Source organism: Microtus oregoni, unplaced genomic scaffold (assembly GCF_018167655.1).
Source record: "Microtus oregoni isolate MIOR12 unplaced genomic scaffold, Mior012 000000F_ref0000247, whole genome shotgun sequence".
Taxonomy (NCBI): domain Eukaryota; kingdom Metazoa; phylum Chordata; class Mammalia; order Rodentia; family Cricetidae; genus Microtus; species Microtus oregoni.
In genome coordinates, this window is record NW_024543059.1 from 2,301,656 (window position 1) to 2,371,813 (window position 70,158).

Below are 70,158 nucleotides of genomic sequence, written 5' to 3' on the forward strand. Positions count from 1 at the left end.
CCTCCCTTCCCAAGACTTCTAAAAGCGAAGCCTGGCACAGCTGAACGCTTCGACCAAGCCACACAGCACCAGTGGCAGAGCTGAAATGGGAACCCACCTCTCTTGACCACTGTGTTCCCTGCAGTTAAATGCCAGTTTCCTGAGAGGAATCAGGGAGAGGGAGTGTGCTGGAGACATGTGCGTAGCAGGAGGGGGCCTGAGCCTGGATCCCCCGAGCCAGGCACTTGATGAGGAAAATCTGAGACTTGGCCCAAGTTAGGCACCCCCCACTGAAGCATTTGCCATGTTACAAATGGGATCCTCACTGTAAGGTGAGGTCCCTAGAGGGGTCCCTTTCATGGCATGTTTTTGGGCAGTCTGGTGGTGTGGAGTCTGGCCACAGGAAGTGGGCATAGTGGGTTGGGACTTGGAGCCTGGTGTTATTCATGGCTTCCTTCTCCTCTCTGCCAGCCTTGCTAATGAGAGATCTGATGAAGGAGCGCACCCATGTCTGTTTCTTCTTGGGCCTTAGTGTCTTCACCTGTAAAATACAGATCCCTGTGTCCTAGCTGCCTTAGGCCTTTTTCTGGCCAGATCTTTGTCCCGCTTAGAGACCGTCTGGCCTCAGAATTCTCCCTGAAGCCTCCAACTTGGCATTTGAAGTTGTGGCCTTGGGCAGAAACGGTTGTCACTACCCTCCTGGAGACAGCCTGAAGTTAGAAGAGTCTAGTCATTCCTGCTTTCTTTGTGTCCTGAGTGCCTCAGTTTCCCTCTCTGAGCCTCTATTTCTGGTGCACACAAGGTATCTTAATTTGATGATTCTGTGTTCTTTCAGTGGGAAAACTATTTTGTATGCCAGGCGCTGTGCTAAGGCCAGGAGACACCCGTGAGTCAGAGACCTGGCTCTCGGCTGTCCTAGGTCTAGGTTTCCCGTCTATCTTTAGAGCTGGGAGTCACTCAACCAGAGACCCTAGCCTGTCTTGCTTGGGGCTATACCTGGGGGAAGAGCCCTGGACTTGGAGTTCCTAGGGTTCTGGCTGGGTGACAGCAGGGGCATTTTAACTTCTTTTGAGAAAACAGAGCTATGGAACTCGTCACAAGAGGGTATCATGAAGGCAGAAGGAACAGTTAATTTCAGAGGAACATTTAACTTTCTGGAAGGTTCTGGGACTTCCATAGAGTGGTCAACTGGCAGTTGGGCCAGTAGGCGTGAATGTTCCCTCCCTCTCTCCCTCCCTCCCTCCCTTCTGCCTGTCTTTTTCCTTCGTAGTGCGGGGATAGAGCCTATACCCTCTGCATCCTGGGTGAGTGTTCTCCTCTGAACCACACCACTGCTTCAAGATTCTGTTCTGTGCTCACTCTCTCTACCCCTCCCCGACACCCTCACACACAGTCCCGTGCCCTCGCTCACACTCACACCACACACATGCCCACAGCCCCTCACACTCCCCTGGCTTCTCACGGAAGCTTTTTCTGAGCCAGGCTCTGGGGAGCCATGGGTGAGAGGCTGGCCCAACCCTGCTTCAGACAGTGTCGTGCTGGGCTGTGAGATCAGCAGGTGACTCCATTATCCACACAGCTGCTAGAGCGGAGCTGTCAAAATGAAACCCCAGGACTGGAGGGGGGACAGCTCAGGAGGTAAGAGCTTGTCTAGAACTCACAATGCCCTGGGTTAGAGTCCAGCGCATAAACCAGGCATTGTGTGACAGTATTATATGATAGAGAGGTCATCCTTGGTCATGTATCACATTTGAGGCCAGCCTGGACTACAGGAGACCCTGTCTCAAGAAAGAAAGTGGTAATGGTGCCATTTTCTGGGTGTGTGTGGCTCCATGTCCCTGTCATAGCTCATCTCAGGGTAGCCTGGCTTGCTCCTCCTTGGACAGCACCTTCCAATCTGTATCTGCTTTGTCCCCGAGGACAGGCAGTGCACACATACAGCCATGGCAGAGTGCAGAATCAGTGCGGCCCAGCAGGGCTGAGGAAGCCTAGGAAAAGCCCTGTTGTAGAGGTGTGGACGGGCACAGGGGTCCCAGGGCTGGAGGTGAGGTGTCCAGCAGTTGTGAATGTTGAAAAGGCAGGCACTGGGAAGCAGTGGGGAGTCCCAGTTTCCCTAGGGATGCTCAGTGCACATGACCTCTCCTGACTTCTGGACCTGATCATTTTCCTGGCGTCAAGCAGAGCCTGGGACTGACTGGCTTGTCTCTGGCATGTGCTAAGTCCACTCACACCAGCAAGCCAGGGCCCATTGTAGCTCTGACGGGAGAGGGAAGCGGAAATAACTATACATCCAAGCCCTCCCCCTTCCTGAAGGGCAAGGAAACTGAGGTCCAGGGGTCAGTGAGAAGGATCCCTGAGTCCAGGCCCTGAACTGTTCCTCCCTGGCCAGGCCCATGGGTCTGCAGCGACCCAGATTACCAGGCCATTGCATTTCCAACCATGCTTGCTGTGAGCTTATATGCTGGTAGAGATACCAAGTTCTCCCTCCCTCCAGGAGAGCTTGGGAACCCTTCCCCAAGGGAACACATTTTATTAGATTAGAGCGTGTATGTTTTACCTCCAGGTTCTCCAAGGACCTTTCTGTCCTGGACCCCACCCACTTCTCTCTTGGCCTCCTTCACGTCCCCTCCTGCCCCAGGACCATTGCATATGCGTTCCCGCTGTTCTCTCGGCAGGGCTACATTTTCCCCTCAGATCCCAGTGTGGTGGTTTTCTCCCTGGCGTGGTCCATTGGCTGCCAAGTTGGCATGGCCACTCTCCTGCCATTGCTTGCAAGTTTCCTTCTACTGCACTTACCAGCGTCCATAGGGATCCTGGGAAGAGCCTTGCTGAGCTGTTGCCATTCTAATTTCCTTAACTAGAATAGAAACTCTATATTGGTCACAGCCTCGTCTAAATCAACCAGGACTTTGTCCTCAGTAGGTGCCCTTAGTAGGTGATTGTCGAATACACCAGCTTGGAATATAGTTGGTCTCAGCTCAGATCTCTGAATCTGGGTTTTGATTCGGCTACCTGAATTAAGAGCCAGGCTTTGGACCCGATGCTGCCGAGAATGGAAATAGAAAGAACCCCTCCCCCACCACCTCCAAGCCAGGGATCAGTGTGGCCTCTTGCCCCGGGCTCCGCAGAAATGGTAGACGCCATCGCTAGGATGATTTGATGGAGCCTGCAATACTTGTCACAGCCTGGTGGTTCCCGTGTCCTGACCCTTTTAGGGTGGGATGGCCGTGACTTGGTGTTCCTGCCTCTGTCTCTAGTCTGTCAGGTGTCTGTAAGTCCATAAGTCATGGGTAGCGCAGCTTTAGACCGGCTTGGGCTGAGGTTGCCTCAGCTTCTCCTCTTCCTGGGTCTCAGTCCATCCACCTGAGGGGACCCTGGCTTACAGAAGAGGCACAGAGGACACTGTGAGCCCTAAGGCCACCACCCGAGGTTCCCAGAAAGCCAGGGCTCCCCCCTCCATCTCCTCTGGCTCAGTGGCGGTGGGCGAGAGGGCGCTGAGCTTATGGCTGCTGGCTCTCCGGACTCAGCAGCAGGATCTCCTACCTACAGGGAGACTACGTGTGGATGGACCTGAAGTCGGGCCAGGAGTTTGATGTACCCATCGGGGCCGTGGTGAAACTCTGCGACTCTGGGCAGATCCAGGTGGTGGATGACGAAGGCAACGTGAGTGACCCTCCTTCCCCCAGCCCTGCCTGGGAAGGCTACAATGACAGATGCCTCCCCCCACACAACCCTTCCTCCTCTGCTCCAGCAAGAGTATCTTTTGCTTCCTGTTTGCACGTTTCTGAAGGCTTCCAGCCACTCTGGGACATGGGATGAAGGCTGTATGTGCTGTGTTGGGGGAGCTCCTTGGCACGGCTCTGTGGGCCTTTGGGTCAAGGTTCTCCCTTTCATGCCTCAGTTTCTTCTTCTTTCTCCCTCTTTAATAAGATGAGACCCACGTGTGGGCCTCCACGTGCAAGCACCTCAGTACAGCTGGCATCCATGTAGAAACACCGGGCTTTGCTCTGTTGGCTTGTGGGATTCACCACCCACATTGCCCTTAGGAAGTAACCTAGCAGCCCTTCACATCTCCTGGAAGGGGCCTTGGAAGTGCAGACTGGTAATGATTCAGGCTTGAGGAAGGAGGCAAAGGTCAAAAGAAAGGGCTGTAAGGAAGGGAGGTGGTCTATGTGAGGGCCCAGAAGGCAGCCGTGGGATCTTGGAGAGTAAGTCCGGAATATGTGTATGTACCTTTGCATGTGAGTGTGTGTGCATGAGTGTGCACATGTCTCTATGCGTGTTCACGTGTGTGTGTATCGGGGACATGTAGATGCAGGGCAGATCCCAAGAATGTGGTGTAGTGGAGACATTAAGGACCTGGGAAACTTCCTTGCCCTAATCAGAATTGTGTCCAGTGCTATGACTGGCCCTGGGGATAGTCTAGCTGGGATTCCTGTCTTAGTGTCCTAGTCTGGGGAGAGCCAAGAGGGAATAGTGACTTGAAGAAGGTCCTGCTGGGACAAGAGGAGCTTGTAAGCCGAGGGCAAGGAACCATTGATGTCCCTAGGACCCCACAGGGCCGCCCCTCAGAGCTCCTGGCCTAAGTGCTGTCCTTGGATTCTCACGGCACCTGTGAAAGGCTGGACAGAGGATAACTGTGACCTCATCAGGTGGCCATGAGTCACCAAGTTCATAACCAGTGGCTCTGGGATTAGAATGAAGGATCTCTACTTCTGCATGTGTGTCTGCCACCAGCGTCTCGGCCGCAGTTACAGGACTCGGGTTGGGGGAGAGAGGCTGCACCCCAGCCTTGAGGCCAAAGTGCCCTTCCTCCCTTCTGAGGCTCCGGGAACTCGCTCCTAGGCTCCGGGAACCTGCTCTGAGGCTGAGTCCGGGGAGGCATGTGCGGGGTGGACGCGCAGCAGTCAGGCTGGCGATGCCCTCCAGATCTGAGGATGGAGACAGGGACTCTACCCGAGGGTAGAGTTTCACCCGGGTCAGGTTGCATGTCAGATGGTATCCTGTAACTCTGTGTCACTGGATCCTGAAGGTCCCCTCCCACCCTGCACACCCCGCACCACACCCGCCATGGCCCTAAGGGTAGGGACTGCTAGACGAGGGTAGGGGTGACTGGCTAGGAACATAGGATGGAGACAGCTTAGGGAAACTGAAGCCTTGGGACCTTCTTTCCTGTTTTCTTCCCCTGACACGCTAGGCCATCATCCTCCACCTCTGCCCTCTCACAGACCCAGTAGCTGAGAGTAGGGACCAGGCCAGTCACATGACTTAAACAGGCCTCAACAAGGTATTCAGAGCAGGCTCTCTGGAGAACACTTGCAGAACATGGAAGCTCTGGCCTCCTCATCTCTGTGCAATCCTCTCCTGTGCCTGTGGGGGCCCCACCTCACACAGGAGAACACCTGTCTTAGCTTAGTCCCAGCCACCTCTTTCCCAGGTGTGTCTCATGTTCAGAACTGCCCAGTGTTTCTCTGTGCCCACCCCAACCTGTCTCTCCCTCCCTCCCTCCCTCCCTCCCTCCTCCCTCCCTCCCTTCTCTGTCTTTTTTGTCTCTCTTTTCCAGTCCCTTTCAGTCCTCAGACACTGTCTTTTCCTCCGTCTCTGTTGCTCCCCACTTCACAGCCAGGTCTCCACCCCTAACCTTCTTACACTTTGGCCCCTGCTGTGGGCTATGGACCTTGACCAGAAAGCTACTGCCCTCAGCAGAGCATTCTCCCACACAGGAGGTGGAATTAATTGTTCAGCTTCTTCACCTGGCCAGGCCTTTTATGTTGATTCTGTCGCTGGGTCCCAGGCCCCATGTCTCTGTTGGGGGTTGTGACAAGGAGCTGTGTGGTCTCTGTAACCTCTTGGCTCAGGGTGCCTGACAGGTGTCTGCCTGAGTCTATCCAGGCCCCAGTGACCTGCACACCTGACAGGCCTCTCCAGGCAGGATAGCTTCCCCTCCCCCACTCCGGAGCACTATTGTCTTTGCTTTCTGTTTGTGGGTGAGGTCCTGGAGGCCCAAGAAGGTGATGTGAGGAACCTTCCCTAAGGTTGTAGAGGATGCGTGGGCTCAGTCTGTCTCACCTTCTCACTCCATCTAGGTCACCAGCCAGGCCTGTGAAAGACACCCCTGGTGGCCCCTCACGTGCCAGGCCCACAGGGCCTGGGAAGAGCTGGTTTGGCAGGTCCCTTGGCCTTCCCTGCTCACTTCTCCCAGAAACTCTTCCTTTTCCCTTCAGGTCTCAGCTTGAATGCCACCTCCTTGATAAAGTGGATCTCAGCACCTTGCCCAGACAGTAACCATGTTGAACTGTCTAACTGACCTATTTTGGAAGGAGTTGTGGACCAAAGTGTGGGGTGAAGGACACAGAGAGTTGCCCAGAGGCCCAGGTCCCTCTGGCCCCACTCAGGGGCCAGGGACAGGCAAAGGGAAATTTCCAAATGGATCAGTTTTTCTCAGAGTGTTTGGAAGACAGGAATGTTCCGCGTGGTGCTGAAAGTGTAGACAGGCCCTTAACGTCACTGCTGGGCCCCGTGTGCGTTGGGAACAGCTGTGGGAGAGCCTGGACTGGATTAAGTTTTCCTGCTAGAGTGCCATGGAATGTTAGGGAAGCTGGAGTAGCCCTACCCTGACCCCTCTGAGCAGCCCAGGGACCTAGCTACCTCTTCACTCCTAGAGGCAGGGCCTGAGCTGCCAGAGGAGAGAAAACACAAAACAGGAGGACCAGGGCGTGGCTGCTACTATGGGTAGCCCGAGGGGCGAGATCACGTGACCAAATCTGTCAGGGGCAGCTGAGGACTGAAGCTAGATCCTTGCTCGCGCTCCGGTCTCCTGTGGGGCTGATGATAGCTAAGAACAGCTGGAGGAGAGGGACACGTGAGCGGGGTCCTGAAGGGGGTGTTACACCTGTTAGCACACCTACGGGCTCTGGGGGCTGGTCGCAGAGATGTTCCTCCCACCCCCAGAAACCGTGTTTCTTCCCGGCTCAAGGTGCTGGAGAGTGCTCAGGTCGAGCTCAGGTCAGAGTCTGGGGATGTGAGGTTTGTTGTTTGTTTGGTTGGTTTTGGTGTGTGTGTGTGTGTGTGTGTATCTGTGTCTGTGTGTCTATCTGTCTGTCTGTCTGTCTGTGTATCTGTGTGTGTGTGTCTGTGTGTCTGTCTGTCTGTCTGTCTATCTGTGTGTGTGTGTGTGTGTGTGTGTGTGTGTCTGTGTGTCTGTGTATTTGTGTGTCTGTGTGTGTTTCGAGACAGGGCTTTTCTGTGTAGCCCTACCTGTCCTGAAACTCGCTCTGTAGACCAGACTGATCTCAAACACAGAAATCTACCTGTCTCTGCCTCCTGCGTGCTAGGATTAAAGGTGTGCACCCCCTCACCGGGTTGTGAGAAGGTTCTGAATCCAACAACCCCACCTTTTGACCAGAGCAAAGAATCCAAGTCTCCTAGAATGTCCTCATCTGCCATCTGGTGGCTGCAGGGAATAGTGCAGGCAAAAGGAGGCTGGGGTAGGAAGAGAGAAACTCAGCTCTTAGGTCCGGAAAAATCTCCACTCCCACAGCCAGGAAAGACACCCTGGTGGAACCGTTACCCGTGGGCACCTCTCACAGGCCACGCCCACAAGGCCTGGGAAGGGCTGGTTTGGCTGGCCCTGCTGTCTGGCCCTCTCACTTCTTACAGACGCGTTCTCGGTTTGAATGCTACCTTTCTGGAGAGGTGACCTCAGCACGTTGGCGGCAATAGCCCTGCTGAGCTCTCTAAGCTTATTTTTATGTATTTGTTGACCGGAGCCTGGCTTTGAAGTCAAGTCAAATCCAGTTTCTATGCTTTTACTCCAGTCTTCAATGTTAACTGGGGGACCTGATACCCTTAATGATAACCTCAGGTGGGAGCAATGCAGTCTCTGCCTTACATGCCTGTAGCCAGAGTCTTTAAGAGGAGAAGAGCTGCCTTGGTGGGTAGAGACCAGTAAAGTCCCCAGATTCAAGCCAGTCAGAGGCGAGCAGCGCCTGGGGCCCCCATCCCTCTGCACAGCCCAGGCCGGGAGCAGCAGCTGATATGAAAGACTCTGTTGCCTGCAGGAGCATTGGATTTCCCCTCAAAATGCCACGCACATCAAGCCGATGCACCCCACCTCGGTGCATGGAGTGGAGGACATGATCCGCCTGGGGGATCTCAACGAGGCGGGCATTCTGCGCAACCTGCTCATCCGCTACAGGGAGCACCTCATCTATGTGAGTACCACCCATTGCTGCTGTGCTGAGATCCAGAGGCCCAGGCTCCTCTTCCTGGGCACAGGTCTGGGGGCTCTAGGAATGGGTTCGGGGCAGGAGCTTTTATATACAGGTTTACAGGCCTTGTGGGTTTGGAAGCTAGAGGCCAGGGTTGCTCAGGGACAGGCTTAGCATCTTGCCAGTTGGGGAGCCCAGGGGTTGCTGCCTGCTGTGTTTTGGTGTCATATGGGGGCTGGCCCTGAATCCTCAAGATGAGGGTGGGGCTGCCTAAGTAGCATGTGTCCTTAGGAAAGGAAAAGAAGGACCAGAGACCCTCGTTAGAACCGTCCAGTTCACCCCTCCCCGTGGAAACCTTACCAGTTCTTAGTGGAATGCAGAGAAGTGATTCCACAGAGAAAGGAAGAAATTTGGGGTCCCAGAGGCAATTTCCACAGGCAGGACGCTTGCCCTGGAGACACTTGGTGAATAGAATGTCCCATGGTTTCATCAGAACCCAAAGCCTTTTACAATTGCTGAGGGAGCCAAAGACTCTTGTTTATTCGGGTCATATAATGATATTTATGGTATTAGAAATTAAAACAAAGTTTAAGATATTTATTCATTAAAAATGACAAGCTAGCTAGCCAGGCGGTGGTGGGGCACATCTTTAATCCCAGCACTTGGGAAGCAGAGGCAGGCAGATCTCTATGAGTTCGAAGCCAGCCTGGTTTACAAGAGCTAGTTCCAGGGCAGGACCCAAAGCTACAGAGAAACCCTGTCTCAAAAACAAAAATAAGCAAACAAAAAGATGACAAGCTATCTAGAAAGCAAAGTGGCCATACCTCACATCTGAAGTTGCAAAGGCTTGTGTCCCTCAGGACCTTCTTGGCATTACCCTTCTTCTGGGAACACCCTTCCCATTGAAGAAAGGAGTCTGGTTTTGAGTATTTTAACATGAGCTTTTATTATAAGTGTGTAGCCGCCACATGTGGAAGTGTGAGAACGACTTTGGGGGAGCTGGTTCTCTCCTTTTTGTTTTGAGGCAGGGGTTCTCTTGTTGCTCTGCTGGGCTGCATACAGCAGGCTAGCTGGCTTGTGAGTGTCCAGCCCATTCTCCTGTGGGAGTCGGAGTGTCCAGCCCATTCTCCCGTGGGAGTGCTGGGATTACAGATGTGTGTCGCTGCGGTCAACTTTTCACACGGGTTCTGTGGCTCAAACTTGGGTCAGCAGGCTTGCTCAGGGAGTGCTTTTAACTCCTGAACAATCTCACTGGCCATTATGGTACAGGCTCAACCAGATGTGTGTGCTATAAATCAGTGTTCCTTCTAGCTGATTACGATGCTACGTATCTCAGTGTTCCCACAGTGGAAAGACTGTGTGCCTGTATGTACTCAAATGGTGTACGTGTGATTACGATGCTACATATCTCAGTGTTCCCACAGTGGAAAGACTGTGTGCCTGTATGTACTCAAATGGTGTACGTGTGATTACGATGCTACGTATCTCAGTGTTCCCACAGTGGAAAGACTGTGTGTGCCTGTATGTACTCAAATGGTGTACATGTATACCCACGTATGCATGTGTACACATAAGCACACACGTGTTTGACCATGAGTACTTGCATGTTCATTATATGTGGGGCAGGCAAATATATGTGCACACATGTGCATATACCTTCACGTGTGTGCACACCTTCGTGTAAACTTTTGTTCTCTTCTCCACAGACAGTAGTTTGTCTATTCACGGTAGTCTGTCTTTCTCACCATTTTTATCCCAGGCCTTATTTTTGGTAGCGTGGCTGTCGTGGTCCCTAGCTCCTTTCCGTACTAATCCCCGGAGATAATCTCTGATGCTGACAACTGTGCCCATTCAAACTAATCACATTATCACTTAACAGACACTGCTGAGTGTGTCCTATATTCTGTTAGGCAGTGGGGAGATAAAGACCTTGAACCAGAGCCACCAAGCATCCAGGAAAATGTGTTGTAGGGAACATGTGGGGTGCAATGGTCAAAGGCATGGGGCCGAGTGTTCCAGCCTGGTTCAGCAGGACAATGCGGGGATTTGGGTCGCAGGTTCAGTGGAGGGCTTCCTCATCTGCAAGGTGAAGAATATCAGAGAGATACATACCGTGTCCTGAGCTCGTAGCAGAAAACAACCTGCTTCCAACCTGGTGGAGCCCAAATGTAGGCTGCAAGTGGAGGAGATGGAGCAATGTGGGGACCAGAGCCAGGCAGGGAAATGCCAGAGGGGACCAATAAGGATCTGGTAGCCTGGGCCAGGGAGCGCAGCAGAGACTGTGGGCTGGTGACAGGGAGGAGTGGAGGGTCCACCTGGGTGAAGGGCATGATGGCAGTGGAGGCTGAGCTGGGCCGGCCGAGAGCAGGGTTGGAGGGGTGCTGGCTTGGGAACCCATCACATGGTGACCTCCAGGAGGGACACTGAAGACTCTTGAGCCCATGAGGCCCTTGGGTTGCAAACTGAATGGAAAGGACCCGGAGCGGTGGTGGGAGAACAGGCTCCGTCTGCAGCTGCAGGAAGTCCGGGGACATGGTGACATCTCCACATTCCTTTCTGTCACTTCCCTTGTCAATGAACCTCTCAGGGTGATTCTATAGTCTGGTCATTGGGTCTGAAATGGTAAATGCTATCTGTCATCTGTGGTTTCCAGAATGACTTTTCTCCGTCAGATTCCCCCTAAATGTCATGGCCTTTAGGCTGCATCTGCTGCTGGCCAGCTCCCACCTCTCACCGAAGAACGCAGGGCTCCTCGGAGCTCTGATGGTGAGGGTGTGGAGTGACTTTGGGGGTCCAGCCTCCTGCTGTGTGTTGGTGACAGGTGTCACACCCTTGTGCAAGTATTAAGAAGAGATTAAGGTGGCATGATGCCCCTGGTACCTAGCAAGAACAGTGCCTTAGTTCTTTAGTCTCTGCAGCAACCCTGGAAGTGGGTAGCAAGCCATCCCCTTTCACAGAAGAGCATACTGAGGCTGGCCACAGTGATGTTCCTTGAGGCTGACTCTCAGGCGTGGATGGGTTCCCCATCTGGAGACAGGAGTCAGCTATATTGCAGAGCTGTGTGGGATGGAGCTGTGGGATGACGGCCACCGGGTCCTGCCTGGGCTCCTGGAGACGTCTCTGTGGCTTCTTCAGCATTGACTGACTGTCTCTATCTGTTCGTTACTTTGTAGCAGACCAACTGTGGAGGGGTGGGTGAGTGTGAGGCTTGCTACCTGGGCTGGATGGTTCCTCTTGGCCTCCTGGCTTCCTTTGTTTGCCTGCTTGGGCTCCTGGCACTGAGCTGAGCTGTGAAAGTGAATCTTGGGTGCTCCTGGCTGCAGTGCTGGGAGGAGGTGGCTTAAGGGGAGGGGAGTTTCTGAAACTGGGGTCTCTCGGCTTGGTCATTGCTTCTCTGCACCACCCCTGGCCTGAGCTGGGCACCACAGCTGCTTTTCCTGCCTGGACAGAGCTGCTGGGGAATGGTGGCTGATCTTGTGTAGTGCACTGAGTCCTGGAAAGGTGGCGGAGGTTGGAGAGATGGGCGTGGCTGTCACCTCCCGTGTAGACACATCTGTCTTCAGCCTGTCTGGGCTCCAGACATCAAAACATACACAGCAACAATAGGCAGGGCTTGACATTTTCTAGCGTGGGTGGGGTGGGAGGTGGGAGGAGTAACTCCCCCCTCATTGCCCCACCCTGCCCTGTGTGACAGGACCCCAGGACACAGCAGGAAGTCATGCCCATACTCTTAAACAGGAACAGAATGGACACAGCCTCTGGTCCCCAAGCTCCATCCATGGGTGCCACAGCTACCTCTGCCCTGGGGGTGCTAAAGAAAAAGTCCTTGTCCAAGCCCCAAATCCCAGCCCCTTCTGTACCACATTCCAGCCCCGGCCCCCGGCCCTTCTGCTCTTTATGCCTTGGCCCCACTTGTGGCCTCCTTACCATCCCAATCTCCCCTCTGAACATGGTCCAGCTTTTTTTTTTTTTTTTTTTTTTTTTTTTGGTTTTTCGAGACAGGGTTTCTCTGTGGTTTTGGAGCCTGTCCTGGAACTAGCTCTTGTAGACCAGGCTGGTCTCGAACTCACAGAGATCCACCTGCCTCTGCCTCCCGAGTGCTGGGATTAAAGGCGTGCGCCACCACCGCCCGGCTATGGTCCAGCTTTTGAATTTTGCTTTAGAAGTCTTAGGTGCAGAGATTGGGGCCAAAGGTTGGAGTCAGTATTTGAGTTGTCCCTGCTCGGTGCTTTGAATCTGAAAATACAGTATCTAATGCATCTTCATAGGGACAGTTATGTTTCATCCTTTTTACAGATTGGATGATACAACCCAGGCTTAGGGACCTCCTGCTGGCCCTTCCTCCCTTCATCAAATGTCTCTGAGCCAGACCCAAAGCCAGTCTGAGGCCCTCTTGATTCCTGCCATGTCTGTGGACTCCAGAGTCGCACAGGGTAGAGATCCCCCTCCTCCCCTGCTGCCTGACAGTGTAAACTCCTGTCCCTTGCTGCTTGCAGACATACACGGGTTCCATCTTGGTAGCTGTGAACCCCTACCAGCTGCTCTCGATCTACTCGCCAGAGCACATCCGCCAGTACACCAACAAGAAGATAGGGGAGATGCCCCCCCACATCTTCGCCATTGCCGACAACTGCTATTTCAACATGAAACGCAACAGCCGGGACCAGTGCTGCATCATCAGGTGGGCGGCACAGCCCCACTCCCGGTGCAAGCCCCAGCTCTCTGCCCTCCTGTGACTATATTAGAGACTGTTCCGTGATTGGAAGGCCACAATGCTCCGCAGGAGCTGGCTGTGCCTTCTATGTCACCGTGTATAGAGTTGCCCTTACATTTTTGCTTAACATCACCTTGGCTGATGTTAGCTTTTGAGGGCAACATTGTTTCCTAAGGTTCCTGTTAAAGCTACAGTCAATTTAAATCTGTCTTCTGTTTTCTCTTGGGCTAAACAAGAGGCCAAAGTATCAGTTGAGCAGTTCCCATGGGTCATGTTTAGGACCAGTAGGGGTGGGGTGGGGCGGGGCGGAGCTCTGTGCTCCCTGAGGATCAGACCATCGACCTGTAGTGAGACACAGCAGCTAATGGGACAGCCAGTACTGAGGCCTGTCCTGCCACCCCCACCCTCTGCAGTGGGGAGTCAGGAGCAGGCAAGACCGAGAGCACAAAGCTGATCCTGCAGTTCCTGGCGGCCATCAGTGGACAGCACTCCTGGATTGAGCAGCAGGTGCTGGAGGCCACTCCCATCCTGGAAGGTAGGGCCAGGCTTTGAGGGTGAGTCCGGCGCTGGCACTGGGGTCCCTCCAGTCTCACCTGTACTCTCTATCACTCTGCAGCATTTGGGAATGCCAAGACCATCCGCAACGACAACTCCAGCCGCTTTGGCAAGTATGTTGACATCCACTTTAACAAGCGTGGTGCCATCGAGGGTGCCAAAATCGAGCAGTACCTGCTGGAGAAATCACGAGTCTGCCGCCAGGTGAGCCCTGGCTTCTAGGGTGGGTAGTCTCTGCCTTGGGTAGGTGGGCTCCCCTGTCCACATGGTCTGAGCCAGCCTTTACCATGCTGCCCTTCCATCTGCTTCCCAAAGTGTCTAAGGTCCCCTGTGGAATCCCTGCCCTTGTGTTTTCTCTGGTCCCAATATGCATGTCCATCTCCAGGCCCCTGACGAGAGGAACTACCACGTGTTCTACTGCATGCTGGAGGGTATGAATGAGGAGCAGAAGAAGAAGCTGGGCCTAGGCCAGGCTGCTGACTACAACTACTTGGCCATGGTGAGTCCCCAGGTGACACCTGGGGTAGACACCTGTCTGTCATGTAGACAAGACCAGATTCACCTGTGTGACTCTGTCCCAGCCTTGGGACACTTTAAGGTTTGTTTGTACTTAAAGTGCCCACCTCAGTTGGGCACATGTCCCTAGTGACTTCTTACCACAGACACTTTTCTCGTGGTTAACATGGGACGTGGGGACACAACACACAGGAGCCATAGATCTAAGTGCATGGATCTGCTCCCACCTGTAGGCTGGGCCTTCTAAAATTGTGGGAGCTGGTTACTGGGGCCTGTACCCCTGTAGCAAAATTACATACATGAAGGACAGTTATGTAAATAATTTTATGGTCGGGGGGGGGGGTCATCACAACATAAGGAACTGTATTAAAGTGTCACAGCATTAAGAAGGTTGAGAACTCTAGGGGCTGGGCACACAGCGGCGAGGTTGAGAATTCTACGTTACCTCCTTGGAGAGAGTCTGCCCAGGATTTAAAGGTGTTGAGGTGCTATGGGTAACTAGCTGAATGGCACACTCTGACACACACACACACACACACACACACACGCCAGGGAGCAGGCTGTGTCTATAGTTCTCTGTGATTCACACGTGGTTACAATTAATGGGAGTTCCCCGAAGAGCGGGCACCCTGGGGCTGTGTGGAGCCTGGTGAGGCATTGGTGCTTTGAGCTGTGATGGAAGTGGCTGATGGAGCAGACCTGGTGTCAGCGCCCAGTTCTTACTCACAGCAGGGTGCCCTGGAGAAGCCCACAGGAGTGGTCTAGATATCCTGGCAGCGTTGCCCGCCTGGCCTCCCCGACATCCTCCCGTCCTCCTCTTTTATGCCCCTCCCCAGGGTAACTGCATCACCTGTGAGGGCCGGGTGGACAGTCAGGAGTACGCCAACATCCGCTCAGCCATGAAGGTCCTCATGTTCACGGACACGGAGAACTGGGAGATCTCGAAGCTTCTGGCTGCCATCCTACACATGGGCAACCTGCAGTATGAGGGTGAGACCCCACGGTGCCCTGCGCCACAGTGACACACCCCACTCAGCCTGGCACCTGGCTTCTGGGTGCTAGCAGCGCTGTCTGTCATGGCGGTATCATCTGAGATGCAGGCTGGGAGGGATGCCAACCTGATGTCAGCCTCAGGGGTGGTACACTGTGTGGCAGTCTGACCACAGAGGTGAGGTGTTCGGAGCTGACTGGGACCCTTTAAGATCCTTTCCCCATTTGGTTTCTTAAGGTGAGGTGTCCCCAAGAGAGGGTATATCTTTGGGTTCATGCTATGGTGTGAATGACCAAACAGCAGTCTGTAAGGGGTGAGACAAAGCAGAGCATGCACACTTATTTGGCACCACTGTATCCTAGAGTGGGAAGTGGTCATTTGGAAGAAGGCACGGGTTCCATTCTGCCTTCTCACTGGTGCCCAGCATGGGTCCTGGCAGAGTAGAGGACTCTGGGAGGTTCATGCAGTGATGAATGTTCCAAGAGCTAAAACAGTCCCAGGCTAATACTACTCTCAGGGTGCCCACCATGAGAACACATCATGAGAATATTAATCAGATGTACATTGGCCACACTGACGGTGCTCTCTGGGGACAGGGCAGGTCCCAGAGAATAGACATGGCCGCCTGCTCCTCCTCAGAGTCTCCCTGCCCCTGTTCCTCCCTTCCTGACACTGTGTCCCTTTCTGCTGGCAGCCCGGACATTTGAAAACTTGGATGCCTGTGAGGTCCTCTTCTCCCCGTCACTAGCCACAGCTGCTTCTCTGCTCGAGGTCAGTGCTAGCCTTTCTTTCTTTCTCTCTCTCTCTCTCTCTCTCTCTCTCTGAGGTCAGTTTCTGACTCAGTCAGCTGAGCGGGGAATTGGCTGTGGTGCCCTCGGGCAGGAAAGTTCTGTTCAGTCAGGGGGCAGCTGTGTGTGGTCCTGGGCTTCTGTCACTACAATGGTGGCCTGGGCCAGGGCCTTGCAATACCTGGGAAGAAATGGGGAAGGGAGCCAACTGGGATGAAAGACAGTCAGGGTGGGGCTGGGCCGACACCTGGGCGCTTGCTCTAGGTGAACCCCCCGGACCTGATGAGCTGTCTCACCAGCCGCACCCTCATCACCCGTGGGGAGACAGTGTCCACCCCCCTCAGCAGGGAGCAGGCGCTGGACGTGCGGGATGCCTTTGTCAAGGTGGGTGAGTGGAGTGACCCTGTTCTCTCTGCCCCTCAGGAGTTTGAGGTGTTTCCAAGCTGGCCCTTGCTTCGGCAGCCCCTGGGCTAGGGTGCAGCTGGAATCTCTGACTCTCTAGTGCCCAAGTTCCCTCTGTTGTCTTCTGAGCCCAAAGGCCAGGCATTGCACAGAAGTTGGCTCTGCGCTCTGCAGGGACGCCCCCAGGCTCGCTTTGATCAACTGTCCTCAGCTAGGACCAGACCCCTTAGGTCTTGTGAGGTCTGGCTGGATGGAAGATTCCAGCCCTCATGTTGTATACCCATGTGCTTGCCAATCACAAAGTCCCCAGTCTGTGCCAGCCCTGTGCTGGACTCTGGACCTTCAAGGTATTCAGAGGATGGGGATACACACAAGTGAAGTCACTGGACCCCAAAGTGACCCCTTTCAGGGTCGGGGAAGCTTTAAGGCAGCAAATGAATTCCTGAGTCAGGAGTGTATGTGAGGTAGCAGGGACGGCCCAGTGAAGACTTGGGGGCGCTAATAGCATGGGTAAGGCTGGAACCAGGATCCAAAGGGTCTAGAAAAGACTGCCTCCCGGAAGGGTCTGTCTTATCCCACAGTTGATGGATACCTTTCAGGGCATCTACGGACGTCTCTTTGTGTGGATTGTGGACAAGATCAATGCTGCCATCTACAAACCTCCCTCCCAGGAAGTGAAGAACTCTCGCCGGTCCATCGGCCTCCTGGACATCTTCGGGTTTGAGAACTTCGCTGTGAACAGGTAGTGTGGGGGACCCCACACCTGGGAAATGCCATGCCTCTGCATTTAGACTCACTCACCCACTTCCAAGAGCACCCCAGGCTTGAGAAACCTAACTTTTGTCATCCTGGAGATCCCTTTCATGGCCAGCCCCAGCTCAGGTAAGGCTAGCCCAGCTGGATACTGAAGAAGCTCACGCTGTCCTGGGTACTTGGGAGGTGGTCTCTGGTCTCTGAGCTTATGGCCACAGTCACTTCAATTCTTGCAATGCAAGATGTCACAGCATCTCCCAGCCTACCACACTGAGTAAGAGAGTTGAGGCTGCCACTCAGTTGCGCTGACATCAGGGCTTGTCAACTTCGGCCTCTCGTTGATTCTATCATCTCCCTATGATCCACCTTCCCAGTGTTCTGACTCTTTCCCCTTATTGGTGGGCCCTAGGTGGGTCCTGGTGACTCAAGGAAAGAGCCCTGAGCCTAGCTCTAGCCAACCTCTCTCCTCTGATGCTCGGTGACCTTGGGCATGTCCTTTGCCCTTGCCAGTCCCCAGAGTCTTCTGCATAGGGGGTTGAATTTGACATGCCCACCCCAGTCCACCCAATGGGAGCTTTGTGCCTGAGGTCACACGGTAGAGACAGGGCCGGGTCTCGGTGACAGGAGGGCCACATGTCCCTGCCCTCTGCCCTTCGTAGCTTTGAGCAGCTCTGCATTAACTTTGCCAACGAGCACCTGCAGCAGTTCTTCGTGCGGCACGTGTTCAAGCTGGAGCAGGAGGAGTACGACCTGGAGAGCATCGACTGGATGCACATTGAGTTCACTGACAACCAGGATGCGCTGGACATGATCGCCAACCGGCCGATGAACGTCATCTCCCTCATCGACGAGGAGAGCAAGTTCCCCAAGGTGGGCACGCCAACCCTCAGTTTCCCCATCTGCAACCCAGGACAAGCAACGTGAGCTTGCTCAGGTGCCTCGTGCTGGTTCCAGGGTGTTGACGCAGTGAGCAGGGGTTGCCTGCGTTCTACTGGGTCCTGGGTCCTGGGCTAAACCATGGAGATCTAAGTTCACAGCTGGTTCAGCATAGATGGTCATGATGGGTTATGATGGGAACATAGGATTGCCCTTGGGGAAAGTCATTGAGATTAGAGTCTTGCTATTGGCCATGCTGGCCTTGAACTCCTCGGTTCTGGACATCCTCCAGCCTTAGCCGTCCAAGGATTTGCATCATGGGAACTAGCTGGCATAGACTGGGATGTGCATTCAGTGATGAGCGGTTCCAGGTCACCCACTTCACAGATGGGTGTTGAGGCTCGGAGAACCTGTTGAGGGGATGGCAGGGGCAGCTGCTGAGAAAGATGGGAGGACGTAAGCAGGCGCCACTGGACGGCAGCATTTTGGCAGTGGCTCCTCTACTCCCTCAGGGCACGGATGCTACCATGCTGCATAAGCTGAATTCGCAACACAGGCTCAACGCCAACTACGTACCACCCAAGAACAGCCACGACACCCAGTTTGGGATCAACCACTTTGCGGGCATTGTCTATTACGAGACTCAAGGTATGGGTGTGTGTGTGTGTGTGTGTCCGTGTCCGTCTTTCTGCCTGTGCCTCACCCGTCCCTCTCCCTAGGCTAGGAGTGAGACCACATGGCACAGAGGTCAGAGGGGGCAGAAGGGGCTACAGGAAGCATGCCATCCAGTGCTTTGCTTTTTGCTTTATTTTGGGGAAAAAAAAAAAAAAGACAAGATCTCACTATGGAGCCCCAGCTGGCCTGGAACTCACTGTGTAGACCAGGCTGATGTGGAGCACAGAGATCCACTTGCCCCTGCCTCCTGAATTCTGGGCTTGTTTTTGTTTTCTTATGATACTGGGGGGGTCAAAGCTATGCTATTCAAGTACTCCACCCCTGAGCTACATCCCCAGTCCTTCAGATGTTGATTAAAACACACACACACACACACACACACACACACACACACACTTGTGGCAAAAGCATCCACAATGCAAATTCACCCCTGTACCTAACACTCTAATTCAGTGCCACGACACAGATTTACAACACTGAGAATCTTCACCACCGCCCTTTCCAGAGCTTTCCATGACTCCACCCAGAGGTCAGTCCACCCTCAGTTACCCCATCCTTCACCACCTGGCCCAACACCTCCATTCTCCCTTCTGTTGCTATGACCCCGCCACCTAGGTACCTCATGTAAACGGAGCCACACCATCTGTCTCTTAGAGTCTGGCTTACATGGCTGATTACAGTTCCGTCCGGGTGTATCTACATTGTGACATGGGTCAATTTCCTTCGTTTCCATGGCTGACTACTATTCTGCCACGTGATATACCATACTGTGTTGTTCTTCGTGTGCTGATGGGAACATGGGTGGTGCTGTGGGTGTGGGGTCTATGTGAGTTCCTGCTCACAGGAGGGGCTCTGTGCTCTTTTGTGCAATGGGGGAAAACTCAGGCTCCAAAGGGAACTAAACTGTTCTTCTATGACCTGATATAGCCTAACAGCACTGGACATCATCTTCCCCCTCCCAACCCATCCCAAGGGCATGCAGCTGGCTCACTTAAAGCTGACAGTCAGTAGTTAAATGCTCTTCCAGAGGAACTGAGCTCAAGTTAGGTGGTTCACAATTGCCTGTGGCTCCAGCTCTAAGGGATCCAATGCTCTCTGTGCTACCCACCCTCACATGTTATAGACATACAGAAGGATAAATCTTGCTGGGTATGGTGTTGAACTCAGAAGGGAGTAGAGCAGAAAGAGTAGAGACAGGGGGATCTCTGTGAGTTCTGAACTAGCCAGATCCACAGTCTGTCTTAAAAGCAAATCCTTAAAAAATGCTGATGTGAGCATTGTTGGTGCACGCCTTTAATTCCTGCACTTGGGGGGCAGAGGCAGGTGGATCTCTGTGAGTTTGAGGCCAGCCTGGTTTACAGAGTGAGTTCTAGGACAACCAGGGCTATACAGAGGAACCCTGTCTTAAAAAATGAAAGAGAGAGAGAGAGAGAGAGAGAGAGAGAGAGAGAGAGAGAGACTGGAAATTAAGTAGGGGTGAAAACCCAGCTCACCCTGCCTGCAATCCTGCAATCTCTGCAGCTTTGAAGCTTTCCTGCAGAGTCTTGCTTCCACCCTGGTGTGAAAGGCCAGCCCCAAGTTGGCATTCACTGTGGGTGTAATACTGACATCCTGTCCATTGTCCTGAAGGATCCCACCCAGGGCCCAAAGCCCCCTGACATTCAGAGCAATCTAGGGCCATGTGGCAGGCTCCCTTATGAACTGGTTCAGAAATCAGTGGGTATATACATGGTTCTACCTTTCTCCTCCCAGATAGGGACACCAAAATCTTGAAAGGGACCTTCATGTCACACGAGGTGGGCATAGCTCTAATAAGAGATCCTGCCATTGTAAAACTTACCCTTCCATCGCCATGACATCAGGCCCAGGATCTGCCCTAAGAGGTGGCCCAAGTCCTGTACCTGACAGTGTTTTCACCCCTCAGGCATTTCTAGCCTGTGGGTACCTCATCTTCTGTACTGCTCTAGTTCTTCTATCTCCGAGAATGGCAGTGCCCTCTGGGTGTGGGGAGCCTCCCTGGGTTGGCACTAGGGTCCTGGGTTCGAGTGTTCACTCTGCCATGGCTTGCTGCTCTGACTTCACTGAAATCAGTTTTCTCCCTCGTCACATGGAGGAGATAGTAAGTGCCTGTCCCAGTGTCAGGCAGGGCTGACACTGTAAAATACACGGCTCTGTCTAGTCGGGAGGTGGTGGTGTTTAGTTGTCTTGCTGGTGACTTATAACATTAACATGTGATCTCTTTCAGGGGATCATGGACTCTGGCACCTTAGTTTAATTTAAAGCTCATAGTGGCTTAGGGATGACCCAGAAGGTAGCCTCGCTCTCTCCTTGAGACAGAGACCTGCGGGCAGGGCTATGTGTTTGGGGGATTGATTGCCTTCATTTCCTCTGTGATATTGGTAAGCCCATGTCCCCTCCAGACTCAGTGTCCCCACCACTGAGGAACGGGTGTGGGCGAGCTAGGTGAATTCTATAGGTCCTTCTGGCTCAGATGTCATGGGTTTGGGAAGCCCCTGCTGGAGGAGCCGTGATGACTTTTGTCATGGGTTTGGGGAGCCCCTGCTGGAGGAGCCGTGATGACTTTTTGTCACTTCCAGGCTTCCTGGAGAAGAACCGGGACACCTTGCATGGGGACATCATTCAGTTGGTCCACTCTTCCCGGAACAAGTTCATAAAGCAGATTTTCCAGGCTGACGTTGCCATGGTAAGGCTGTTGGATGTTCACCTTGGGAGCCAGGTTCAAATCCAGACCCCACCCTGAGTCTTGTCCATCCATGGAGCCCCTTGAACTTCAGAGTAGGGACAGGGGACAGGGCTTAGCTGGGCATCCAGAAGGGAAGGTCTACAAAATGCTTCTGTCTAGTCCTGGTTTACTGACCCAGGATATGACTGGGGTATGAAGCTCAGAAAAGGAAGGGCTGTGTGGGAGGTCACTTGGGATTTGGGGCTGGCTTTGCCTTGGAGGTCCCTGTGCTAGCTAGATATAAGGGGAGACACAGGACAGGTGTGGCATGCTGGCCACCCAGACCCTGAGCTGTACGGAGGACTATCCACTCTGCCCCCATGTGAAGCCCAGCAAAGGTCACTTGGAGTTTCTTGCTGGGCTGCTTTTCCTTCATTCCCTCCCAGGGCCCCGGTGGGGGTGGGGTTGGCAGGGAGGGCAGAGCCACCTTTCTCCGGTGCCTGTGCAGAGTCTGAGCTGATTGGGAGGTGGCCAGAGCCTTGACCTCTATCCCAGGCCCACCCCATCCTGGCTCTCTCGCCCATGCCCCCTTCTGCCTCTCACCTGCCTGTGGTTCCCCTTATAGTTTCTCTGTGGTTATTCACCCGGCACGGTCGGCCAGGCAGCGGCTTCCGTGAAGGTAAAAGCCCCAGCCCGGGGCTCAGGATGACCATGATGGGAGAGCTCAGCCCTATGGGGCTGACTCCAAGGGAGAGAGGGCTGGATTTTTTGTCTTTTGGGGAGTGTGTTTTGTGTGTGTGTGTGTGGAGTGGTTTTTGGAGTGGCTTTTGTTTTGAGTTGTGTGTGCTGCAGTAATCTCTGTTTCCTAAGGGGGAAACTGAGGTCCACAAGAAGAAAGTAGGAGAAGGTTCCCTAAGCCTTTTCTGCCTCATGTCTGTTATTATATACCCTGTGTCCGTGGGCCCTAGGGACTCAGTGGGACTCTGATGACATACTTAATTGTAGACACAGGTGGTCTTCTGTTCTGCAGATTCAGGACTGAGGTCAAGGAGGGGAGGGGGCTTCCTTTACCTTAATAACAATCTTGAGGGGGTTCAGCTAGGATAGCTGCCTTGGTCTCTGCCCCCTCAGGACTTGGCTGCCATGCTGCTTCCGGTCACAAAGGTGTTAGAGGCCTCAGCTACCACACTGTCCCACCTCCTCTCTGCTTCTCTCTTCCCAGTTCCCTCTCTCCTCTCTGCCTAGGGATGACCTCTTATTTGGTCTGCTCCTGGGCGATCCCAGAGCCCTGGGATAGATCCAACACCCTGGGGAATAAGGGGAGGGTTATGTACCAAGCCTGTCTTATAGGGGCTATCTTCCCTTCTGTGGGTGACACTGGTCCCTGCACTCATCACACACACACACACACACGCGCGCGCACACACAACATGTTTTATCCTGGCTATGATACAAATAGACATTCCAGCAGTGATTGAATGTGACCTTGGACAAGTCCCTTCCCTGTGCTGAGAGAGGTTCCACTGTCATGTGACACAATTATGTCATCTAGAATCAGGTGGCCCTGGGCTGCCCTGCGGCATCAGACAAGAGTCTGTGAATGTGTGCGTGTGTGCGTGCGTGCGTGCATGCGTGGTGTGTGTGTGTGTGTGTGTGTGTGTGTGTGTGTAAGTGTGTAAGCCAGAGGGACACCCCAGATGTTGTTCCTCGGAAGCCATACATTTTGCTTTTCTCACTGGCCTGGAACTCACCAAGTAGGTTAGGCAGGCAGACCAGTGAGTCCCGATTCCGTTTTGCCAGTCTTGTCTCCCCAGCACTGAGATTACAAGGGTGTTCCGTCTAATTTACCTTTCCATGTGTTGGTTTGGGGGACTGAACTCAGGTCTCCATGCTTGCAAGGCAGGAACTGTGCCAAGTGAGCTGCGTCCCCGGCCAAGAGAGATCCTGCAAGCACTGGAAGCTTGGCTGCTGCCTTGTGGGAATTGGCCCGGGGAGAGCATCTTAGCTATTGCTCTTCTGTCAGGGTGGATGCCATAGCGCCTGCTTCCGGGAACCTAATCCCTCAAGCTTGAGCAAGTCCTCAGTCCCTGAGTTCTCACCCTTCAGGGCTTCACAACCTGCCCTGACCTATTGACTTGGGGACCAGTGAAGCGGAGGAAGGCCACCTTCCCACATGTGGGGTGTAACCAGATGAATGTCCCATCCCAGACATATCTGCAGGACAGCTGCTCACTCCTGCCTGCCATGTGCCTGCTCACTGGCAGACACCTGACACCATAATGGCTTCATTTTCCCTCAGATCCATTTTGTCCTCATTTCATGCCAGCCTTTGGACTATTGGCTTCGGTCTTTACCTCACCACCAAGCGCTCCCAGATACCCCAGGATCCGGTAATCACCAGGAAGGAGGCTCTCCCTGAATAAAACAGAACCAGATGAAAACTCGGTGGCCAAGGCTGGGGGAGCAGATTCCACACCCTCAATCACCCATTCACCCACATGCACGCACACACTCGTTCAACCTACAAACGCTTCCTGAGTGTCTCCATATACCACATATACATTGCCTCGGTCCCAGGGCATAGCGGTGAATGCAGAGACACAAAACTAAACCCTGTTCTCAGTCTTGGGCTCTAGCAGAGGGGAGCAGTGAGAGAATCCGTAAAAGATTAAAGCAGCTGTGCTGTGTGTGTGTGTGGGGGGGGGGTACGGATGAGGACGGGGGCAGTGACAGGCCCTGGGATCACTCATGAGGCTCAGGACAGGCCTTACTGGGAAATGAAGGCACTGCCCTCCTCCAGGAGGACTTTGCAGGAAGAGGGACGCACATGTACAAAAGTCCCAAGTGTACCCCAGGCAGAACCAGGAGGCCAGTGTGCCAGAAAGAGTGCCAACAGATTGGGGACCAGAGGCTCCTGGAGCAGATCCTGGAGCTATCGTGGATCCTTGTAGGGCTGTTGGGTATCCTTGGAGTGAGGAGGGCAATGCGGCTGGTTTTCCAGCCCCGTCCCCACTCCGCTGCTCTGTGAGTGGAGTGGTTAGTGCTGGGCATGGTGACAGGGTAGGAGGCTGAAGTGGGAAATGAGCCAGCCAGGCTGAGGCTGGAGCCAGCTGCTGGGAAACGTGAATGACATCTGACCCTGGGAAGGACCTGCACGTTTGTCCCAGATGAGAGAAGGGGCAGGAGGCAGGAGGGATTTCCTAAGGGATTGGTTGTACAGCTTTGGAAAGGTGACAGTCTATGCACCGTGGAGGACAGGTGACCAAGGGGTTGACATGTGTCCCGGTGCACACACAGCAGTGAGTGTGCCCAGGCCCTGGTGACGTAGTAGTAGGCAAGGCAGACCCAGCCTGTTGTCATGGGGTCCCAACATGGAGGACAGACAGAAGGGAACAGCTTCAGGATAACAGAATCATGAAGGGCACGTGTGCCCTGTTTAGTATCATGTGTGTTCTCAGCATGTGTGTACATGTGCCACAGAGTGAGCATGCCAGTGCATGTCATGCATGTGCCTGCAGGGCGTGTGCTGTGAGGAAAGTGTGGCGTGTGTTCTTAGTGGGTGCATGTCATATATATGCACAAGTGCTGTAGTGTGCTTGCTGTGTGCGGGTGCTGCGGGGGATGGGTAGAGGGCACGTATGTTCAGAGTATGTATGTCACATGTTGCCTTGTGTGCTTTATGGCATATGTCCAGCAAGTGTGCTGAGCGCGATGGTCTTAGCATGTTTGTGCCGTGTGTATGCATTTATGTTGGATGGGGTTATGCATGCTGTGTGTGAATTAAATACACTGTCCTGTAGGTTATGCATTTGTGAGTGATTTGTGTTGTATATACACGCTTGGTGTGAGCAAGTCGTATATGGTGCATATGCTATATGGTGCATGCATGTTGTATTATGCATGTGGGTGTCTGTGCTGTATACATCATGTGTGGTCTGCGTGCTCAGATGTTGCCTGTGTGTATAATGCTGTATAATGTACATGCGTGTATGTACGTGTGTATGGTTTGTGTGGGTGTGTATGCACTGTGGGATGTGTGTACTTGGTGCGTGTGTACTATCTGCATATAGTGTACATTGTGTGTGTGCACTGTCTTGTGAGCCGCGAGCTCTGTATGCATGTGCTGTTGCCGAATCAAGAACTGTTGGTCCAAAGCTGACGTCACCCTATCCCTAAATCCCCTGAACAAAATTTTGCATGTTTTGCAATAAAACTTAAGATGAAAAATACTTCATGTTTTAGACCCCAAAACATTTGCTTTCCTGCAGGCTTCATTAGAAGCTATGGTATGTCACCTAGATTTAGTACCTGCTAAGTGCCTTTACCCCCAAATTCCTCATACATGTGCTTTTGCACCAAAATCTTTTTTAATATTTATTTATTTATTATGTACACAATATTTTGTCTGTGTGTATGCCTGCAGGCCAGAAGAGGGCACCAGACCCCATTACAGATGGTTGTGAGCCACCATGTGGTTGCTGGGAATTGAACTCAGGACCTTTGGAAAAGCAGTCAGTGCTCTTAACCTCTGAGCCATCTCTCCAGCCCCTGCACCCCAAATCTTTTTTTTTTAAATATTTATTATGTATACAATATTCTGTTTGCGTGTATGTCTCCAGGCCAGAAGAGGGCACCAGACCTCATTACAGATGGTTGTGAGCCACCATGTGGTTGCTGGGAATTGAACTCAGGACCTTTGGAAGAGCAGGCGATGCTCTTAACCACTGAGCCATCTCTCCAGCCCCCTGCACCCCAAATCTTAAAGTATTTATTTTATATATATGCATGTGTGTGAGAGAGTGTATGTCAATACACCACATGTATGCGGGAGCCCTCGGAGTCAGCAGAGGGTGTCAGGTCCCTGGAGCTGGTGTTAAAGGTTGCTGTGAGCTACTACGTGGGTACTGGGACCCTGGGACCTTTGCAAGAGCAGTGAGCACTTTTATCTGCTGAGCCATCTCTCCACCTGCACCCCAGAGTTCTGATACTGAAGGATATGATTGACTTATAACTCTAAGACTATAAGATCTTACATAAAATCAAGTTAGCTAATGAATTCTCATACAAAAATGGCCAGGAGAACAGTATGTGTTACTCCCATGCTCTCTCTTGCCTGAGTCTGGCCATGATCCAGAAGCTTTGTTTCCTGCTCCCTTGACCGCGGGTCTTCCCTAGTCCCCCTTCTCCCTGTTATTTTGCAATGTTCTGAGAGGCACCATATAAACAGGGTGCAGAGCCCGCACAGCAGCTGGGAGAACAACAGCCTGCCTTTGCAGGAGGATTATCCAGGTCACCCCCACTGCCTCTAGCCTGCCTGCTAATCCCACCAGCAGAGCAGAGGAGGGCGTGAGCAGTGCTGGCTCCTCCCAGGCTCCCAGCCGGGGTAGTGACCACTCCAGGTGGTTGCTTACTGCACTAGAACCCCTTCCCCGATCCTGTCAGAGGGGTAGATGGCAATGTTGCTTCACTTAGGTAACAGTGGAGACTCAGCACCCTTTAGTGGCTGGCCTCAGCCAGATATGGAGTTTGAATTTAGGTGTGCCTGACTCCTGTATTTAAAATGACTCCAGCATCCTGGGGATATCAAGTCTGAACTCCTCATTTATACAGGGAGGGAAAAGTTCTCAGAGATGGAAGGCTGCTGGTCCAGAGTCTCCCAGCTGGTGGGGGGGGGCACAGAGGGACAGTATTGGGGGTCCTAGGGAGCTCCCTGGAGTGGGTGTCTGAGGTCCATGCTCCATCTCAGACCAGGAAATCCTCAACTACCCACATACCCAGGCTCCGACCTTGGTGGCCTTGCCTGGTCCTTTTCTCCCTCCTAAACAGCTGCTGGGGGCTGGGAGGGGGAAGCTGTGGCCCCTCCCATCACTGTCTGTCTGTCCCCCGCCACAGGGTGCGGAGACCAGGAAGCGCTCGCCCACACTCAGCAGCCAGTTCAAGCGGTCGCTGGAGCTGCTGATGCGCACCCTGGGTGCCTGCCAGCCCTTCTTCGTGCGTTGCATCAAACCCAATGAGTTCAAGAAGCCCATGGTGAGCCTTTGGGGGGGGAGGTGGTGGGGAGGTGGGGGCAAGATGCTTGGGGGAAGTGGGCAGTGCAAAGTCTTGTCCTTTCTGGAGACCAGAGGGCTTGTAAAAGGCAACCTCCCAGCTGAGTGACTGTACATATGTCATAAGCTGCCGCCCTGTGCCTCAGTTTCCTTGAGAGAGAAAGCAGGAGCCATAGCAGCCACCTCTTCCCTGAGACCATTGCCTGAAGTTTGCAGGGTGCTATTAAGTGCTTAGTAAATAGTAGTGTGGCTTATTGCCATGGCCCCTCCTTTGAAAGGTCCCCTCCCATCAGTTCAGTGTCCACCCCCTTCAGGAAGGCCCTCTGGACTCGTCTGTGCAGAGGTCCTTCTGTTTGAGTGACAGCATTTGTTAGCCCTTCCATAGGCCAGGAATAGCCCCCTTCAGCAAGCTGCCTATGAGGAAGTGAAGGTTGTCACATCAGGGCTCAGGGGTTTTTGAGGGGCTTAGATCCCTAGGGCTGCCTAGCCCTAGCTCCTGGCCAGAGCAGGAGGCCTGAGGGGTTGTTTATCCAGAGAGGGAGAGAGGGCCAGGGGAAGCCGGATGTGGGGCTTAGGCAGGGAGGGAGGGAAAGCTGGGGAAAGTGGCCCAGAGGGAGAGGAAATGACCGCGGAAGCTGGCCTTCCGCACACCCTGTCCCTGCAGGAAATCATGTCCCAGAGTGGGTGAGTCCTGTCCTCTTCGGACTTCGGGTTCCCCTCTGGAGCAGGACATGCAGGCTGAGCATTTTTCCCAGCCCAGGCCTTTTGGGATCTGTGGTCTCCACCTCTTTAGTGGCCTCCTTACCTGCCTCTCTGTCTGCTGCTTCCCGCTGCCTCCTGCCACTACGCCGCCGATAATAACATCATGTGTGTAGCCCTACCTGCTCTAGCCTGATCCCAGAAAGCCCCTGGGTCCACTTTCCCCATTTTCTTTCCATTTGAACTTGGGATATAGTCCTGCCCTGAGCCATTCATTGGCTTCTATGTGACAATTCAAAGAACACGCTCTTCCTAAGGCACTACAGCCAGCCCCTGGAGAGCTGTTTAAATAACCGTGGATCTGTAATGGGGGCCACATGAAGGGTGGCCTGGGGTTGTGTGGAGTACCACCTCCTGGCAGCCTGCACTGTGCCCTGACCCAGGCTCTACTGCCCCTTCCACGCTCCCCAGAGCAGGCCTTGGACTTTCAAGATTCTATCTCTTCCCACATGCTCACCTGCCTCCAGATCTGTCCCTCAGTATCCATGAGGCCTCCTGTGTCTCCCAAGAGACACTGTAGTGACATTTCATTTGTATTTTAATAAATCTTGCCTGAAGATCAGAGAGTAAAACAGCCCCACTGGTCAGTCTTACAGACCAGGCAGAGGTGACACACGCCTTTAATCCCAGTAGCCACACTAGTTGCCATAGAAACCAGGTGATGCATGCCTTTAATCCCGGTGGTGCACGACTTTAATCCCAGAACTAGAGAGGAATGTAAAACGGGAGGAGACAGCTCTCAGTCATAGATTCCTGGAGGCAGGGTTGCCATTTTTGGACTGAGGTTGAGGTAAGAGCCAGGGACTGGCTGCTTTGCTTTTCTGACCTTCAGGTTGAACCTCAATTTCTACCTCTAGTTTTTATTAATCGTGCATCAGGACACGGACATTTTCTGTGATCTGATCCTATAGCACATGGTTGTCCAATCCCAGGTCTTCACGTCATGCTACCACTTGGGTTTGACCAACAGTCCTGGGCTCCTGCCTTGCTTTGCTCCCCACGATCCCAGAAGCCTTGGCCTCTGTATGTTTCTGTCTGGGCTGGTCAACGGCAGGGCAGGCCTTGCTTCCCAACAGTGGCCTCGTCCTGATGCCTCTGGTTCTGGCCCGGCAGCTCTTCGACCGGCACCTGTGTGTACGGCAGCTGCGATATTCGGGCATGATGGAGACTATCCGCATCCGGCGCGCAGGCTACCCCATCCGCTACAGTTTTGTGGAGTTTGTGGAGCGCTACCGTGTGCTGCTGCCTGGGGTGAAGCCAGCATACAAGCAGGTACGAGGCTGGGCAAGCCACAAGGGAGAGAACTCGAGGTTTACATGGGACTGGAGCTTGGCATCTACTTGGTCACATAAGGTACTGCTGCAAAGAGGGGGCAGATAGAAGGACATATTTGAAGACCTCAGCTGTCATGGTGGTTGCCATCCAGTTGGCTTGAGGAGAAAATAGATGTTCATGGAAGGCAGAGTCAGACTGCGTCCGTCACACAGCCAGACAGGGACAGACTTGACCCCAGTCTTAAGAAGGACACTTGGGGGCCTTTTCAGTACCCTTGTTTTCCACCCAGGGTGACCTCCGAGGGACATGTCAGCGCATGGCTGAGGCAGTGCTGGGCACACATGATGACTGGCAGATTGGCAAAACCAAGATCTTTCTAAAGGTGAGCGCAGTCTGCCCTGATGGCCATGGCTCTGCCATGTCTGGAGCCCTGCACACATGGGGTGTATCTTGATGGTTGTGTGAGCATCAGAAATAATTTATAGCTGGGCGGTGGTCGCACATGCCTTTAATCCCAGCACTAGGGAGGCAGAGGCAGGCAGATCTCTGTGAGTTTGAAGCCAGCCTGGTCTACAAGAGCTAGTTCCAGGACAGGCTCCAAAGCTACAGAGAAACCCCGTCTCGAATAACAAAAAAAAAGAGAAATAATTTATAATTATTCATAAAATAATGTTTAATCATTATTGATTATTAATAAAATATTTACTAAATAATAAATAATGATTGATTATTAATAATTATGATAAATAATGGGGCCAGGTGCTGGCCCAGGTTAGAGTCAGATGACCAGATGTGGGTTACCTTGTCAGACCCCATAGTGGGGACTCAAACCCTGGCCTGTGGCTCTCAGCCTGGGAGCTGAGGATAAGCCATTCAGCATTTCTGTCCACTCTCGTGTCTGTGACAGGCTGGGCCTGGGGTGGCCTAGAGTGGACCTCAGGTCCCTTCTTGTGTTTTTGGCAGGCAGGGCTCAGGAGGGTCAGCTGTGCACTGTCATTCCCGGCTCTGTCTTAGCACCAGGGACAGCAGCTACAGTTTCTGGCTCCCACAGCCTCCTAGGCACGGTGGGAGAGAGCAAGACCTGGGCCTGAGCAGTCATGGCCCTGGAGAGCCGCTGCATAGGGACAGCCTGGGCTTCCCTATTTCCATTTCCTCTGTTCTGGTGACAGAGCAGGGCTCTTCCTCTGTGGGGGCGGGGCTGAGTGCAGGACGGCTGGGAGAAGGAGAGGGAGGAAGCCGCCTTTAGTGGGGTCTTTTCTCTTGGTGAGGGCTTTGAGTCAACCCCTGCACCTCCCATGTCCTTGTTTCTGCATTGGGAAATATGTTCCTTGATTGCTGGCTGGAGAGTGGGTTCTGTGTGCCAGGCATCCCACTGCCTTCCTGCTAGTGCTGTGAGAGAGGAGCTCTTGTGCCCAACTCACAGGTTCAGAGAGAAGCGAGTGACCGAAGCCAGGCTGAGGGATGCAGGGGATGGGCTGTCCGCCTGGGATGGTCAAGTGCCAGGCATGGGTTGGCAGAGAGAACAGAATCACGATGGCATCTAAAGTCAGAAAAATCAGAGGAACACCATTGTCCCCATGAGCACCCACCTGCATTCTTTAGGAATCCTTCAAGAGCCTGCATGACCCAGCCCCAGCCGTCCGTTCACCCGTCCACCCATCTGTCCACGCACTGAGAAGGCCATGGCTGAGTCTCACCCGGTGTCTAGTGACTGTTAGATGTTTATCGTGAGACTCAAAGGCCAGGCTCCTCCACACCACCCAGCACTGTGCCTACCCATGGACCATTCCTTCCATCTATGCATTGATGAACCAGTGAATTTCAAATTTCATCCAAGAGGCAGGGGGACGGGGCTTGGGAAAGAGTTGGGGAAGGGCTGGAGGTGTCAGTGGGGTCTGGCGTGGTCTTGAGTGCCGGGATGAGGTATATGCTGTGGGTTTGTTTGGAAGACCGGAGGAAGGTTGTCCGACTCATATGAAGGAGAGGCTCAGAGGGGGAATGGTAGACACCAGGAGCATCCTGGTAAGGAGTGTGCTGCTAAGATCCTGGAGAGAAAAGGTAACAGGGTCCAGGGGTGAAATGGTGACAGGGGAAGCCAGGATGTGACTGTTGAGTCTCTTCCCTCAGTCTAGTGAAATGAGGTGCCTCTGGCTCCTCTGGTCCCCTCTCCAGGCCTCTGGGGAACAGCAAAGGAGGTCACTGCACAGGCCCTAGCAGGGTTAGGAGCCCGAGGTGCACACAGAGTCCTAAGCAGGAGTTAAGACAGGAGACGGGTCCTACCTGGACTGAGCAGGCAGTCTTGGGGGACAGTACTCATGAGCAGGCAGTCTTGGGGGGACAGTACTCATGAGCAGGCAGTCTTGGGGGGACAGTACTCATGAGCAGGCAGTCTTGGGGGACAGTACTCATGAGCAGGCAGTCTTGGGGGGACAGTACTCATGAACAGGCAGTCTTGGGGGACAGTATTCAGGAGCTCTGCCTTTCAGGACCACCATGACATGCTGCTGGAGGTTGAGAGGGACAAGGCCATCACAGACAGAGTCATCCTCCTTCAGAAGGTCATCCGGGGCTTCAAGGACAGGTGTGTGTCAACAGCTTCTGCTCCCACACGGACACAGGGACAGGCATGCACGCCCATGGTACACACACGGAAGCCATCACACACGTGTCCAGCACTCGCACATGATCACAAGGTCATCCAAGGATCACAAAGCTCTACCATGTCATGTAAACCAGAGCACACACTAGCTGGTTCCTCCTGCACACGGTGGAGGCCAGAGGTATATTCACAGATATTTTATAAGTTACAAGGTGTCGCTACCTCATATTCTACATTCAGAACATGCGTATATCTGTGATGGTCCACACACGGGCAAGGCCAGTTCTAGAGTGTGATGCAGGTGTCACAGAAACCCACAGTCTGCCTCCCTTCCTTCTACTAGCCTCTCCCCCTTCCCCTGCCTTTCCTTCAGTTTTCGCCACCACCCGCCTCTCTGAGCATGCTGGCCCTGGAGCGCTGGCCGGTGCCATGACGTGTCTGTCCACCCTTCCCTCCTGTGTTTCCCTGCAAACACTTGCGGTTGCTTTGTGGCTTCTGTCCCCATCAGACGTGACTGTGGTATCTGAGGAGCAGCCTACTGTGTGCCGGAGACTGGTACCAGGCTCTTCAAAGGCAGACAGTGATGGGGCTCTGGGTCCAGCCTCCTAGGTCTCCACTCCCTCACCTACAAAGTGAGGGGGTTGGACAACTTCAAGCTCTCTCTTTCACATTATTTCAGTATTGACTTGGCCACACATCCACTCTCTCAACAAGCATCTTCCGAATTTCTGCTCTAAAGGCCAGGCAGGAAGGATAGGCGTTATGCCACATCTCTTCCAGGAGGTGGCGCTGTGGTACGGAGGTTCCATACCTTGCTCTAGATCACATAGCTTGGGGATCACAGGACAGGGTCTCAGTGTGCTATTTGGGCACAGCTGGGCCCTGGCTGACTCGGGCTTCCAGCTGTCTGCTATGGAGTCACTCATCGCTGCCCCCCTTTCAGGTCCAACTTCCTGAAACTGAAGAGTGCCGCCACACTGATCCAGAGGCACTGGCGGGGTCACTACTGTAGAAGGAACTATGAGCTGGTAAGTCTCGCTTCCCAGATTCTACTGGCCTGGCCATGGACCGGCTGTGTTGCCTTGGTTACAGGACTTAACCTGAATCCAGGGATGCCCCAGCCAGCCCTACCTTTCTGTCAGTCAAATCTCCGGTCTAGCTCTAGTGGCTGTCCCGTGGGATTTTGGAATGTTTTGGTGGGTTAAAGCATAGTGAGACTGAGACCTTGGGAAGATCCAGGAGAGACCTGGTCGCTTGCAACTCTGGAGCATCCGGCTGCAGCCTGCACTTGGTGTAGGGAGGTGGACAAAAAGAACACGGGTTAGTTAAGGCTGGAGTTTCTGGAAGGAAGCAGGCCTCACTGTGGGACCCAGGTAGCTTGGTGGGTCCAGTCTGATGGAGGACTGTGCTCTGAATGTTGTTGCTGGCCTCGTCCGGCTGGGCTGGAGCTCAGGTCTGAGCAGGGCTTGCTGTCCTTGCAGATGCGGCTTGGCTTCCTGCGGCTGCAGGCCCTGCACCACTCCCGGAAGCTGCACCAGCAGTACCGCTTGGCCAGACAGCGCATCATCAAGTTCCAGGCCCGCTGCCGAGCCTACCTGGTGCGCAAGGCCTTCCGGCACCGCCTCTGGGCCGTGCTCACCGTGCAGGCTTATGCCCGAGGCATGATCGCCCGCCGGCTACATAGGCGCCTCCGGGCCGAGGTGAGGGGTTTCCCGAGACCCAAGAGTGGGCGACTTGTTGGTGTGTGCCGCGCCACACAGGTGTCTCCCCACCCCTGCCCTGGTGCTGGTGGAGGATGCCAGAGACAGAAGGGAGACTTTCCATTCTGCCTGATCTCAGGACAGACCAGAGACCTGGCTCTGGGATCCACAGGGCCCCCACACATGTGCGACCTGGGGACCAACTCAGCCTAGGGGCGCTGGGAGTGGGGTGAGGCCAGGCTGTGACAAGGGCTGCACAAGTTTCTATGTCCACGCGGTTGCCCCTTTCCTCAGTACCGGCGGCGCCTAGAGGCAGAAAAGATGCGGCTGGCAGAGGAGGAGAAGCTCCGGAAGGAGATGAGCGCCAAGAAAGCCAAGGAGGAGGCGGAGCGCAAGCATCAGGTGAGCTCAAACCTCGGAGCTGTCCTGGGTTGCTGCTCTGCAGTCTGACTCCAGCTTGTCCCTCTGTCTTCCTCCCTCCTGGGAGATACTTCCTGGTTCCGTCAGCCCACAGCTGCTGAACTCTGACGTGGGGTGTGGGATGGAGCTGGAATCAGAGGGCTATGCCCACAGCACCTTCCTGGTTAGCAGTGGCACCCAGAGCAAAAGCTTGCCAGGAGACTGACCAGGGTCATGCAGCCCGACTCAGGCTGCCAGTCACAAGTGCCACCGAACACTGAAGTGTGGCTTGTCTAAAGGCCGTGGCTAAAATTGGGAGGTGCACACAATGATGAAGACTTAGCTGAAGAGGGAGAGGATGTAAGGTACCCATGTGATTTTTATATTTGATTATATGTGAAGTTGATATTTGGGAAATATGATCCAAATGATTAAAACATTATTATTATTATTATTATTAGTTTTTAAAACATCATCCTCATTATTATCTTGCTTTAAAAAAATATTTATTTATTATGTTTACAATATTCTGTCTGTGTGTATGCCTGCAGGCCAGAAGAGGGCACCAGATCTCATTACAGATGGTTGTGAGCCACCATGTGGTTGCTAGAAATTGAACTCAGGACCTCTGGAAGAGCAGGCAATGCTCTTAACTGAGCTATCTCGCCAGCCCCCTTATCTTGCTTTTTAAACATGATTTATATTAACCTTTCAGTCAGTTCTAGTACAGTTCCCAGCCCCATGGCCCAGGACTTCTGGCACGGAGGCAGGGTGGGCAAAGAGGCAGGCAGGGGCAGGCATGGAGTCAGGGTGGGCACGAAAAGGGGAATGCTAGAGGAGGTGTCCTCTGTGGTCCAGGGGTGCTGGACATCTCTCTGGCCCAGACGGGGGTTGTGAGCATAGTCAGCTACTCCGTGTCAGGCTCCTGGTGGAGTCAGGGTTGCTCCTTCTGGTCTCTCCGGCTCCCTGAGGACAGCTGTTCTCTGAGGCCATGTTGCTGGGTGCTGACTTACTTCCTCTGCATCACCCCGCCTTCAGGAGCGTCTGGCCCAGCTAGCCCGTGAGGATGCGGAGCGGGAGCTGAAGGAGAAGGAGGAGGCCCGGAGGAAGAAGGAGCTGCTGGAACAGATGGAGAAGGCCCGCCATGAGCCCATCAGCCACTCAGATATGGTGGACAAGATGTTTGGCTTCCTGGGGACTTCAAGTGGCCTGCCAGGCCAGGAGGGCCAAGCACCTAGCGGCTTTGAGGTACTAGGACTTCGGGGCAGGATTTCCTGACATGTAATGCTGTTCTGAAGCGGAGTGGAGACAGCAGCCTAGCTGCCTCGGCTCCGGCCCTGCTGGCTAACGGTTGGGACACAACCTCCCAGGACCTGGAGCGAGGGCGGAGGGAGATGGTGGAGGAGGACGTGGATGCAGCCCTACCCCTGCCTGACGAGGATGAGGAGGACCTCTCTGAGTACAAATTCGCCAAATTTGCTGCCACGTACTTCCAGGGCACGACCACACACTCCTACACCCGGAGGCCCCTCAAGCAGCCGCTGCTCTTCCATGATGATGAGGGTGACCAGCTGGTGAGGCTGCCTGCAGCTGGGTCGCTGCTGATGGGGCTGGGCTTCGGGGGGAGGTGCGGGTAGATGCTACCCTTGGCAGTGGCCAAGGTCTGACAGCCTTTGGCCCAGCACCCAGCCTAGGGTCAGTCCACACTGCAGGTGGCTGTCTATGTCTCCAGCTTCCTGTCCAAGCCCAGGTCCTTTCTGTCCTCCCTGGCTTTCTGACGCCTGTACTCCATCCTCAGGCGGCGCTGGCTGTCTGGATCACCATCCTCCGGTTCATGGGGGACCTGCCGGAGCCCAAATACCACACAGCCATGAGCAATGGCAGCGAGAAGATCCCGGTGATGACTAAGATCTACGAGACCTTGGGCAAGAAGACGTACAAGAGGGAGCTGCAGGCCCTGCAGGGTGAGGGCGAGGTGAGGCCAAGGTGCCCCCAGCTGACAACTGTTTGGGCGAGTGGGGATGATGTCAGCATGGCAGCCTCGGAGAATCAGCAGAAAGCGTCCTAGGATCTAGCTGTCTCTGTTTGCCCCAGTGCCCGGCCCTCCTCTGTCTATTCGTGGGAATAATGTGTGATCGTTTGCCAACTGTAAAGTGCTCATCCTCACTGAGCGGCCACACTGCAGAGCGGACAGAGTTTGCTGTGTTAGTGACCACTTATTGGGAGGCAGACAGTGCCTGAGTCTCAGCAGGGAGTGAGGGTTGAGAGTGGCCTCATGGCCTGCACCTGATAGAAACGAAACACACGTGCACACGCACACTCAGACACATGCGCATGTGCGCATACACACACACTTCCCCATAGCCCCTCTGTCTGATATCACATCCTTGCTTTCTGTTACACGGCCCAGCTCCCCGAGGGGCAGAAGAAGACCAGTGTGAGACACAAGTTGGTACACTTGACCCTGAAGAAGAAGTCCAAACTCACAGAGGAGGTGAAGAGACCTCAAGGCCTGGCATCGCTTCGGGGTTCCTTGGGTAGCTGGACTGCAGCGTAACTAGACTGGGCGTGGGAGTGGGAGGAGCAGGGGCGGTTGACGCCTCCCTTCTGCACAGTACAGCATTGGAGCAATCACTGGACAGGAATGCATGGAAGCACTTGGGGTGGGGGCTTCCCAGGGCAGGGGAAAGAGTGAGGAGGGGCTGTGCACACCCATCACACACATGAACAAGAGGCTGCTGCTCGCTAACACACACACCATAAAGTCCTTCCCAGGACCTATCAGCCTGGGAGCAAATTCCTGTGGCGGTCTCCTTGGTTTTCTGTACTGCAACCCATCAGTCCACCCCTCTCCATCTGAGACCCCCAAGGCCCCCACCCCCCCAGGGCTGTCTAGGCTGGTGGGGGTCAGGTCTAAAACAGACAGACATAGGCCCGGTAGATGTGAGGACCTGGCAGGCCCTCTGTCTATGACGGAGGTTCTCTCACAGTGTTTGAGTGCAATCTGGGGCAGCTTCTGGGACTGTGTGAGGCCAGGAGAGACACACATCTACTGAGACCAAGATATGAGGCTGGCCATGTCAAGCCCAGGGGCTTCGGTAACCAGGTGGTTGTAAGTCAGGGTGTACTTTGATGCCAACGCTATTCTTCTCAGTGTCAGGGATGGGACATATCCTGTCTGAAAACAGGATATGTCTCTAGGGTGGGAACTGAGGTGCAGGGGGCAGTGGAGGCCACAGAGGAAAATTTACCCTTGTAGCAGGTGCCATCAACCTGGCGCTCCCAGCATGGGGTCTAGTTCTTAGCCCTAAGGATGGAGTAAGGACAAACTCAGTGGCCATCCTCCCATCCGCTTGCTCCCTGTGCAGTGGTTGGCAGGGACAGTACCTTACCCGTGTCTGCCTGCTCCTGTGGGGTGCCTGCTAGGGGTAACACCCCAGCCTCACCTGTTCTACTCAAGCCTGTCTCCGCGGCCCAGGTGACCAAAAGACTGCATGACGGGGAATCCACAGTGCAGGGCAACAGCATGCTAGAGGACCGGCCCACCTCAAACCTGGAGAAGCTGCATTTCATCATCGGCAACGGCATCCTGCGGCCTGCACTGCGGTCAGTGCCCACGGGCAATGGTTGCTGTGGCTATGACTGGGCACCTATAGGCAGGGCCTTGGGGGCAGGGGCGGTAGGAGCTGGTAGGGGCTCCATCACTTTAGCCACTGATGAAGCAGAAATGCTTGCATCTAGCTGTTACCGGCTAGCCATGTGACCCTAACCTGTCTCTGCCATCTTTCTGTGCCTTATCTGTAAAGGTGGGATAAGGGACCTGAGGGAAGGCAGTGACCGGAATAGCAGCCCGTTGGTAGCTATGGTTACTGTGCCCCCCCCCCCCCAGTGGCGGGGTCTAGGCAGGACCAGGTTGATTATTCTTATTTGTGAACATTAGGGGCTGTGACCCTTGAACCTGTATAGGATACGGGTCACTTTTGTGGATGGTGGATCCCATCTGGAGCTTTTGCTAGATCTGGGCCGTGCCTTATGACCCACAAATCTAAAGAACCTGTGCTCGGCCTCCTCACCTGGCCCTTCGCTGTCTCCTGGCAAGCCTTGGACTGGCTGGGCAGAACAGCTCTGCTGTAGGGGGTGACTGGATGCCACTCTGAGGCTTTGTCCCCTCCCAGGGATGAGATTTACTGCCAGATTAGCAAGCAGCTCACACACAACCCATCCAAGAGCAGCTACGCCAGGGGCTGGATCCTCGTGTCTCTCTGCGTGGGCTGCTTCGCCCCTTCCGAGAAGTTTGTTAAGGTAGGGGGTGGTGTGGGACGGGAAGGACGCAGGGCTGCTCTATGCTGGGACAGAACATGTATATGTGGCACGGGCTGTCTAGTGCCCCACAAATATCCCTCACGTGGGATTCCGGGACTTGTCTGGTTCTGAAATTCCATACCTCTCAGACTAGGAAATCCCTCTGTGAGGACAGAGCCCTTCCCAGGTCCTTGAAGGTCCCACACCCCCTGTCCAGCCCCTTCCTTCCAGTTCCCCTCTGCCAGGTGGTGAGCACTTGGTTCTGCCGGTCCCACTCGAGATGTGTCCTGAGCACCCTGAACACGTATCTTGGGACGGGCACTTCAATATCACTCTGGGCCAGGCTCTGGGTGTTAACTGGGCACCATGAGGGGAGGAGGGAGGTGGGGGAGGAGACCTGGAGGAGGTCAGCAGCGGCAATAGAGGGTACAGAGAATGAGGGGGTGAGGCAGGAGAGATCGACCGTCTGGCCTTGCCACCAAGCTGTCGGGCATGTACTGGGCTCCAAGGGTGACAGGAGCAGCCTGGTAAAGAGGGCTATAGGTGACCCTGCGGGTCCCAGGTGTGCCTGGACTGCAGGCTGCCTCATTGAGTCCCCTGTCTGTAGTACCTACGGAACTTCATCCACGGGGGCCCACCTGGCTACGCGCCGTACTGTGAGGAGCGCCTGAGGAGGACCTTTGTCAATGGAACTCGGACACAGCCACCCAGCTGGCTGGAGCTGCAGGTCGGCGAGACCCAGCATGGCAACATGGCATGCATGGGGGTACATGGCCTCTGGTGCCCCAGAAACACCCTTCATGCGAAATTCCGGGGTTCCCCAGAATATGAATCCCCAGAATCCCTGAAAGGTCATTGACTCTATCTTATGCCCATGTCTTTCCTCCTGGTCTTGGGTCCCTGGCTCAGACATCCAAATGTCCCTTCAGGGTAGATACCTGTGACAGATCCAGGTGGTGTCCCAGTTGATGCAGAGAGCATGGGGGTCAGCTCCAGCCCCATAGGCAGCCAGAGCATAGAGAGAGTGATGGGGCCACATTCCCTTGGTCATCCTCAGGCCACCAAGTCCAAGAAGCCCATCATGTTGCCTGTGACCTTCATGGACGGGACCACTAAGACTCTGCTGACGGATTCCGCAACCACCGCCAAGGAGCTGTGCAACGCTCTGGCTGACAAGATCTCACTCAAGGACCGCTTTGGGTTCTCCCTCTACATCGCCCTGTTTGACAAGGTATGGCGGGCCAAGCCCAGAGCGGTACGGTGCTGCCACCTGCTGGCTGAGGTATTCGCATGTGGGTCACGGGAACCAGCGTTGTCAGATTTACTGGGATTTATGGGCGTAAAGCTCTTGGGCTTCTGGGTACCCTGTGGCCATAGGTCCAGGGCTCACTCCAACCACAGGTGTCCAGGGGGAGGAGAAAGAGGGATTGGAGAGCAGTCACTGCACTCCCAAGGCTGAGATGTGTGCAGGGTCTTCTCAGCCACTGGTCCTTTCTCTCCACATTTTCCTGGCTGTGTGAGTTCCTCCAGCTTGGGTGCATAGTCTTTTCTACTGAGCTAAGCCTGGGGCTTTGGAGTCTCCTCTGTCACTGGGCATACCCAGGGACAGGACCTTGTGCTTGGGCTTAGTTTGCCTGGAGTTTTTCCTCACCAATCAGCTCCTCCAGTGATGGTTTGCTTGACAGCATCCTTTGCTCTGAGAGGGGGAAAAAAGGACTCCCACATACACCGTCTTGATACTGAGCCTTGAACGGCAGTCACTGTGTATGCCACATGCCAGCTAATGACATGTACCTGGGGTCAGCCTCCCAGGGGACCTAGGGCACATCCCTACCTCCTCATGCAGTTCACACGGAGGATGGACCTTTGAAGTCTCTGATCCCGTGCCCACCTGTTGCCTATCCTCTCCCCTGTGCCTTCTCTCATGGCTCTCAGGTGTCCTCCCTGGGCAGCAGCAGTGACCACGTCATGGATGCGATCTCCCAGTGTGAGCAGTATGCCAAGGAGCAGGGAGCACAGGAGCGTAACGCACCGTGGAGGCTCTTCTTTAGGAAAGAGGTCTTCACACCCTGGCACAACCCCTCGGAGGACAACGTGGCCACCAATCTCATCTACCAGCAGGTGGTGCGAGGAGTCAAGTTTGGGGAGTACCGGTGTGAGAAGGTGAGCGGGAGGGGGGTGGGGGGTGTGAGCATGAGCCACAGAAAACCACGGCCATCTGTGCGCTATTAGCTAAGGGCTAACTCTCCATCGGTGCCAAGAATGGTCTGATGGCAGCTGGGCATTTCCCGGGTTCCTTTGATCTCACGTGAGCTCTGTGGAGCGGGTATCTAGAAGGCTGTCCTGATTCCATGCAGTCCGCAGCGCATGTAGTGACACTTGTACTCACTGATGGACAAACTAGCCATGTGGTCCTTAGTCCAGGAGCTGCTCTGAGGGACAAGGTCCAGTCCTGTAGACTGAGGTTTGCAGGTGTGTATCAGTTTAGCTCCTTGGGGCAGAATGGAGTCTTGGTTTTGAAGCTAATGGTGGCGCTGCCGGTACCTGTGGCTCTGTTGGAGGCGGCAGGATGAAGATGGATATATAGTGTTGATGTTGAGAGAGCTTGTTATTGGTGATGACAGTAGTGCTGACTCTGGTGATGGTGTTTTATTGGTGTTGGTGGCAGGGGTGTGATGGTGTGCCCACTGATGAGTTAATATCCAGAGTATTCTTAAAGCCACCTCACTGGCTGCTAAATTTTCCACTCATTGGGAAATAGAAGTTGCCTACAAGGCCCCTGAGAGCCTCCTCTATCACCCCTGCTCCTATACAGAAACCCCAGGAGCCACAAGGAAGTACTACCCAGCTGCTGGGCACCAACCTAGGCAGAGAAGGGCCACACCCATACAGATTCTCACCTTGCTCTCTAAAGTCGAGCCATGTTGTTACCACGCTGAGTCTTCCCAGGGAGATAGTGACGGTGATGGAGATGGTGACAGTGGTGTGTCCCCCATCAGACCATCTCCGGGGTCCTGCTCCCCAAGACGGGCATCTCTTTTCTTCTAGACTTTCAGCCCGAGTGTCTTTGCAGGGTTGAGCTGTAGCATCCAACTGTCTCACCAACAGGCTGTCTGTTCTCTTTTGCTCGGTTTATGTGCCCCTGGACAGAAGCCAGCCAGCTCTGTGCTGGTGCCAAGGGGACCAGGATGGGGCGAGAGTATGGCTGTGGGCTTAGGGATCCCATAGTTGCCCTGTGCAGAGAAACATGACATTGAGACAGGGAGAACACAGGGTCCTGAGGGTCAGGGGTCCCAAGCTAGAGGGGGCATGGCTGGGAAGGGCATCCCTAGCGGTCTGACGGAGACCCCCTCCTTAGGAGGATGACCTGGCTGAGCTGGCCTCCCAGCAGTACTTTGTGGACTACGGTTCTGAGATGATTCTGGAGCGTCTGCTGAGCCTGGTACCCACTTATATCCCTGACCGTGAGATCACGTCCCTGAAGACTCTCGAGAAGTGGGCACAGCTGGCCATTGCTGCCCACAAGAAGGTAGGAAGAGGGAGGGGCTCGGAGGAAGGGTAGCGCTGAGCATCCAAGCCTTTACAGTTGGTATCTAATGTCTTCTGCCTGGCAGGTTGCTATGGGCTAGGGCCTCTTACCCTCTCCCCGCCCCACTACCATCACAGACATCATTCATGAATGTCCTCTGTCACTTCCTCTGGGCTGGGTACCTGGGACACAGAAGGCTCAAAGTTGGTCCTGCGGCCTCTTGAGAGAGCCTCAGGGTCTTGGGTTCTGACGGTGACCTCTCCAGTTGCTCACAATGCAGTGCTTTCTGAGTGACCACGTGGGACTGAAAATGGGGGTTGTCTAGGAACTGTCCCCCCCTTTCCCCTCAAAACTACAGTACCTTCCTGCTTGGGAACCCTGGGAACAGGCTCCTGCCATACTCCTTGCTGGAAGTCCCAGGTCATGACCTAATATGGGAAGTTCCCGCTGGAGCTAAGGGGCCGCGTGGAGCAGAAGCAATAACTGGGCTGTGCTGATGCATCTGAGTGCCTCTCTCCTCCAAGGCACCGCATTATTCGAGCAGAGTAGGCCTAGCCTATGTTATTGGAGGTCCCCATGGATACAGTCTCTCATACCCTCAGATAAGCTTTTCCTTCACCCCGGTGTCCTTCGGTTCCTTCCACCCACCCTCTCCCTTCATCTGCTCAGCTCCCTGTAGGCCCACCCAGTCCTGAATGCCCATCCAAGGATTTCCTCCAGGCCTGGCCCTCCCTTGTCTCCCTCCTGCACTTCTCCATCTCCCAAAGGGAAACACTCCATCTCATTGGCCATCTCTTCTTGCTCCCCTGGCAAGTTACTGAAGCCTGTCTGCTTTCCTGCCCAGACAGTGTTAGCTCCCAGCTCTCTGCCTCCCTGACTACCCAAGTATTTACTTCCAGCAAGGCATGCATGTGTGCCATGTTCATGTCCCCTGGTCTCGCTGGTGGCTACCCACCTTCTGCTTCATAGCCTTTTCTCCACACACATACACATGGTTATTTTCTGGACACTGAGATCAAGTCGGTCACATCAACCCCTCAGCTACTGCTTAACTGTCCCTTGTCCCTGGCCTGGGATCACATTGGCCCTCTCTGTGGTCGGCATGAGCATTTTTATCTGGGGCTGGGTCTATGTATTGTCCAGGCCATGAGTTTGTTTTGATGCCTCGAGACTACTCCAGGATCATGGGGTCCTTCCCAGGCAACAGAACGTTGATGCCTTGCTCCTGGGCAGGAGCATTGCAGCAGCTCTTGCTGGGCCTGACCTCTAGGCCCATCCCTCTCCTACTCACTGACCCTGCTCACTCTGTCGCTTGCCTATCTAGCCTTGGAGAAGCCCACTCTTAGGACCCAGCCACGATGCCACATCCTCTCTCTGCTCGCATGCCTCCCCACACAGCATGTCCCTCCCACTGAACCTGGCCCTGGCCTCCCAGGGTCTCACTGGGAACTCCCTGAGGGTGGCAGATATGTATTCCCTTTCTGCCTGGGACCTGCACAGACACAGACCTGCCAGAGCCCCAGTGCGGGGCTGCCCGTGGGCTGATGGGAGCAGAAGCCCCTAAGCTGGTTTCTAGAGCCTGGCTATTGCTGTGGTCTTTATTCCACTCCATCTTCCACAGGGAATTTATACCCAGAGAAGAACGGATGCCCAGAAGGTCAAAGAGGATGTGGTCAATTATGCCCGCTTCAAGTGGCCTTTGCTCTTCTCCAGGTTTTATGAAGCCTACAAATTCTCAGGTATCTGCCCATCTTTCAGCCATCATGCAGAGGGAGGGTGGTTATCTGTCCGTAAGTGCGTGGTCTTCTCGGGTCCTACTGCTGAGGGGCTATGGGGACAAGCAGTCATAAGTGCGTGGTCTTCTCGGGTCCTACTGCTGAGGGGCTATGGGGACAAGCAGTCAATGATGACCAGCAGGTGGGGCTCATGGCCCATGGGGTTGAAGCCCCCACTCTGCATAGAAGAGGGTAGCCAGGTTAGAGAAGTGCTGTTCTATTGGCTGTTTCCGACAGAGGGTAGGTGGTTGCTGCTGAGGGGAAGCAACTGGCTGGTGCCGGCCCACATGGTCCCATCACCTCTGCTTGCCTTTGCGGTCATCACTGGACATGCGCTCCGGGTCAGCCCTGAGCTGATTCTCGGCTTCCCAGAATTGCCAGGTGTCAGGGCCACCAGCAACCCTGGGGTTCAGTTGTCTGCCCTTGGCGCAGGGCAGGGACCAGAGGCTAGCCTCACTCCCCCTATTTATAAGCCAGGAATCAGTACTCTCCTGCCAAAGACGCATACTTGTAGTTATGAGGCTTAGGGAGGAGCGGGGCCCCAGATCAGGGAGGCTCCTCTTCCAGAGCCTCTGTCACTGTCCCAGGCCCTCCCCTCCCCAAGAGTGACGTCATCGTGGCTGTGAACTGGACAGGCGTCTACTTCGTGGACGAGCAGGAGCAGGTGCTTCTGGAGCTGTCCTTCCCAGAGATCATGGCTGTATCCAGCAGTAGGTGGGGATGGCCACCAGGGCACCAAGGGATGGGAGAGAGGGCACAGCGCCTGGGACTGGGGATGCAATCAGTGTTATCCACGGGGAGCTCTTTGTCAGCTGAGAAGCACCGGGGGCGGGGTGGGGTGGGGTGGTCCTGGAATAGCTACTTTCCACAGTGCAGTGCAGCCCAGGGCATCTGTCTCGGGCCAGGAGGAACGCAGCTCAGATATGATGAGGATGGCGGGGGGAGGGGCGAGGGCTTCCTGATGGAAAAGGCATCCAGGCTAAGCCTTAAAGGGGGAGTAAGGACATAGATGGGCAATGAGGAAGGCACTGGGCTAGAGTGGGCTACATTCGAGCCAGACCTGGCTGTAGCCATGGTGTGTCTGCCTCAGAAGGGACATGTCTGAGATGACCCTTACCTCCCCGTGGGTGTCTGGGCCATCTGACAGGCTGGCCTTGGTCCCCTTCAGGGAGTGCCGCATCTCGCTCTCACTGGGCTGCTCTGACCTGGGCTGTGCTACTTGTCACCCAGGCTGGGCAGGGCTGACCCCGGCTGGACCCTGTTCTTCGTGTTGGTCCTGTAGGGGAGCGAAAATGATGGCCCCCAGCTTTACGCTGGCCACCATCAAAGGGGACGAGTACACCTTCACGTCTACCAATGCCGAGGACATCCGTGACCTGGTGGTCACCTTTCTGGAGGGGCTGCGGAAGAGGTCCAAGTATGTGGTGGCATTACAAGACAACCCCAACCCTGGTGAGTGACCGCTGACGCGGGTGCTCAGAGGAGGCAGGCAGACATAGAACTGGCCCGACCCCCGCCATCCAGCAGGGTGGCTGGCGCCTTAGTATTACCTTGTCTAGACATGGGCCCAGGGCAGAACTACCTGTCCACACAGTCCGTGGAACGCTCCCATCCTTCTGGGACTATAACTTGCCTCCTACCACTGGCTCCAAGTTATACGGCAGCCTCCCTACCTGCTGAGACAATGGCACCCCTTCTGGGCAGTGTGGAGGGAAGTAGGAAATGGTGGTGATCACACAGTGATAATGGAAGCCCAGAGGATTGTGGGAACTTGGAGGTCAGATTCTCCACTCAGCCTGGTCATAAGTGAGGAGAGGCAGAAGAAAGCCTGTGTATCCAAAACTGCAATTTCATTGGCCTGATTGAAAAGGGGAAGGGAGGGAGAAAGGCCAGGAGTGAGGAGGAAGGAGATAGGCTTTGAGGAGGAGGGTGACCCATGCTCGCTCGCTGGTGGCTTAATCTGGGGGTGGGGTTTGCCGAATGCAGAAAGGATAGAGCCTCAGTGCTTCTGTGAGGAGCGGCCGGTTATATCACCAGCCCACATGAAGATGTTCCAACCGAGCCCCATTTTCTGCCCCTATGCGGACCCGCTCACCCTGCTTCCAAGCCGGCGAGGAGTCCGGCTTCCTCGGCTTTGCCAAGGGCGACCTCATCATCCTCGACCATGATACGGGAGAGCAGGTCATGAACTCGGGCTGGGCCAACGGCATCAACGAGAGGACCAAGCAGCGTGGGGACTTCCCCACTGACTGTGTATACGTCATGCCCACTGTCACCCTGCCGCCACGGGAGATTGTGGTATGTGGTCCCTCCCTTTCTCTCCTTCTCACACCTGGTGATTGGAATGTAACAATCTGCATCTTCTGTGTAGATGGACAGACTTAATGTACGGGTCTCTTCCAAACTTTTGTCAGTTGAGGAGGGGCCTAGGGGTAGGGATGGGGGATGGTTGTCACAATGTCTGAAGGGAAATGGAGCCACGGCTGGGTGAGGGTCCTTTCCTGGACCGCAGGTCAGGGATTCAGCACGGCTCTCCGAGCAGCTTCTGTGCAGCCTGCCTGCGGCACAAGAACTGTAGGCATGGGGAGGAAGGCTTGGTGTCTACCCCCGTGGAGACCAAGTCCCTCCGCCCCATCCTGGAAGCTCCGGCTTTGCCACATCCCAGTGGTCCTCGCGGAACAACTGACAGGTACTCTCTGTCCCTTGGCTCCTAGGCCCTGGTCACCATGACCCCAGACCAGAGGCAGGATATGGTCCGGCTCTTGCAGCTGCGCTCCGCAGAGCCAGAGGTGCGCACCAAGCCCTACACACTGGAGGAGTTCTCCTACGATTACTTCAGGTGATTCTGGGTGCCAGGTCTAGGACAAGAAGGGCCTACTTTGAGATGCCCCCACCTGAGAGCAGGGCCAGGTCGGGGCAGCAGAGACAGATTCTGTCGTCCAGAATGAGTCCCCTCGTGGGGTCTCATCCTTCCTCTAGGTGGTGCCTGTGCCACCCGAGCAGGTCCCCTGCCCGGGAGAGGGGGCTGGGCAGGAAGATGGATGCGGTGGGTTTGGGTGCTCAGCTCTGACTGGGGATGTCTGGGAGCAGTGCAGAGGCTCCCAGGGAGGTGGCGTGGGAAGGGGGAAGAGCCAGTGGGAACTCTCTATCCAGCTTCCCGTGGTGGGGTGGGTCTGACCATCTCTGCACCTGACAGACCCCCACCCAAGCACACGCTGAGTCGGGTCATGGTGTCCAAGGCCCGCGGTAAGGACCGGCTGTGGAGTCACACGCGAGAGCCGCTCAAGCAGGCCCTGCTCAAGAAGATCCTGGGCAGCGAGGAGCTATCCCAGGAAGCCTGCATGGCCTTCATAGATATCCTCCGCCACAGGGGGGGGGTGCGGGGAGGGTACCCAGAAAAGCAGAGCAAAACTTCTCTCCAGAGTAGGCTGGGTCCTGGGGACAGGTGGAAGATTCTCCAGAGTAGGCTGGGTCCTGGGGACAGGTGGAAGATTCTCCAGAGTAGGCTGGGTCCTGGGGACAGGTGGAAGATTCTCCAGAGTAGGCTGGGTCCTGGGGACAGGTGGAAGATTCTCCAGAGTAGGCTGGGTCCTGGGGACAGGTGGAAGATTCTCCAGAGTAGGCTGGGTCCTGGGGACAGGTGGAAGATTCTCCAGAGTAGGCTGGGTCCTGGGGACAGGTGGAAGATTCTCCAGAGTAGGCTGGGTCCTGGGGACAGGTGGAAGATTCTCCAGAGTAGGCTGGGTCCTGGGGACAGGTGGAAGATTCTCCAGAGTAGGCTGGGTCCTGGGGACAGGTGGAAGATTCTCCAGAGTAGGCTGGGTCCTGGGGACAGGTGGAAGATTCTCCAGAGTAGGCTGGGTCCTGGGGACAGGTGGAAGATTCTCCAGAGTAGGCTGGGTCCTGGGGACAGGTGGAAGATTCTCCAGAGTAGGCTGGGTCCTGGGGACAGGTGGAAGATTCTCCAGAGTAGGCTGGGTCCTGGGGACAGGTGGAAGATTCTCCAGAGTAGGCTGGGTCCTGGGGACAGGTGGAAGATTCTCCAGAGTAGGCTGGGTCCTGGGGACAGGTGGAAGATTCTCCAGAGTAGGCTGGGTCCTGGGGACAGGTGGAAGATTCTCCAGAGTAGGCTGGGTCCTGGGGACAGGTGGAAGATTCTCCAGAGTAGGCTGGGTCCTGGGGACAGGTGGAAGATTCTCCAGAGTAGGCTGGGTCCTGGGGACAGGTGGAAGATTCTCCAGAGTAGGCTGGGTCCTGGGGACAGGTGGAAGATTCTCCAGAGTAGGCTGGGTCCTGGGGACAGGTGGAAGATTCTCCAGAGTAGGCTGGGTCCTGGGGACAGGTGGAAGACCCTGACTGAGTCCCTGGCACCTCACACTATGCGAGGGATGGCCTCATCCGTCACCACCTCTGGTCATGTCATTCTGTTAAAATATGAGCCTTTTGTCCTAGACTGGGCACAGACACAAAGCTGTGGCCAGAGCCAGCCCCCTGCCTCATAAGGATCCACGGTCATGGTACTGGCCCAGGAAGTGACCCAGTCTATAGGGAGGTTTTCCTCAGGCAGGTGGCATACACCAAGGTCCTGAGGCAAATTAGCAGGGCTGTTTCAAGGGTACAAAATAATTCAGCATATATGAAGGGTGGATGTCTGCTGAGGAAAGACTCCCAGGCCCTGCTGAAGCTATGGCTGCTGGAGGTATAACCAGGTGGTGTAGCGCTCGCATAGTGGGCCAAGGTCAATCCCCAGCAACACACACACAGACACACACACATCCTCAGACACAGACATACACACACTCACACGCAGACACACAGAAACAAACACAGACACACACACACAGACATACACACACTCACACGCAGACACACAGAGACAAACACAAAGACATACACACAGGCACATACACAGAGACACACAAAGAAAGAGGACAGAGAGAGAGACCCAAATTAGTCTGTGTTCCATGAACAGGGGAGCTTCTGGGCAGGGGGAGGTATGGCTAGATTGGTGACTGGACCACATTTTCTGGAGCCTTGAACACTTGGATGTAGGGTCAGGGCTTGAGGAAGGGTGACTATGAAGGGGAAGGGAAGGGGTGTGGTGAGCAGGCCGCATCCACTATGTGACTCAGACTTGAGTTCCAGGTCCCCTACTTGCCCTTCAGTCGCAAGAACTTCCTTAACGGCCCCCACCTGTACTCAAGTACATGGGTGACTACCCCTCCAAGAGGATGCGTTCTGTCAATGAACTCACTGACCAGATCTTTGAGGGGGCACTGAAGGCTGAACCCCTCAAAGATGAGGCCTACGTGCAGATCCTGAAGCAGCTGACTGACAACCACATCAGGTAAGCCGACGTGGGCAGGGAGTTCCTGAGGCAGTTGAGGCCCCGTCTGCGGTAAGCTGTCCTCATCAGCCTGGCCTGGGGCCCAGGAGGGCTGCAGGCTGTCTGTCTCAAGGGTGTGTAAGGATGGGGACCACAGCCTCATATCTGGCTCCATTCCTAGGTAAGACTGGGGACCATTCTGTAGAACCCACCTGACTTTTTAAATGCCAAGAGAGGAGCGTTACATCAATGAGAGCTTACAAGCCTTTTTCGCACATCAGGCTTTTAAGGCTACTGGGATTTTCCTTTTAGAGTCCGTAAGTGCTATTGTGACAGAGGTGGCCGGTAGTGCCCAGGGGTGAGACATCCTAGACTGTGTGGGGAACTTGTTGGGCTATGAGACTGTCATAGAGATTATAGGGACGGTCTTTAGGGATGTAACCGGACAAGGGACTTTTAGGATAAGGGTCTCAAAAAGTCTTAGATGGGTGTAGAGTTTAAACACGAAACCCATAGCTAGGAAGGAAATAGAGCAGCAGGGAAGACTGGGGCTTGCCATTAAGACTGTGAGGATTTGAGATGGAGGGTGTTCGGGGCAGGATAGGTTGCTCCCTACCTATAATGATAGTCATTTGGATCCCTGCTGCTTCTAGGGTTACCTGAAGTTCATTGAAAGAACTACACAGCAGCCCACCTGGGCCTCATCAGCCCAGCCAGGCAATGCTAAGGCAGGTAACTCACAGCAAGCGGTTGTTAGGGTGATAAATGTTTGCCAGGCTAGGTCAGAGCCACAGTGGACCCTTTGGTTTCCGTAAGGAAGGTAAAGGACTTTGAGTCAATGGCCCCAGGTTAGATGGTAATTGGGACAGCGGGGATGTTTACCAAGGTGATGTGGAGGTCCCTGTTGGCTACTCTGTGAAGGAAAAAGATGCTCTCTGAGGCAGAGGAGGTGGCTTTAGTTGCTCTGAGTTCCGTGTATGGAGTTGCTGAATGATGGTGAGGGAGAAAATGCATCTGGGGGAAGAGAAAGGATCTGGAGAGAGAGGCGGGGGGAGTTGGGGTGAGAGGGGCAGAGCCTTCTCCCCTTCCCTCCCGCCCCCATATAGGCCGTGTAAGGTGGCATCAGGAAGCCAGTGATGCAGGTGGATAAAAGAATTTACCAAGACAGAATAAGCAAAGGGAAGGTTCACAGAAACAAACTTCTAGGTGATGGTGGCTGAGTTCCCAAAGGACTCCCAGCTGGGAGACAGGGGAAACTTTTTAAAGTAGTTAAAAGGAAAGTCATGGCCCTCCCCTGTGAGACACTTGTGTCTGGCTCCCATTGGACGGTCAGCTGGGCACCTCGTCATTCTGTTGAGAGCCGAGTTCTGTATTTCTGTATGCTGTTTCTTTATGGGCCTTGCTGTCCGTGTAAAACGCTGTGTGTCACTAGGATCTGTCTCTAGATGGTCTGGCCTGCACATTAAATCTTCTGCAATGAGGCTAGGACACACAGAGACAGATCGCAGCTGGGGCTTGGTGTGATCTACTTTCTGAGAGACTGCCTTGCTCCCCCTCAGAGGCAGCAGAGTCCTTGACCTAAGTCCAGCCTGCCCCGAGGTCGTGACAGCCTAGTTCCTGGCATATCCGCCTGTATCAGAATGGTGTGCTTTGCGCTCCGCCTTGTTTGTAAGCTACACCCTGGAAGCAAACCCATCAGATCTCTTCACACCGCCAGGCCATGCCCTGCGCAGGGTCACCTCTCATCTGTGTGTCTGGATTGGTCTTGCTCTTCAAAGTCTACGTTAACACCGCTTTGTACCCCTTCCTCTAAGCCTTCTTGCTCCATCAGGCCAGAGAACCAAGGGGCGCCTGAGGGTATAGGGGATCTGGCTTAACGGTGTAGACAAGCCAGCCGGCATATATGGTGCACTAAATTCGACATCTCTGGGAGTGTGTGACTTTGAGGATAAAATCTCAGCTGACCCAGACAGAGTGCTGAGCAGCTACGGGCATTCATTCTTGTTTCCCGTGGACAGGTGACTGCATGGCCTAGCCTGGGTGCATGGCTGCAATGAATAGCACTGCTTGGTTCTGGCTGTCATGCATGTGTCTGTTCAGTTCTTGGACAGAGGTGTAGCTCCAGGGTGCAGGGTTCCTGTGATTCCCTCTGGTCCTCCTCCCACAGGTACAGTGAAGAGCGGGGCTGGGAGCTGCTATGGCTGTGCACGGGCCTCTTCCCCCCCAGCAACATCCTCCTGCCCCACGTGCAGCGTTTCCTGCAATCCCGCAAGCACTGCCCACTTGCCATCGACTGCCTGCAGCGGCTGCAGAAAGCACTGAGGTACAGGAGCCTGGGGGGGGGGGGCACACCCAGCTGTAGGACAAACCCCCTGGGGTGAGGGCAAGAGCACCCAGTGTGGGGCCTTACAGTGGCAGAAGCTGCAGCCCTTGCCAGCCACAACTGGGGAGTCCGGCTGCTCCTGGAGAGACTAAACCTTCTGGGAGACAGGGAAGGCGGCCCCTGGAGCCCACAGTGGACTCGCTGAGCTCACTCACACCCTTTGCCCTGGTTCCACCCCCTCCTCCAGCCAGCATCCCACCTACTGGGACGGGAACTCAAGGCTCAGGGAGGTCATATAACTGAGCCCACCATTGGGCGTATAGATGGGGATCAGGCTGGGGCAGTCTCTTGTTTCCTCTGCTCCCTAGAGGATCACCTTCCCCTCTCTCTGCATTTCAGGAATGGGTCCCGGAAGTACCCTCCACATCTGGTGGAGGTGGAGGCCATCCAGCACAAGACAACCCAGATTTTCCACAAGGTCTACTTCCCTGATGACACTGACGAGGTGAGGGGCCCCACGTGGGGGTCCAACCCCCCCAGAAACGGAGCCAAGCTCCCTCAGGCTGCACAGGGGAGTCTCTAACACCACCCAGCACCCTGATGATGTGGGAGTCTTCTGTCCTGACGCCTCATTCTCTGGCCCTTGGGTAGAGCCAGACTTGATCAGAAGAGTACAGATAGACAGACACCCCTCTGCCTACCCCCCCACCCCCCCGCAGTCAGGCTTTCTGTCATGAGTGCGACATCTTAAGTGGGATCCTGGAGACTAAAAACTTTCCCGGCATCCTGCCCCCCTGTACTCCACCCCTGCTCAGTCTGGCTGCTTTTCCCTGTCCACTCCCTTGGTTGCTTCCCCCCAAATTGCCTGTGAGACCCCGCCTTTGTTCTCACTGTCCAGGCCTGGTCTTGTCCTGTTGGGACAGCCAGAGATTTGGGAAGGTCCAGGTGGGAGTGGCTTTTTACTTTCTTCAAAGGCAGCTCTGGATCCAACAAGACAACCTGATAGGGCAGGGGTCTTGGAGGAACTTGGGTAGGAGGAGAGCAGAGATGGGGAAGGGCCCTGCAGAAGTCAAGTAGGTGCTACCCCTAGGCTTTTGAGGTGGAATCCAGCACCAAGGCCAAGGACTTTTGCCAGAACATCGCCAGCCGGCTGCTCCTCAAGTCTTCCGAGGGATTCAGCCTGTTTGTCAAGATCGCAGACAAGGTGGGTCCGCCTGACTTTTGAAGACTTGCGGGGGAGGGGGCTGGGAAACTACAGGGCATGGAGGAAAGGAGGGAGATACCTGCGTGGAGTATCTGGCTGTCTACCTCCTTCTGGCCCAGCTGCCCCTCAAGCCCTGCCCTCTGAGGCACTGCAAAACGCTTCTGAGGGTCACGTGCCCAGGTGCCCTGTGCTCTGGATTCACAGGGCTCACTGACTTGGTACCCTCAGCAAATTCACCCTTGAAATAAGAATGCTTATTACTGCTGCATAAGAGAGGTTAGGTAACTTATCCAAGACTGCAAAGCAGGACCCAGATTCTGGTGTGCCTTCCCTAAAGGTCTCCCAAGTCAGCTGTCATGCCCGCTCAAAGGAAGGCTTCCTGGAGCATCCTAGGGGAGAACTGGATGGTCCCTCCTACTGACCACTGACAGCTCTGTGTGTACTCTGTCTCACTTTGTGCCGGTCACTGGTCCAGAGTATCTGGGTCAGAGCCTGTGGGTGGAGCTGGACACAGATGCCAGAGACACTTGAGGCTGAGACTAGATCTCGTTCTCGGCCATGTTGCCTTGGGCCTGCGCAGTTTTTAGCGTGCCAGGCACTGGGTGGGATGAAGCCATTCCAAGCAGGAGGCCGGTGTTCCAGAGATGCTGACACAGGTGGTGTGGGCGGGGCTGGCACGGGGAACCCCTCTGGCTGGGGGTGGAGTCTTTCCATAGAAGCAGGTGACAGGAATGATGGTGGGCCAATCAGAACTGAGGCAAATGGGCTGCGATGGTTACCTCCCTAGGTCATCAGTGTCCCCGACAATGACTTCTTCTTTGACTTCGTCCGACACCTGACAGACTGGATAAAGAAAGCACGACCCATCAAGGATGGTAAGGGGCTGGGCTCTGGCTTGCTAGAGGCATGGAGACAGGGACACGCTGGCTCCGAGCCAGGCTGGCAGAGTCAGGGAACCTTCTCTGCGGAGCCTCCGTGTGACCAGCTGTCCCGGGCCACAGGAATCGTGCCCTCGCTCACCTACCAGGTGTTCTTCATGAAGAAGCTGTGGACCACCACAGTGCCGGGCAAGGACCCCATGGCCGACTCCATCTTCCACTATTACCAGGTGAGCTGCACCTCTGCTGCCTCTGCTTCTCGGGCCACCCACCTGGTGGCTTCACGGTGAGGCCAGAGAATGCTACTTTTGGCCAACATGGCTGGTAGCCTCCTGTGGAGACGGCTGAGTCTCCAGACAGTTGTAGGAACTCAGACCCTTGTCTCGTCACCTCCCGGTCCTGGAGGCTTGACTGATTCTTCTTCTGAGGTCCTTGTCCTTGCTAGCTCAGGCTGCTCCTTGCTCCAAGTCCTCTGGACGCAGGTGTTTGCTGGTGTGGCTGAGTCCATCCAAGCCCTCTGGTTCTGTCAGACAGGAAACCTGGGGAAGCTCACAGGCAGAGCCTGCCATGTCTGCTTTTGATTCCCTCTGTCCTTCCATTTAACCACTTGCAATCGGCATCTTCCTACGTTGGAGGAGCAAACAGACACAGAGAGTTCAAGTGATTCAGGTCGCACAGCTGGGGGGACTGGGCTCCCAGGCTTCATGACTGTTGCTCAGTGCTCTATCCTAGGCTGCAGCTTGCTTAGCCTTGAGTGAGGAAGAAACTGGGATTCCTGAGAAGCTGCTTTGGTGCCCGGGAGCAGGGCCTGCCCTCATTCAAGCCTGGGGTACCTAGTTCAGGAGGGGAGGGATGTGGAATTGCCTCGGGCTCATCCACCAGTCCGCCTCACTGGCTGTAGAAGGGCAGTGGACAATGCTCCAGCCTGGCTCTTCCAGGTGCTAGGACTGTACCACACCTTTCCCGTCCCGTGCATCTCCCTCGAGGAAGCAGGACGAGCTGAGGAAGTGCTGGACCCAAATGTAGGGGGACTACAGGAGCCCCTCTTCCAGTTTGCCCGTGCTACCATCTGCTCTGTTTCTGGCAGGAGTTGCCCAAGTATCTCCGAGGCTACCACAAGTGCACTCGGGAGGAGGTGCTGCAGCTGGGTGCCCTCATCTACAGGGTCAAGTTTGAGGAGGACAAGTCCTACTTCCCTAGCATCCCCAAGTTGCTAAGGGAGCTGGTACCCCAGGACCTCATCCGGCAGGTCTCACCGGATGACTGGAAGCGGGTAAACACGGAGGCGCAGTGGGAATGGGGGCGCCCCAGGAGTTGGGGCAGCAGACACTGGCCAGCAGCTAAGGGGAATGCCTCTCCTGTGTGACGAGGGCACCCTTTAGTCCATCTCTATCTGCTTCACTCTCTAATCTCCACCCGAAGGATTTAGTGACCCTATGACATTAGTTTGTCCCATCCTGGTTGTCTAGGAGACCTGAATTTACTTTTCTGCATGGGTTGGGGTGGTCAGAAGGCAGTTGGCTGGGGTAAGTGGGGACCGTGGTAGTCGGCAGCACTGTCTGTCCCCTGCCTGGGTCTGTTGGTGTGGACAGGCAGGAGTAGAGCCGAGAGTGGTGAGTCACTCGCCCTGATCCATGTCCCCACAGTCCATCGTTGCCTACTTCAACAAGCACGCAGGGAAGTCCAAAGAGGAGGCCAAGCTGGCTTTCCTGAAGCTCATCTTCAAGTGGCCCACCTTCGGCTCAGCCTTCTTCGAGGTGAAGGTATGTCTCTGGGAGATCTTCAGAGGGCAGGCAGGGTGGCAAAGGGTGGGGTGAGACGGCAGAGACTGGCATGAAGGTGGCGGTGATGGCCTTGAACTTAGGCTGGCGACAGAGGAGGAGCTGCCTTAACTTTGACGCACTAAGAGGGACCAGAAGCTTGGCCTGCCGAGGGAGATGGTCATACGTGTAGGCCAGAGTGATGGAGGGTGGCTTGTACTGTAATAGTGGGTCCTCGTGAGGTAGCAGATCAGGAGGCTGTGCCCTGGTGAGGAGGAGGCTGTGCCTGGGGCAAGGAGGTAGTCTAGGGTGGCTTCCTGGAGCAGGTGATGTTGGGCTTTCCAGGAAATCCTCTGCCGAGGGCCCTGCGTAGACAGAGCCCACAAGCCTGAGCGCTCCCGTCCGGGCAGGAAGTGAAGAAGGTCAAGTGTGACTGAGGTAGTGAGAAGCAGGGTGGCAAACAGGTGAGGGTCAGGGTCTCCTCAGGGGTTAATAAAGCCCTGGAGGTTTGGGACCGGAACAAGAGCACCCTATGTCGGCTTTGGCCACTGGGAAACCTTTGGATTGAGAGAAGACGTAGCAAACCCCCTAGAGAAGCAAGAGGGAAAGGATGGAACCTCTGCTGGGGACCCACGAGGCTGCGGGCAGAGGGGGAAACCAGGAGGCCACAGCAGGGCCGGCAGGGCTTCTGTACCTCTGGCTCAACGTAGGCAGCAGACCAGGTTGATTTTGTCCTGGCTAGGCTGGCTTCACGCCTGTCTCCGAATCCCGGTCTTGCTCTGAACCCCCATCTGATGGTGTCTCTGTTTTCTCTGACAGCAAACTACAGAACCAAACTTCCCTGAGATTCTCTTAATTGCCATCAACAAGTACGGAGTCAGCCTCATCGATCCCAGAACCAAGGTGAGCAGGTTGGATAGGACCAACCGAAGTCCCAGACAGCCACCGTCCCCATAGCAGGGCCCCTGTGTGTCCATCTTGAAAGGCTGCCTGTGCCTGCTCCGTTGGCTTACTCATTTGCACCACCAGAACTGTAACCTTCAACTTTACCGTCAGACCCTTGCTGCCCAATCCCGCAAAGTCTGTTTAATGCTCAGTTTCCCAGTGTCACTGCATGCCAGACTGCCGCCTCTTTCCAAAACACTCTGCCCATCTGGTCAGGTTGGTAACTGGTGGCACCCTACGCTTGTGCGCCAGGAAGGCCAGTCCACTGCGTCCCCAGACGCTGTGCTCCTGAATATTGGTGAAATCACTAATGACCATCACCTTCCCCTTGCTGCAGGGGCTGCTCTGTCTTCATCATTCTTTCGCAGACGTTCCTGGGCTTCCGCTCTACACACCTCAAGTACACTGTGTCCTTCCCAGGCTCTTCTCTGTTTTCTCCCCTGCCACAGTTTCTCCCTAAATTCACCCAGGCTATCTCTCTCAAACCAACAGCTGCCAATGCTCTCAGGCCACTTAAGTTTCTATATTTGGCTCTAATCACCCAACAGCCTCTAGGGCTTCCTTGGGTGTCTAAGGCAAGGCGTGGGGAGGGGAAGCTCCCTTGCAACCCCACACAGAGCTGGCTCCTCCCTCTTGTTTCTTTCCTCCTATGAGGGCTCAGGGCTTCTGTGAGGAGGGATGTGCGGGGTCACTGAAGTCAGGGGTCACATTGTGCAGCCATGTGCCTCCCTCTCTCCCAGGATATTCTGACTACTCACCCCTTCACCAAGATCTCCAACTGGAGCAGCGGCAACACCTACTTCCACATCACCATTGGGAACCTGGTCCGCGGGAGCAAACTGCTCTGTGAGACGTCACTGGTGAGAGCACTTCCTGTGCCTCTCAGGGTTGGGTCTGTTTGAAGCTTCATCTGGGGGAAAGTGTCCACAGTCCAGGGTAGAGGTACCAATCCCTCCTTCAACTGTGCTGTCTTAGTATCGGGAGATTGAGCTGGTGGCTGTGGGCCTTCAGCCCAGGTACAAACAGAAGAGCCATTAGTGATGAGACCTTCTAGATGAGCCCAGGCTTCCAAGATGCAGCTTGACTGTTAGGGTCCGCAGTCACCCCTGGAGGGAGGCCTCCAGAACTGCAGGGACCACAGGGCTGGGGCACCCTCGAGCATGTAGATGGGGACAGGACTTGCAGAGAATCCTGGGAGTCACGTGTGTGAGGGGCTGGCATGTTCCTCTGTGGGCCTTGCTTACTTTCTCACCCCTGGTTCCAGGGCTACAAAATGGATGATCTTCTGACTTCCTACATCAGCCAGATGCTCACAGCCATGAGCAAACAGAGGAGCTCCAGGAGCAGCAGGTGAACAGCAGAGGAGGTGCTGGCCCGGCCCTGGCCGTCTGACCGCATCTGTTGGGCTCTAGCCCGTCTGCCAGGAGGTCAGAACCTCCCTGCACCCACCCTCCTCTGGTGCCTGGGCTCACTTCACCCTGCTCTGCAGTGCCTCCTGGTGTACAACCCTCTGTTCCCTGCACACCTCTCCTGATCCAGACCCGCTCCATCAGGCGGTCTGTGACTTTGTGTGCTGCTGGGAGCTGGGAACAACCTAACCCTGTGTGCACTGAACTGCCACTTTGAAACCCTGGGGCCTGGCCTCAGGGTCCTTGGCAACGGCCCCTGCCGTGAGCACTACCACTGGGACCTGCCTGGAAGACTCCTTCAGTGTTACCTGCTCCAGGAAGTTCTCCTAGACTACCTCCTGGGTCTGGACAAAGGCTCCTGGTTCTACCAGGGTCACTTCTCTGTGTGACAGCTGCATGCTGGGTCCCTGTGAAAATCTCCCTGACCACCTAAGGGCATAAAGCATGTGTCTTAGCCTCTGGTCTTGTGTTGGTCTTTGCTGTGGAGTAAATGTGGGGTCAGGATACAGACCTGTAGGGGAGTGACCGCAAGAGCTACTTCTTCCACCTGCGTGGTCAAGCTGCTGTGTGTGTGTGTGTTTGTGTGTGTGCGCGTGTGTAGAGGATAGAGTCTGGGGAAGGGATCTCTTCCTGGCTCTTAACCAGGGTCAATGGAGGTAGAATGGCTCTCACATTGTGCCAGAAGAATCTCCTTGTTTTATCGAGACACACCCAAGAATACTACTACTTCCTCCGGTGAAATGCTTGCGCCAGTGAGACAGTGAAGTCTGGAGGGGACTATGCACATCTGGGCCGGGAAGAGGCTTCAGACGGGGCAATGGCTGGAGTCAGCAGCTACAGAGGTGACAGTGAGAACCCCTTAGTCTCCCTGAGACATCACATTAAGCGCGCCAGGCCAGACACGTCTGTGTGCCCAAACACCACCAGTACGACTGCTCCTCCAACATCTACACTGCTTCACCGACCACCAGGGTGAGAATGAAAGGGTGAAAGGTCACATCAGGGAACTCGGCTCACTATTGCTACCCCTGGGGAAGGTCGCATCTCACTCTTGCTACCCCTGGGGAAGGTCACATCATGGAACTCAGCTCACTATTGCTACTCCCAGGCAGAAGGGACTTCAGATGATTGTTCTGAGCTCTTTTCCTGATAAGGCCAAGAGTGTTTATTGAGTGAGCATGAGGCCATCAATTGTGAACCTCAGGCATTAGGAAGCACCCACTGCACACACATCAGAAAATGAGGGTGGGAGGAGGGCTTTGCCCCTGGCTCATGTCCACGCCACCTCTCCATCCCTGACTGAGGAAAATGTCACTTCTGCACCCGATTCTCAGTCTTCATTAGCCTGACCACAGAGGGAGGCACACAACACACTGGCTTCATGAGAGGTGCCTTTATTACAAGCTGACGTGAGCAGTCAGGCACTCCTCAGCAGGTAACGCAACAGAAATAAAAGACGAGACACTCCTGCGAACCCAGAGAGCAGCACCCTGGGTCCGTGACTACGCATGACTGTCTGCCCTGGCCTGTCTCCTGAGGTGCACTCCCTACAGAGTCTGGGCCAGAGTGTGGCTCCTGAGAACCTCAGTGCCCCTGTGTGCGCCTTCTTGACCACACCCTACCATCCCCACACTCGGACAGGAAGTGAAGAAGGGGGCACGGTGGAGAAAGAAGACATGACAGAGGAGGAAACACCATATAAACAGACTCCTGAGAAAGGCGTTAGCTAGACAGAGGCCAGCATGTGGTTCAGTGCAGTTTGCATAGTGATCCCCTAGATGGGAACCTGGGGTTTTAAAGCCCTCTACGGACACTGGTTGTTTGATATTCTCCTCAGTCTTTTTGGGGGGAGCATTTCACATCCCTTTTAGGGGACTTTGTGGTTCATGGTTCTTTTGGGGAGCCCTGATAGAGCAGTGTCCTCTTTGGGGGGCCCTTGAAGTACGGTATTCCCTTAGGGGGTTACTGGTGGTGTGACCCTTACGTTTTCTTGGCGAGTCCTAAGGGGTCAGTGCTCTCGTTGGAGGAAGAGGTCTGGTCTTTGCAGACTGCTGTGAAGTAGACTGTTTGGTTTTTGATCCACGATGGTTGGAAGGTGGCCAGAGTTTTCCTATGACTTTTTTGGTGTTTGCTCTGCTTCCTTATGGCCTGTGGGCGAGAGAAAAGGTAGAGATTTCTCAACTCTCAAGCTCCAGGTTTTGTTTGCTACATGTGAGCGCAGTCACTACTTGTGTGTTAGAGCTGCTCCCAGCCTACGCGGACTCATTCTAAACTTCCAGTGCCTGCACACTCTTGTTCATCCAGACACGGAAAAGTGATTGTGTGAGCCAAGGAAGTGCTCAGAAGGCAGGGACTGACATTGGCTTCCTGTGGCCAGCTGTGATGTCACACCCTGAACTCCCAGCACTTAAAAGGCTAACATAGGAGGATTACAAGTTTGAGGCCAGCCTGGGCTACAGAGTAAAGCTCTGTTTCAGCCTATGAACACGCTCCCCCACCAGAATGGAAGTATCTTGGAGGAACTTTGACTTGCTTGCCATCATGTTCCCAATACCCAGAAAAATGTCATATATTAGAGGCTAAATATATTCTACAACTTTGTTGATGGAAAAACTAGTGGTGGGGACCTAAAATTCAGATCTACTACCTTTATGCAGAAAAAAAGCATTAAAAGTGGGGTAAATATAAAAATACTTGTTAAAGTTATTTAATAGTTAACAACAAACTGAGGAATTGTGGAACCTAAATAAAGAAGAAAGTAATAGTCTCTCTTTCTCTGGCTTGCTTGTCTCAAGATGTGAGCTCTCAGCTACTGCTCCAGAATCATGCCTGCCTTCCTGCCATGCTGCCCCGTGCCATGATGGTCCGTGGACTTCCCCTCTGGAACTGTAAGCAGCCAATACTTTCCTCTATAACTTGCCTTGGTCAAGGCATTTTATTATAGCAATAGAAAAGTAACAAAGGGGCGAGCAGGCGGACGGCGCGCACGGGAGGCACAGGAGGCAGGGACTGGCGCGCAACACCGAGAGCAAATTGCCCCACTACAATTAAATCAAAGAGGTAGGCCTTTGGTTGGCGAGGTCCCTAGCAAAAGAGGAGCCGGGTCCTGTTCCTGAAGACCCTTCTGAGGGGTGAGAGGGATTGTGGCCCCCGGCAGGAGCCAGGAAACAGAGTGAGGGCATTTTGTAAGAAGAGCCCCTGGCCATCAGGGAAACCTGAACCGGTTTTAAAAGACCCATTAGATAGCATCAATAGGAGGAGATGGGCAGGCGCCAAGGCAAAAATTCACTCAATAATCTCAAAAACAACATGAAAACACCAGACCCCAATAATCTAACAACAGAAAGACTTGAACACCCTAACACAGAAGTGGAAAAAATTGACTTTATGAAAGCAATAGAGTACCTTAAACATGTGAAAAATGCCCTGATAGAAATGGATGAGAAGTATAACAAAAAGTTTGAAGAAATGAGTATATACATACATAATACCCTGGAAAACCAAGAAAAACCGATCAAACAGGTAATGGAAACAGTTTAAGAATTGAAAACTGAAATGGAAGCAAGGAAGAAAACACAAACGAGGACCAGTTGGATAGGGAAAATCTAGGTCAACGAACAGAGCCTACAGAAACAAGCATAATCAATAGAATACAAGAGATAGAAGAAAGAATCTCAGATTCTGAGGACACCATAGAGAAAATAAACACACTGATCAAAGAAAACAGCAAAGCCAACAAATTCTCATCACAAAACATTCAGGAAATATGGGACACAATAAAAAGACAAAACCTAAGAATAATAGGAATAGAAGAAGGAGAAGAGTCACAGCTCAAAGGCCCAGAAAATATATTTAACAAAATTATGGAAGAAAACTTTCCCAACATAAAGAAAGATATTCCTTTGAATATTCAAGAAGCATACAGAACACCAAACAGACTGGATCAAAGAAAAACATCCCCTCGCCATATAATAATCAAAACACTAAATACACAGGTTAAAGAAAGAATATTAAGAGCTGCAAAGGAAAAAGGCCAAATAACTTATAAAGGTAAACTGATCAGACTTACACCTGACTTCTCTATAAAAACCATGAAAGCCAGAGGTCCTGGATAGAGGTACTTCAGAAGCTAAGAGACCATGGATGCAAACCCAAACTACTATACCCAGCCAAGCTACTGTTCACTATCAATGAAGAAATCAAGACATTCCAGGATAAGAACAAATTTAAACAATATGTAGCCACAAATCCAGCCCTAGAGAAAGTAATAGAAGGAAAATCGCAACCCAAGGAACCCAACATTGCCAACACTGCCTGCAATAACTCAGGCATCTAGTGACCCTTCACCAGCACAACTCAAAGAAGGGAGACACACAAACTCTACTACCAAAAACAATAAGAATAACCGGAGTAAACAACCACTGGTCATTAATATCACTTAATATTAATGGGCTCAATTCACCTATAAAAAGGCACAGGCTAAGAGATTGGATATGAAAACAGGATCCAACATTCTGCTGTTTGCAAGAAACACATCTCAACCACAAAGACAGGCATCTACTCAGAGTAAAGGGTTGGGAAAAGGTGTTTCAAGCAAATGGACCTAAGAAACAAGTGGGTGTGGCCATACTAATTTCTAACAAATCTGACTTCAAACTAAAATCAATCAGAAGAAATCGAGATGGACACTTTATACTCACAACAGGAACAATTCATCAGGATGAAGTCTCAATCCTGAATATCTATGCCCCTAATATAAAAGCACCCACTTACGTAAAAGAAATATTACTAGAACTCAAGGCAGACATCAAACTACACACACTAGTAGTAGGAGACTTCAATACACCTCTCTCTCCAATGGACAGGTCAATCAGACAGAAACCTAATAGAGAATTAAGAGAATTATTGGAGGTAATGAAGCAAATGGATTTAACAGACATCTATAGAACACTCCACCCAAATAGGAAAGAATATACCTTCTTCTCTGCAGCTCATGGAACCTTCTCGAAAATTGACCACATACTCGGTAACAAAGGAAATCTCCACAGATTCAAAAAAATATCAGTGTCCACCTGTGTCTTATCAGATCACCACGGATTAAAGTTAGAAGGCAACAACAATGCTACCCCCAGAAAGCCAACAAACTCATGGAAACTGAACAGTCAACTACTGAACCACACCTGGGTCAAGGAAGAAATTAAGAAAGAAATTAAAGTCTTCCTTGAATTTAATCAAAATAAAGAGACAACATACTCAAACCTATGGGACACGATGAAAGCAGTGCTAAGAGGAAAGTTCATAGCACTAAGTGCCCACTTAAAGAAAACGGAGAAAGCATACATCGGGGACTTAACAACACACCTGAAAGCTTTAGACAAAAAAGAAGCAGACGCGCCCAGGAGGAGCAGAAGACTGGAAATAATCAAACTGAGGGCAGAAATCAACAAAATAGAAACACAGAAAACAGTCCAAAGAATCAATGAAACAAAAAGTTGGTTCTTAGAGAAAATCAACAAGATCGACAAACCCATATCCAAACTAATTAAACAACAGAGAGAAAACACGCAAATAAATAAGACCAGAAATGAAAAGGGGGACATAACCACAGACACAGAAGAAATTCAGAGAATCATTAGATCTTACTACAAAAGCCTGTATGCCACAAAACTGGAATATACGAAAGAAATAACAGTTTTTCAGATAAGTACTATATACCAAAGCTAAACCAAGACCAGGTGAACTTTCTAAATAGACCTGTTAGTCGCGAAGAACTACAAACTGTTATCAAAAATCTCCCTTCCAAAAAAAGCCCAGGACCAGATGGTTTCATTGCAGAATTCTACCAGAACTTCCAAGAAGAGCTAATACCTATACTCCTTAATGTATTTCACAATATAGAAACAGAAAACTCATTGCCAAATTCCTTTTATGAAGCTACAGTTACCCTGATACCAAAACCACACAAAGACCCAACCAAGAAAGAGAATTACAGGCCTATCTCACTCATGAATATCGACACAAAAATTCTCAACAAAATACTGGCAAACCGAATCCAAGAACACATTAGAAAAATTATCCATTATGATCAAGTAGGCTTCATCCCAGAGATGCAGGGCTGGTTCAACATACGCAAATCTATCAATGTAATCCATCATATAAATAAACTGAAAGAAAAAAACCATATGATCATTTCATTAGATGCTGAAAAAGCATTTGACAAAATTCAACACCCCTTTATGATAAAGGTCTTGGAGAGACTAGGGATACAAGGGTCCTACCTAAATATAATAAAAGCTATTTACAGCAAGCCGACAGCTAACATTAAATTAAATGGAGAAAAACTCAAAGCCATCCTACTAAAATCAGGAACACGACAAGGATGTCCTCTCTCTCCATACCTCTTCAATATAGTGCTTGAAGTTCTAGCAATAGAAATAAGACAACATAAGGGGATCAAGAGGATTCGTATTGGAAAGGAAGAAGTTAAGCTTTCGTTATTTGCAGAGGATATGATAGTATACATAAGCGACCCCAAAAACTCTACCAAAGAACTCCTACAGCTGATAAACACCTTTAGTAATGCGGCAGGATACAAGATCAACTCCAAAAAATCAGTTGCCCTCCTATACACTAAGGATAAAGAAGCAGAGAGGGAAATCAGAGAAGCATCACCTTTCACGATAGCCACAAATAACATAAAATATCTTGGGGTAACTCTGACCAAGGAATTGAAAGATCTATTTGACAAGAACTTTAAGTCTTTGAAGAAAGAAATTGAAGAGGACACCAGAAAATGGAAGGATCTCCCCTGCTCTTGGATTGGGAGGATCAACATAGTAAAAACGGCAATTCTACCAAAAGCAATCTATAGGTTCAATGCAATCCCCATCAAACTCCCATCAAAATTCTTCACAGATCTGGAGAAGACAATAATCAACTTTATATGGAAAAACAAAAAACCCAGGTTAGCCAAAACAATCTTATACAATAAAGGATCATCTGGAGGCATTACCATCCCTGACTTCAAACTCTATTACAGAGCTAAAGGATTAAAAACAGCTTGGTATTGGCATAAAAACAGAGAAGTTGACCAATGGAATCGAATAGAAGACCCCGACATTAACCCACAAACCTATGAACACCTGATTTTTGATAAAGGAGCTAAAAGTATACAATGGAAAAAAGAGAGCATCTTCAACAAATGGTGCTGGCAAAACTGGATGTCAACCTGTAGAAGAATGAAAATAGATCCATATCTATCGCCATGCACAAAACTCAAGTCCAAATGGATTAAAGACCTCAATATCAGTCTGAACACACTGAACCTGATAGAAGAGAAAGTGGGAAGTACTCTACAACACATGGGCACAGGAGACCACTTCCTACGTATAACCCAGCAGCACCAACATTAAAGGCCTCATTGAATAAATGGGACCTTCTGAGACTGAGAAGCTTCTGTAAAGCAAAGGACACTATCACTAAGACACAAAGGCAACCCACTGACTGGGAGAAGATCTTCACCAACCCCACAACTGACAAAGGTCTGATCTCCAAAATATATAAAGAACTCAAGAAACTAGACCGTAAAAATCTAATCAACCCAATTATAAAATGGGGCACTGAGCTGAACAGAGAATTCTCAACAGAAGAACTTCAAATGGCCAAAAGACACTTAAGGTCATGCTCAACTTCCTTAGCGATCAGGGAAATGCAAATCATGACAACTTTAAGATACCATCTTACACCTGTCAGAATGGCTAAAATAAAAAACACCAATGATAGCCTTTGCTGGAGAGGTTGTGGAGAAAGAGGTACACTCATCCATTGCTGGTGGGAATGCAAACTTGTGCAACCACTTTGGAAAGCAGTGTGGCGGTTTCTCAGGAAATTCGGGATCAACCTACCCCTGGACCCAGCAATACCACTCTTGGGAATATACCCAATAGAGGCCTTATCATACAACAAAAGTATATGCTCTACTATGTTCATAGCAGCATTGTTTGTAATAGCCAGAACCTGGAAACAACCTAGATGCCCTTCAATGGAAGAATGGATGAAGAAAGTATGGAATGTGTACATATTAGAGTACTACTCAGCAGTAAAAAAACAAGGCCTTCTTGAATTTTGCATACAAATGGATGGAAATAGAAAACACTGTCCTGAGTGAGGTTAGCCAGACCCAAAAAGAGGAATATGTGATGTATTCACTCATATTTGGTTTCTAGCCATAAACAAAGGACATTGAGCCTATAATTAGTGATCCTAGAGAAGCTAAATAAGGAGAACCCAAAGAAAAACTTATAGGCATCCTCCTGAATATTAACCTTCATCAGGCGATGAAAGGAGACAGAGACAGAGACCCACTTTGGAGCACCGGACTGAAATCTCAAGGTCCAAATCAGGAGCAGAAGGAGAGAGAGTACAAGCATGGAACTTAGGACTGTAAGGGGTGCACCCACACACTGAGACAATGGGGATGTTCTATCGGGAACTCACCAAGGCCAGCTGGCCTGGGTCTGAAAAAACCTGGGATAAAACCGGACTCGCTGAACATAGCGGACAATGAGGACTACTGAGAACTCAAGAACAATGGCAGTGGGTTTTTTATCCTACTGCACGTACTGGCTTTGTGGGAGCCTAGGCAGTTTGGATGCCCACCTTACTAGACCTGGATGGAGGTGGGAGGTCCTTGGACTTCCCACAGGGCAGGGAACCCTGATTGCTCTTTGAGCTGACGAGGGAGGGAGACTTGATTGGGGAAGGGGGAGGGAAATGGGAGGTGGTGGCGGGGAAGAGACAGAAATCTTTAATAAATAAATAAACGGAAAAAAAAGAAAAGTAAAAAAAAAGAAGAAAGTAATAACTCAAGGAGGGAAGCTTATTTCCAACTGTATGCATCCTGCAGGACACTCATTTTAGATATTAAAAACACAAAGACAAATATGTCTAAAAGATAGGTCAGACTGACACTAATGAAAAGTCAGGGTTTCTATTAATATCATACCAAGTACATTTCAGAATACTATTATCCAAAATAATGAAGGTTGTTTTATTATTGACTCAATTAGTGTTCAAAGTACCTGTTCAATTACAGAATGCATTACTTTCATATAGGCAGAAAAAAATCTATCAAGATAGGCTATATTAAAAATAGTCATAATAAATAGAAAGGGACTAAAATCATTTCATATATTCTCTAGAAACATAAAATTAAATTAGAAAACAATAGCAACATGTCTGGAGAAGTTGGAGCTGAGGGTATAGCTCAGGACTAGAATGTGGGCTTAGCCAGAAAAAACCCTGAGCTCCAGCCTCAGCCTCCACTAAGAACTCCCCCAAATACAGCTGGAAAACCCTCTAATGTTTGGAACAAGCAACCTCAGTTTTTGACACATCAAAATAGTATATATGGGGTATAGAGTAGCATTTCAATACATGTATGTAGTGTGTAATGACCGGGTCATAGGAACTACCTATCCAGTACCTCATATATACTTCTCTTTTTGAAGATATTTTTATCTATTCTTTTACAATTTCATTCAAATATATAAAGTGTCTTAATCATATGCAACCCAAATTCCCCCTAAGACTCTCCCAGACCCTCCCCAACACTACTTCCTCTCAAATTAATGTCCACTTCTTTATTTAAACAGCCCATTGAGTCCAGCTAGTCTCGCCTGCATGTGCCAGGGTGCGGGGCATCCCCTAGAGCATGGCATCCTCCCTGAAGTCACAGCTCCTTCCCTATTAGCCATCAGCTGTCAACAGCTCCTCAGCTGTGGGTGTGGACCCCTAAGTCCCTCCCCTATGTATACTGGAATGTCTACTGACTGGCTTGATCTTGGGTAGGTCTTGTACAGGGTAGCCATGGCTACTGTGAGTTCTTGACTACAGTGGTCCAGCAGACAGCACTTCACGGTGCTCCTCCCTCCCCATCCTCTTCTTCTTTCTATCCTCTTTGCTCATGGTTCTGAGTCCTGAGGGATGGAGATAAATGTCCTCTTTAGGGACGATCATACAACGGCCACCACTGTCAGCACTTCTGCCAGTTCTGCGTCTTCGCGTCAACTGTCGCCCTCCGGATACAGGAACTTCTCTGCCCCAGGCTGAGGGTGGCACTGGTCTAGTGATAAAAATGTGGGTGGCACCATGCCATGGGCTGAGGGCTCAGACTGCATCCAAGAGAAAGCCAGCTGAACACTGGAATTCTTCACTATCTGCTTCCTGATTGGGAAGGCAACGGGACCAGCTGCCGTAAATTCCACCATACCTTCCCTGCCCACGTGGACCGTGTCACCTGAGCCATCAGAGGTTTTTGCTTGGTCACAGCAGCTAGAGCATCGCACGAGAGACTTACATTTCCAATTCAGTCTCATCACTCACTCTTGGTTTAGAGTTTCCATGTCTTTGTGGTTCAGTTTTGGTGGCTGCCTGTGTCCAGAAGTCCAGCCGTTTCTTCTAGGCTCTCCAATTTGTAGCCTGAAATTGCCCATTATTGCCCCAGTGGTCCCTTTCACTCTGTGATGCTAAGTTATAGCGCCTCAATTTTCTTCTTTTTTTAATTGTTTTTTTGTTGAGCTCTACATTTTTCTCTGCTCCCTTCCCTGCCTCTCCCCCCTCCCTTTCAACCCTCTCCCAAGGTCCCCATGCTCCCAATTTACTCAGGAGATCTTGTCTTTTTCTACTACCATGTAGATTAGATCTATGTAAGTCTCTCTCAGGGTCCTCATTGTTGTCTAGGTTCTCTGGGATTGTGATTTGTGGGCTTTTTTTTTTTTGCTTTATGTTTTAAAACCACTTATGAGTGAGTACATGTGATAATTGTCTCTCTGGGTCTGGGTTATTTCACTCAAAATGTTTTCTATCCATTTATCTGCAAAATTCAAGATGTTCCTATTTTCTTTCTGCTGTGAGGTACTCCATTGTATAAATGTACCACATTTTCCTTATCCATTCTTCGGTCGAGGGGCATTTAGGTTCTTTCCAGGTTCTGGCTATGACAAACAATGCTGCTGCTATGAACATAGTTGAGCACATGTCCTTGTGGCACGATTGGGCATCTTTTGGATATATACCCAAAAGTGGTATTGCTGGGTCTTGAGGAAGGTTTTTCTCCTACTTTTCTGAGAAATCGCCACATTGACATCCAGAGGGACTGTACCAGTTTGCATTCTCACCAGCAATGCAGAAGTGTTCCCTTTTCCCCACAACCTCTCCAGTATAAGTTGTCATCAGTGTTTTTGATCTTGGTCGTTCTTAGATGTCTCAACGTTCATTGCTGAAATTGGGTCTTTCATCTTTTCAAGAAGCTAATTTGAGCTTATTATTTGTGTATTTTAGTCTCAGTTCTGCTCTGATCTTTTTATTTCGTGTCTTCTACTAATTTTATGTTTGCTTTGTTAATGCTTTTCTAATGTGTTAAGTTTCAACTAGTAGGTTTTTATTCTATTTTTTTAATGTGGCATTTCTTCCTATTAAATTCTCTTAGTACTGCTTTTGCTACACTTGTGGGTTTTGTTTTTATTTTTGCTTCTTAACTTTCCTCCTCTGGTTTCTTCAATAACTCATGCACTCAGTGGCATGCTGCTTAGTTTCCATGATTTGTATTTGTACAATTTCTAAAATTCCTCCTGCTGATTCCTGGTCTTAGTCTATTGATGTCAAGGAATATGTGAATTAAGAATTCAATTTTAAAATTTTGTTAAGACCTGTTTTGATCTAACTTTTATGAGCCAGCCATCCTGGAAAATGTTCTGTGTGGATGTATATGTGTATGTATGTATATAAATTATATAAATGGTCTGTGTGTGTATGTATGTATATAAATTATATAAATGTTCTGTGTGTGGATGTATATGTATATGCATATGCATATATGTAAATGTTGTGTGTGTGGATGTATGTGTCTACATATATGTATATAAATGTTATGCATGTGGATATATATGTGTATGTATATAAATTATATAAATGTTCTGTGTGTGGATGTATGTGTGTATGCATGTATATAAGTTATATAAATGTCCTGTGTGTATGTATATGTGTATGTATGTATATAAATTATATGACTGTTCTGTGTGGATGTATATGTATACGTATATGTATATAAGTGTTCTGTGTGTGGATGTGTGTATGTATGTACATAAATTATATAAATGTCCTGTGTGTGGATGTATATGTATACGTATATGCATATATGTAAATGTCCTGTGTGTGGATGTGAGTATATTCAGTAGCTGTTGGGTATGATGATCTGCAACCCCTAGGTCTGTCTGGTCTATTACAGAGGTGTTGTATTGCCATCTGTCCTCTTTTACAACTAAGGTCTGCTTTTCGTAATTCATTGCTCCAGCACTGGGTACACATACATTTATGATTACACCCTCTCTTCTTGAATTGATCCATTTGTTGTTAAACAGTGACTTTCTTTTCAGTTAGTTTGTTTAAGTAGTCTGTGTTATATACTGCATAATATATACATATATATAATATATACATATATACATAATCGCTCTCCTTTTGGTTCCATTTTCATGGTAAGTCTTTTTCCATCCCTTCTCCTTCAGCCTATGTATCTCTAGTAAAGAGAATTCTCATAGGTAGTGTATCATTTGGTATGGTTTAAAAAAAAATCTATTTTTCCAGGGGCCAGAGAGACTGCTCTGTGGCTAAGAGTACCAGCTGGTCTTCCAGAGCACCTTGTTTGAGTCCCAGCACCCAAATGGTGTGGTTCACACCATGATTCACAACCATCGGTAACTCCAGTTCCAGGGATCTCATGTCCTC

General features: G+C 52.4%; 1 protein-coding gene across 3 annotated transcripts; it reads left to right on the forward strand.

The window, feature by feature from the left end:
* Positions 1-3,531: 3,531 nt before the first annotated feature.
* On the forward strand, positions 3,532-57,819 carry LOC121443309 (unconventional myosin-VIIa-like). Of its 3 annotated transcripts, XM_041645052.1 has the most exons (48): positions 3,544-3,642; positions 8,040-8,192; positions 11,366-11,380; positions 12,686-12,870; positions 13,317-13,438; positions 13,520-13,662; positions 13,844-13,957; positions 14,811-14,964; positions 15,660-15,736; positions 16,018-16,137; positions 16,755-16,897; positions 17,568-17,778; positions 18,297-18,432; positions 21,057-21,163; positions 27,035-27,172; positions 29,062-29,220; positions 29,513-29,605; positions 31,710-31,804; positions 32,766-32,850; positions 33,304-33,522; positions 33,817-33,924; positions 34,960-35,169; positions 35,292-35,495; positions 35,720-35,896; positions 36,332-36,415; positions 37,400-37,527; positions 38,097-38,223; positions 38,831-38,950; positions 39,281-39,454; positions 40,159-40,386; positions 41,582-41,752; positions 43,374-43,491; positions 44,115-44,241; positions 44,810-44,979; positions 45,635-45,825; positions 46,242-46,366; positions 46,724-46,881; positions 48,721-48,874; positions 51,021-51,176; positions 51,576-51,681; positions 52,267-52,380; positions 53,168-53,255; positions 53,382-53,488; positions 54,346-54,531; positions 54,905-55,021; positions 55,838-55,921; positions 56,704-56,823; positions 57,228-57,819. In XM_041645052.1, the coding sequence occupies exons 1-48, from the start codon at positions 3,544-3,546 to the stop codon at positions 57,315-57,317; spliced, it is 6,510 nt and encodes a 2,169-aa protein (XP_041500986.1). In that variant the 3' UTR covers positions 57,318-57,819. The 3 variants fall into 3 exon arrangements, with proteins under 3 accessions (XP_041501068.1, XP_041501131.1, XP_041500986.1); XM_041645134.1 differs by lacking the exon at positions 11,366-11,380 and having other exon boundaries at positions 3,532-3,642; XM_041645197.1 differs by lacking the exon at positions 11,366-11,380 and having other exon boundaries at positions 3,532-3,642; positions 35,720-35,895; positions 36,325-36,415.
* The last annotated feature ends 12,339 nt before the right edge of the window (positions 57,820-70,158 follow it).

Coding starts and splice junctions, on each gene's coding strand:
- LOC121443309 (XM_041645052.1), top strand. CDS start 3,544: ATGGACCTGAAGTCGGGCCAGGAGTTTGATGTACCCATCGGGGCCGTG. Junction 27,173..29,061: donor ATGAGTTCAAGAAGCCCATG/GTGAGCCTTTGG, acceptor CTGGCCCGGCAG/CTCTTCGACCGGCACCTGTG. Junction 36,416..37,399: donor AGTCCAAACTCACAGAGGAG/GTGAAGAGACCT, acceptor TCCGCGGCCCAG/GTGACCAAAAGACTGCATGA.